The sequence below is a fragment of the Hetaerina americana genome, unplaced genomic scaffold (assembly GCF_022747635.1).
Source record: "Hetaerina americana unplaced genomic scaffold, ioHetAmer1.1.p SCAF_1, whole genome shotgun sequence".
In the NCBI taxonomy this organism is placed as follows: Eukaryota; Metazoa; Arthropoda; class Insecta; order Odonata; family Calopterygidae; genus Hetaerina; species Hetaerina americana.
Genome location: NW_027286069.1, coordinates 85,331,155 through 85,400,480, shown reverse-complemented (window position 1 = coordinate 85,400,480; position 69,326 = coordinate 85,331,155). Strand labels below are relative to the sequence as shown.

The 69,326-nt window shown below is 39.0% G+C and overlaps 9 protein-coding genes across 9 annotated transcripts; all 9 read left to right on the top strand.

Annotated features, from left to right (window-relative positions):
* Positions 1 to 5,597: 5,597 nt before the first annotated feature.
* LOC139686414 (cuticle protein 21-like) lies at positions 5,598 to 7,400 on the top strand. The gene is made up of 2 exons (XM_071583608.1): positions 5,598 to 5,634; positions 6,531 to 7,400. Exons 1-2 carry the CDS (start codon positions 5,623 to 5,625, stop codon positions 7,260 to 7,262), a joined length of 744 nt encoding a protein of 247 aa, XP_071439709.1. The 5' UTR covers positions 5,598 to 5,622; the 3' UTR covers positions 7,263 to 7,400.
* Positions 7,401 to 18,515: 11,115 nt separating this feature from the next.
* LOC139689893 (larval cuticle protein A2B-like) lies at positions 18,516 to 20,167 on the top strand. Its single transcript, XM_071587048.1, has 2 exons — positions 18,516 to 18,527; positions 19,574 to 20,167. The coding sequence occupies exons 1-2, from the start codon at positions 18,516 to 18,518 to the stop codon at positions 20,165 to 20,167; spliced, it is 606 nt and encodes a 201-aa protein (XP_071443149.1).
* Positions 20,168 to 26,417: 6,250 nt separating this feature from the next.
* LOC139686403 (cuticle protein 21-like) lies at positions 26,418 to 28,157 on the top strand. The gene is made up of 2 exons (XM_071583600.1): positions 26,418 to 26,451; positions 27,272 to 28,157. The coding sequence occupies exons 1-2, from the start codon at positions 26,440 to 26,442 to the stop codon at positions 28,076 to 28,078; spliced, it is 819 nt and encodes a 272-aa protein (XP_071439701.1). The 5' UTR covers positions 26,418 to 26,439; the 3' UTR covers positions 28,079 to 28,157.
* A 4,325-nt stretch (positions 28,158 to 32,482) lies between these two features.
* On the top strand, positions 32,483 to 34,376 carry LOC139689807 (larval cuticle protein A3A-like). The gene is made up of 2 exons (XM_071586937.1): positions 32,483 to 32,491; positions 33,711 to 34,376. Exons 1-2 carry the CDS (start codon positions 32,483 to 32,485, stop codon positions 34,374 to 34,376), a joined length of 675 nt encoding a protein of 224 aa, XP_071443038.1.
* A 5,192-nt stretch (positions 34,377 to 39,568) lies between these two features.
* On the top strand, positions 39,569 to 41,251 carry LOC139689677 (cuticle protein 21-like). The gene is made up of 2 exons (XM_071586908.1): positions 39,569 to 39,658; positions 40,460 to 41,251. Exons 1-2 carry the CDS (start codon positions 39,569 to 39,571, stop codon positions 41,249 to 41,251), a joined length of 882 nt encoding a protein of 293 aa, XP_071443009.1.
* Positions 41,252 to 47,337: 6,086 nt separating this feature from the next.
* On the top strand, positions 47,338 to 48,617 carry LOC139689590 (cuticle protein 7-like). Its single transcript, XM_071586790.1, has 4 exons — positions 47,338 to 47,349; positions 47,808 to 47,848; positions 47,951 to 48,308; positions 48,372 to 48,617. Exons 1-4 carry the CDS (start codon positions 47,338 to 47,340, stop codon positions 48,615 to 48,617), a joined length of 657 nt encoding a protein of 218 aa, XP_071442891.1.
* A 5,652-nt stretch (positions 48,618 to 54,269) lies between these two features.
* On the top strand, positions 54,270 to 56,212 carry LOC139689504 (cuticle protein 21-like). The gene is made up of 4 exons (XM_071586701.1): positions 54,270 to 54,281; positions 54,825 to 55,301; positions 55,353 to 55,546; positions 56,044 to 56,212. Exons 1-4 carry the CDS (start codon positions 54,270 to 54,272, stop codon positions 56,210 to 56,212), a joined length of 852 nt encoding a protein of 283 aa, XP_071442802.1.
* A 7,962-nt stretch (positions 56,213 to 64,174) lies between these two features.
* On the top strand, positions 64,175 to 65,511 carry LOC139689425 (cuticle protein 19.8-like). Its single transcript, XM_071586579.1, has 2 exons — positions 64,175 to 64,366; positions 64,744 to 65,511. The coding sequence occupies exons 1-2, from the start codon at positions 64,175 to 64,177 to the stop codon at positions 65,509 to 65,511; spliced, it is 960 nt and encodes a 319-aa protein (XP_071442680.1).
* Positions 65,512 to 67,933: 2,422 nt separating this feature from the next.
* On the top strand, positions 67,934 to 68,836 carry LOC139689346 (cuticle protein 21-like). Its single transcript, XM_071586460.1, has 2 exons — positions 67,934 to 67,942; positions 68,084 to 68,836. Exons 1-2 carry the CDS (start codon positions 67,934 to 67,936, stop codon positions 68,834 to 68,836), a joined length of 762 nt encoding a protein of 253 aa, XP_071442561.1.
* Positions 68,837 to 69,326: the final 490 nt, after the last annotated feature.

Here is a 69,326-nt window from a genome sequence, read left to right as displayed (position 1 = left end):
TTGGTACATCTATTGTTGATATTCCCTTTAAATCTTAGTGTCATAACTTGACATTTGCAAAAGTTACGGTCGGTTTTCGGTATGTCCATCAGTGCTTCCTGCGATTTTTCCATTACTTCCTCTCGGCTGCTAAAACGCGTTCCCCGTAATGGTTTTTTAACTCGATTGAACAGAAAGAAGTCACAGGGAGCCAAATCAGGTGAATTCGGTGGCTGTTGGATGGTATTTGTTGCATTTTTCGTCAAAAAATTACGAATAATGATAGCACTGTGCGACGGTGCAATATCATGGTGCAAAATCCACGAGTTTTCTGCCCACATTTCTGGTCTCTTTCGGCGAATTGCTTCACGCAAACGTCTCATAACGCCCAAATAATACTCTTTGTTTACTGTCTGGCCTTCTGGCAAAAATTCATGATGCACTACACCGTTGTAATCCATGAAAACCGTCAGCATTGCCTTCTTTTTTGACTGAAAACGACGTGGTTTTTTTGGTCTCGGCTCATTTGGTGAACGCCATTCACTTGCCTGATGTCTGGATTGCGTGTCGCACTCATAAACCCACGTCTCGTCTCCAGTAATGATCCTTTTGATGAATGTGGGATCGGATTCAGCCTCGCAAATCATGTCTTTTGCGACGTCAACACGGTCTCTTTTTTGCATGAAATTGAGGTCTTTTGCTGCTACACGACGGAAACCCAAATCATTAACCACAATGTCTTGGGCGGATCCATAGGCAATGTTCAAGTCCTCCGCTATTTCTCTGATAGTTAATTTGCGGTTATTGACCAACATTTCTTTTACTTTATCAATTTTTTCACCGACTTTCGATGTCGATGGTCTGCCACTGCGTTCATCATCTTCGATTGACTCACGACCACTTCTGAACCGCTCATGCCACTGGTAAACGACCGTTTTTTTTTAGAGAATCGTTGCCGAAACACTTTTCCAACATTTCCAACGTCCGTGCGCCACTAAATCCGTTTTTTACGCAAAATTTAATACAAGTTCGTTGTTGCAAATTTAAATCCATTTCTGCAATTGTAAAAAATCGCCAACACACACAGAGATAGATGTACTCTTGGCTACGTAACTTTTGCAAATGTCAAGTTATGACACTAAGATTTAAAGGGAATATCAACAACAGAGGTACCAATTTAACAAAAAAAACAGAACTCAAATCGGAACGATGGGAGCGCCACACGGTGGTTATTCCGGGAACTTTTTGTTCAAGGTAGTATATATATACACACACACACATATATGATAGGAGTAAATGATTTGAGAAAAGAAGTATTTCAATGAGAAAGTCACATTTCAATGTGGTTGAAGGTATGAGGAATATTCGAAGTCCCACGTGCCCAAGAGCATATATGAAACAACTTACGAATAACATATTGAGGTTAAAGGGGTATACAATGACTGGCCTATACGCATTAAATGAGAAATATGGTGTAAGTGCACGGAAATGAGTTAAAATTAGTTTTTTTACTAAATTCACACCAACTGGAAACAGCAAAAGCTCAGCGAACAGCACATGTGGATTTCTGGAGCACAAGGAAATTCCGTTTATATACTAGCCTCTGTTTATATACTATTCTCCATTTGGGATGCTAAGGTCATTAATATTTGGGACAGTTTTACAGTGCAAATATCATTCGTTTCATCCCAGTCTAGGCAAGTGATTTTTACACTTAGAAATTCTCGCATTTGGGTGCACATAAGCGGCTGACTCAGGTGTAATAACTGTCACGGAATTTCCCGCCGTTCTTTGAATTCATTAATATTTGATTCTGAAAGGGGAGAGCAACGGACATAAAGGGAAAATTAATTCAGGAGAGGAAAATGTCAACGTTATTTATCCAGTAGAGGAAATATCAACGTCGAGGCAAATAATATCATGTGTGAGTGTATATATGTGTGTGTATGTATAAATAAATAAATAAATAAATAAATATATATATATATATATATATATAAGGCAAGTTGTTAAAAATATGTAAGGCATGACCAAATATTTTTTAACCAGAAAAATTAAAAAAAAGAACATTTCAGGCGTGATACGGTGGACTATCATGATTAATTAAAAATTGGCAATATACCAAAAATATTTTGTGGCAAATTGCCACTTTAAATTAACCAGGAAAAGCTACTAAACTTTACACCATCGGTTAATGGGACACTCCAAGAATATATCATATCGATGTCTTTTTTTATTATAGCCTAATCTGTTCGAATAACAAATTATTTCAAAAGGTATTCACTATAGCCGACTTGTTTTCACATAGGAGGTATAAAACGTTTTAATAACTAAATCATTTACTTCTGAAATTACGTAAGTGTTGCATTTAAATGCTCGATTTAAATAAAATGGAAACATGATTTATCTACTATAATAACAGTGTGATACTTAGGAGAGAGAGAGCGCAAGAATCCAAACAATCGAACGGCATCAAAAAGTCAAAAAGTATCTTTTTTTTATTCGATAACAAGTGAAAAAGCAATTTAATAAAAATTCAATTAAAAAAAGCACGTCACTAAAATCAAATCAGTCGAAAGAATAATTCATTCCCCATTTCTGCTCCAATCAGGACGGTCTTATAACACACGTCAATATTGATAGACATGGTTTGCCATCGTGAATGTAATTCTTTAAGTTACCTAAACAGGAAAAGGATTTAAAATCAAGACTGCTTAGGAAGGTTTAAATTTTTTCTCCTTTTAAACAAGCTCAGTGTAACGCGACATTTGAAAGATTCATTGAATTGTGCCGCGACCAATCCAAAAAAAATGATTTTACACAAGAATTCCGAGGAATTTGATTGAACCTGGGTCCTGCCAGAGAAATGTGTAATTTCTTCCAGCATCTTATTTTTACCAGCACTTCAAATATGTATTTTAAATTCAAGGGAGACATTCTAATTTCTGAAAAAACTTACATTAACTAGCAAAATACTCGGTGAATTTCAACGGGGGATATTATCATGATTAGAATTGATAGTAATACGAATTGCTCAATGAACTACTTTTTTCTGTCCAAAAATTACGCTGGTGTAGTGAGGCAAATATTCTATTTTTTCATCTTCAAGTTTATAAATAAATCAAATATGCATTGGATGATTTGACCTGACTGACTATGTAAGCATAGTATCTCCGCAATAATTTTTCCACGCACGAGGTGTGTTTAGAAAAGTTATTATCATAGCTATTTCACATAGTGCATGGCTAAGTGTACCGTGATTTCTAGCCATAAGGTCAAACCATCAATGGAGAGTACTGCTTACAGAAGTTCAACGCCGATTGCGTAAAGCAATTCGAAAAAAGTGTATGTTCCGTCTGTAAAGTCCGTATTTGTAGCGACAAAAATCATGGCTTTTGCAACACCACAAGAATACACCTGTTTACACTCCACGGCTTATTCGTGAATATTTGGCAAAAACAGCTCTGTAATGATGCCCCAGCCTCCATATTCCCCGTGTGACTTTTTTCTGGACTGAAAAAAAGAGAATTTTAAATGGTCGTTTTAAAAGCCTAGATGGGATAAAAAACGCATCGCTACGAGAGCTAATAACTATACCAAATATCGAGTTCCAAAAGTGTTTCGAGGATTGGAAAAAGTGCTAGCAAAAGGAAGAATGGAATTCTTTCCACATTACTCAAATTCCCGTCACATATTAGACAAACCTCGTATATTCTATACTACTTCCCAAAAAACATATCTGCCTTCCATTTATTAAATACCTCTATGTTCCGTCAAAAAAATCGTGTTTCATCACTAAAAGTTGGAGTAGGTTTTCCAACGTAATTCTTGTTGCCAATATAAAACTACGAATTACTAAATTTCTTACAATAAATGACGTGTGAGCACTTCCCTGTATGTGACATTTCTCCCTATATGCGCTTTCCTCTTTCAACATAACCTCAAGCGTTCGCTCTGTTACTCGCAACATTTTTTTTCCTTACATCTTCATTCTAATCCCTCCTCACTTTCTCTTTTCCTTCTCCCAAAACGACATGTGTATCATCTTCTATCATCTTCAATCGATATTTTTTCACCTACTCATTCTTACCCCTCTGATCAATTCGTCCTTTATGCACCCCATCTTCTCGGCAAAAATTTTAATATTTTCATCGAGTTGTATCTCATCAATTTCAACATTCTCTTATTCCCATACTATCAATCTCAATTCTATTTCTTTTCATTGACACTCTATAATTTTATTGATGAAGAAAAAAAGAAAACTCTGACAAGCTTACCGTATAAGGCTAAAATCTGATTGATACTGAGTATGAAAGGCCCTTAAAATTTACGTACATATTTACTCTTTCCGATCAGTTTTGTGTAAAGATCTATAGGTCTGTGATAAATATCAATTTTCTCGTTGGAACGGAACATCTTTAATCAGGCGTGACAGAAGAATGGCACGGATTAAGTATCTTAAAACCTTTCATCTTTCAGATAGGGAAAATTGCAACCCTTATCATGAACGCAAATAATTTCAAAACGCTAAAAAAGGAAATCTTTGCAGAGATACTTTAACGCTTACCTCATGGAGCTAAAATTTGACCAATATGAGCAACAAATAACCCCTTAAAATGAACAATTGCCGCTTAGACTATTTGACTATTTCGATTTTCGAGTCTGCTCTTGTACGATATTCTAACTATCTAGATCACTCGTAGTTTCTTAAATAGGCGTGCATACAGAGAATAGGGGATCAGTACGTATGGATTTTCGCGTCGGGCAAAGAATCGTCCTTGGGCACAATAAATCATTTGGACCCGCCAAGAGGTCTCGCCGCCTCGCTCCCACGCGCCCAGTGTCCAAAACCCATAGGGCACTGTCGCCGCCGTATTGCAGGCACGTGGTCAGACATAGCCGACTGTCAGACTCTATCCATCCAACTGGCGGTCCATGAACCCGCTAGAAGCGAGCGCGGCAAAGGAGTCAGCCAACGGACAGGCTCCCTTGCGCGCGGGATGGAACTCTCGCTCGCTTCCTCGTAAGTCGCAAAGCACACACAAATATCGTCTGACACTTTTCCCATTAGCGACGCGCTCTCTCCCTCTCTTTCGGCGTGCGAGGGTATCACGTGTCTCTCCTCGCGCAATCACACACCCCGACGAGTGTCCCCCCGAGGGGAGGTGACTGAATAGGTGGGTAACTCCTCTGCGAGAGTGGAGGCGATGTTCCCATGGAGTTCAGGGCGAGGCGAGGGTGGGGCCCGCCCTGCGAAATATGCAGATTGAGAGGAAAAATGGGTACGGGAGACGGCGGGAGGAGTCGGGGAGGAGTGACACAGTGAGACAGAGAGGGCGAGGGAAAGAGGAAGGATGGATGGATGGGGGGAAGAGGAAGGCGTCGCCCGGGGCGTGGGCTGCGGATGTGCAACCGACGGAATCCCAACGGAGGTGGGCTACAATTCACATCTTACTTGGGAACATCAGGGATTGCGTCAACTAACATATGCACGTCTGCGTGTGTGTCTATGAGTGTCACACGGTGGCATAAAAGGGTAACAAAGGGAGAGTTCTTCACACGGCAGAGCTATATAAACGGAGCAAAAGAGGGCCGTATCATCACATCCGAATCAAGGAGCTGCACAAACACATCGGAGGAGCCATGTCTTTCAAGGTGAGTTTCGGATCCGGCCGCGAATCTGCGACGACGACGTTCGGTGGAAACCTAAGGATTACCTGACTCCGCAGATAGTGTGGCATCTCTCAGGAACTCGGTGATGTTCGTCAGCTTGACTCGTCAGGGAGTGAAAAAGTTTATAATTTAATTTAATTGCGTACTCAAAGGCTTTGTCTCAACCGGTGAACGTGCAAAAGTAACATTTTGATATGTAGCGAACGCGATAAAGTATCACTTTCAGTAGTTGACGCAATTTCAGCGATCAGGGAGCGCTTTGCCTTCAGTTACGCATTTAGCAAGTTCAGCTAATTGTGCTTAAGTGCCATCTCAATTGAAATCAAGGTTTATCTCAAGATCCTATGGAAATATGCACAGTAACAAATTATATTTTGGTTCCTCAAAGACACGAAAAGAAGCTACATTACAATTATAGCTCGAATTATTAAGAGCTCTCGTTTAGTTTTTAATATTCCATTATGTAGCATACCCTTGTTTATTAATTTTATGGACACATTAAAAGTTATATTCAATGTATTATCCCCATGCTATCTTAGAAAAGAATGGTTAAATGAATGGAAAAAGTTAGTTTTTGTGGATTAAGAGTCATATTATCTTTAACTCAGAAGTATGTATTACATGAAAAAATACCGGAAAATCAAGACATTAAATTAAGAACCCATGGAATATATTTTCTCACATTATTGACTGATATTATGAAGCCAATTCAATTGGAATTAATAGGTGGTATTCCATGTGTTATATAAATAAACGCCATCAAGTACTAGCTGAATTTACGAGATGAATACACCACCATTTCCAGTTAACAATATTTAATACTGTATGACATTTTCCTAAGAAGATATATTGTAATTTTTTTTTCATTTCCTGGACAGATCGTCTTTTTCGCCGCCTTCGTGGCTATCGCCAGGGCCGCAGTTGCTCCTGTGGCCTACTCGGCGCCTGCCATAACCCACGCTACTTATGCCGCACCCGCCATAGCCCACGCCGCACCTCTTGCCTACGCGGCACCCGTCGGTAAGGCCGTCGTTGCCGGCCCCGTCGCCAAGGCCGTCGTCGACACCGACTACGACCCCAACCCCCAGTATTCCTTCTCCTACGACATCCAGGATGCTCTAACCGGAGACTCCAAGAGCCAGCATGAGACTCGCAATGGAGACGTGGTCGAGGGACAGTACAGCCTTGTCGAGCCCGACGGTACCCGCCGCATCGTCGACTACACCGCTGATCCCGTCAACGGATTCAACGCAGTCGTCCACAAGGAAGGTACTGCCTCCGTCGTGAAGGCCGCCGTCGCCGCACCAGTCGTCACTAAAGCCGTCACCCCCGTCGCCTACCACGCCCCCGTGGCCACCTACCACGCCCCCGCGCCCGTGGCCTACCACGCCCCCGCGCCCGTGACGTACCACGCCTCCGCGCCAGTGGCCTACCACGCATCCGCACCCGTGGCCTACCACGCATCCGCACCCGTGGCCTACCACACGTCCGCACCCGTGGCCTTCCATACCTCACCGGTCGCCGCTTACCACGCAGGACCAGCCGTGGCTTACCACGCACCGGCGCCGCTGGCTTACGCCGCGCCCACCTATGGAAAACTTCTTGGCTAGAGTTGTAATTGAATGAGACTTCACTGAAGTTCAATGCATGTCGTTTTCCACCTGTACATATTTTATATATGCGTGTGTATATTTAAACGAATGAATTTAACTATGCCATTCGCTGTTTTTTTGATGCCAATAAAAATCTTTTACAGAAAAAATATATAACAGAATCAAATTTAAAGTAAAACGTAAACTCGCGTATATTTAGGAAGTAGCCATATTCTTCGGAAATGCCAATTTGCACGTCATTTCACTAAGCATAGTATAACTGAGAAAAAGACTTTGATTGGTGAGGGACAAGTCCGAGGGCAAATAAAATTCTAGCCAACTATTTACGATATACGGAGAAATTGAGGCAAAAGGAGATATTCAGTAGAACTCGTATTATGTAAGTCCAGAAAAAGATACACAAAATAGACCTTCCAACGCAGTACTACATAGATGAATTCCAGATATCCATGGTAGCTATAGCTACCATAGATATCTGAAATTCCATCTGGGGTCTTTTTGAAACAGGCGTATGCATATTCATTGGACTTGATCAACACACACATCTCAATTTAGAATCTAATTCTGACAGGGTTGAGAAAATTTCAATTTCAGTCAAAGACAACGATTAACTTTGCGCTTTGACTCCTGATAAAGTCAACTTTACACCAACCGCAGCGGTACATAAAATGTTGCAATATAGCTCGTGATGAAACCTTTAAATAACAATTAGAGATTTCAAAGAAATATTCATTCCTATTGGTGAATATAGATCGATTTTTGGGACTAAATGAGTAGATGGGCAGTAATATTTCCTTCCAATAATCACGTTACACGGTTCTTCTTTGAACAGTGTATAATATATATATATATATATATATATATATATATATATATATATATATATATATATATATATGTCTAATCGGAAATTGTGATATCTACACTGTCTCTTTAGTTACTACTTACATATGCCACGTTTGGGTCTAATACTTCGCTTGAATATATAGCATATGCAGGGAAATAAGACCCACATCCACGACTGTACTCTAAACACAACCACAAGATAGAAAAGGCACAGAGAGACTATATGGATTCACCAGAAAACGTGAACATGAGAGCAAAGAACCTAAAAGGAAGAGTAATATAGGAAGGTTTCTGTACTAGCCAGAAGAAATATTTCCCAAAGTGAATATATGAATGCTTCCCGAAATAAATATAACCAATTAATCTCATTTAGGTAATTAAAACAAATATGTAAAATTAAATATTATTACTCAAAGGAATGAAAAAAAAATGATTAGACTTGCTCAAAGCAATTGGGATTTCCTTATTAATTAACACTAACTAACCAAATCTAAATTCTGGATTTAAAAGAATTCGGTCATATTTTCCAGTTTTACCCAAGAAAAACAATTGTTATATGATCTCAGTGTTAGACGCTAAATCGTAAAAAAACTTTGGTGAGAATATATGTTTATCCCAAAGGAAGACGATTAAAAAAGTTACCAATCGAAGAAAACATTACGACTTGATTACACCTGAATGCTTTCACTGAAGGTCATGAGTATATGGTATGCTATTGTATATCGTATATACAATATCCTGTGGAAGAAAAGGTTAAGATGGGAAACATGCGAAATAGGCTAAGCTGTAAAATGCCCATCGGAGAGTAAAAAATACGAGCAAATAACTATCGTAAATTAAACCATTCTAAATACTGGAAAATCCAAATTATTCCATTGATTTCATTTTTCATTCTCATCAGCTCCAATAGAAGTTGGGTCATCTCTCGCATATGCTGTGATATATATAAATAACATATTATTACTGTCACATAAAAAGTAAAACAAATTATTTAGTTGAAAAAATACATCAATACAGTAAGCGACTAAAGAATGAAACCACGAATGGAATTCTTATTAAACATCTTGTTTACCAACGGATATTGAGTTTTGATCTGGTTTACAAAATAAATACGAACTATCATTTCATCTGAAATAAATGGTAATTCAAAATGTTTCTTAGCAATAGTATACCGCTACACCTGTCGATAATAACCCACATTACTCAACCGAACACTTGTCCAAAACATCCTTTTCCAAAAGAGTCCTATTTGAGTCCTAAAAAGATTTCCTATTTGAATTAATTCGAACATATTTATTTCATGCATTAATAACCCGTTCATTGTCGTTGCAAGGGCAATTACATCGTAAATACCGACTACCTCTCCAAACCTGCCATTGATGGACTTTCGAACCTTCCTCGTAAAGCTTACGATTCGCCAGAAAAACTCGTCACTTCCTGAAGCATATTAAACGCGAGAATCCAGCGACCACTGGATGGTATGCGAATCGACAAAAACCGGTGAGACGCTGAGGAGGGGGACAAGATGGAGGAAGTGGCGACCGTGCGCGCGCAATGAGAGGCGACCGGAATGCCCCAACGACCACGCAAGCCGACACGCGCGCACGCTCCAACAACAACCCTGACCTACGTTACATTGGGCCACGCCACGAGGAAGAGTGATTCTGATCTTCACGGAAAAGGTTGGATGGTTTTAGAATTTTCAGAAATTCTTGTCGATTGCCCAATACTTTTGAATAGGTTACTTTGGGTCTCGGCTTAATTGAAGAATTCCCTACGCCCAGTTTTCCCGGGTAGATTTTTTTAGATATCCTTTCAATCGCAATTAATTCTCACCCTATTATTTTCTCATTCGCATCTAATTTAGGGCTATTTTTTCTATGATTCTGATTTTGTAACACGCTCCGTTTTACAAAATTAGTACCACCGAGAAAGTTATGTGCAGGCCAAGTCAGATTTTTCATTTACTCCTCATATCCAAATCGTACAATCATAAGTTTGAGAAGGTTGGTACTAAGAGTCATATCCTTCTTCCAGCACCTGAAAATGTAACGGTGCGCTGAAACCAGTTTTTACTTCAACTTTTAACTTTCGTGAAATCCACAAGGTTTTCATTAAATTTTAACTAGGTCAATTTTTAATGGTTTTTGTTTACATTTTGAAATTTTTCCTCCAGCAATATTCATTTATGTACTTATAATTTATAACACGGTGAATAGTGTTCTTGGTCAGGAACTTTTACGATATAAACGAAAACATTTTCACTGTTCCCAATCAATGAGATTCATTGCCGTTTCATTCCCATTTGATTAGAATTATTACTCCGATTGCTGTGAAGTAATTTTTAAATACATTCCTTTGAATAAGTCACCTGCTACGGCAACAGTACACAGTGAGTGGGGATGCACGTATTGAGTAAGTGACACTGAAGATTTTGCTAATAGCGCTCTCAGTCAATTGCAGTTCAAGGACGACCCTCAATGGCTCCTGTATTGTCTGATTCTTGAGCTTCAGTAATTACAATAATTACAGAATAAAAATACATAAGACACTTTTCCTTAGACGTCATTTTTTTCATTTCTGACATCATTTTCCTTTATAGTTTTATCTCTCGTGATGAAAGTTGTTTCTAAAAAATAAAACTATTTGAAAATAAACCTAATAATTTAATTTGAATATTTGATACCCTTTCACCGTCAACGCACGCATAGGATGTAGTAGCAGGGTCAATAACTGAGATTGATGCAAACATAATGAGGACCGGGGGCAGGGTGGCCAGTTATTGTATGGATTATCATTCCCAAAGTTTTCTCTATTCCCCCGCAGTGTTTCGAGTCTGATTAGGTTTTATACTATTATATATTATTATCCTCCATCACTTGGCGACCCAATAATATAATTTAAATCGGTCGGACTAGGTATAGTTCCGGTTTGCGTCAGTTCTTGCATGCGTGGTGGCCTGCGGCAAACACGAACTGATCTCGCAACTACAATGAACACCGATCTTATTAGGGATTCTCCGATTCCCACATGTTTCTGTGCATCAAACATCGCCTTTAAAAAAAATCCCACTTTTTGTTCATTTTTACCCGATTTTACTACAAATAAATTGAGCATTACCCGACATGGTGTAGGAGAGCGGGGGGAAGCACAAAGGAGGGAGAGGTCGAGGGCAAGGAACCCTTGCAAGTTTTACAGACCTCTCGTCCATACATGTGGCTCTCCCTCGCAATACACTTGTGTCCTGCGAACGCTCATAATACCAGGGATTAGCGAGCTCCCGGGGTCACGTGACTGCGAGGAATAATAGACTTCAGCCGTCTTGACGCCTTACATTTGGAAGATTATGAGTGGAGAAGGTGATAGGATGCCTCCGTATCGGGTAGTGGGCGTGATGCAACTGGCATCGGAGGCCGACGGGGAGTCCTACGTGACGCCATGGAGGGAACTGGACCAGGGAGAAGAGAGGCCGCGGGCAGCGGAAGGGGTTACCAAAAGAGAAAGTTGAATTTGCCACAAGTGTCGTTTCATCTCGGCAATATCTTTAAGAAGCAACGAGGAAACATTAAAAAAAATTAGTGGCAATAAAAATCGAGATTTTAATGGAAGTAAAACAAACCAACTGCACACATCCTGTTACATCAGCGAAACGCCAAAGGAAAAAAAAGGTAAACGGAGAGTTAATAGTGTTGGGATTTTATTTGAGGCCGAACTCGGGTTCATTTGTCATACATCATTTTGTAAGGAAATCACGGTCAGAGTATCCATTTACGAGGCGAGTTCGAAGATAAATATTCCATGCGACCTCAAAATCAACCAAAATACACAAATTCTACCTTCATTAAGGCATAATCAATCCTAAGTGATTTTCCACTTACGACGGCACCTGAGTCATAGAATAGCTAAGCGTTTTATACAAACTGGGGCGCCTCTTTCACCATTTGTCTATCTTATGAGCGTGTATGAATACGAGTATGTAAAATACAATGACCGCAAAAGATGATTTACCAATGTGACTATGATTATATTCTGTATAATCAAAACGTCCAAACTGTCATTTTTTCTGCACATAAAATAATCAGAACCAGTATGTTAAATTTTGGAAGAAATGGTCAACTGGAATTCCACCACAAAGATTGCGAAAAACATTTTCATTAGTGATTTATCACTCGTTAAAAATTTGGCACCAGCAATAACCTCTTATCTTGGATTGAATTTACAATTTGAAGAACCTAAATTTTTATTTTTTGCGCATTCAATTTGACCTTCGCAGAATTCGAAAACAAGCGACAGCGATACCTTTCGAGTTCTGAGATTCAACTGTGTGATCGTAGAGCAGTGATAACTTAGGGTGCTCGATTGATTGATTAAATAAAAGACCATCGAGATCATATGCAAGCCAAGAGAAACAGGAAAAAAATAAAAAAATAGGAAAGCGGGAGACTAGGAAACTTTTCATTTACAATATAGATGGCATATTGAACCATGACTTGCTATTATCAACAACATAGATTTTAAATTATCAGACAGCCAACTACAAACAGATATTACAGTTTTAGCATTACAGATGATTATTATAGCTTTTTATTACTCATAGCGTAGTTAAAGTCGTGAAAATTAACAACAGAAAATATTTAATACTATGCCTATTGGAGGGAAAGGATGATGCTGTAAACAGGACATATTGGGCGAGTAACTATTTGCTAGGACAGAAAACTGGTTAAAAGACGATAGCGAAAGATTTTGAACTTACAAGGAGTCACATTAATCATGAATTGCACGCAAAAATTGTCTTCAAATAAAATTGGCAAAATATCCTTAACTACGAAAAACCTAAGGCGACATAAAAATAAAGCAATGCCTAAACCAGATACGAGGTTTGAGTAAAAATAATGAAGTTCATTAAATAGATTAATATTTATGGCTGTTTTCACCATTGAGGAAATTACTTTGGATAAATCACTATTAAATGAAGTAACCAAAGGATCAGATATTATCTTTCAACAATGGATTTAAGCATAAAAATTCTATGGTATATTGGCAACACTGAAAAAAACTAAGCATGAAATGATTCTCAATACGCTAAAGAATTTAAAATTAAGGAAAATAAATACAAACCTACATGAACATGATATTGGGTCTCGATGAAATAAAATCGAAAGGTAGAAATCGACAGAAGGCCACGATCCCAATGGTATCCCTTTATATCGATAATACGAGATATGACACACACGCAAGAAGTGGTATTTACTGCTATTGACAAAACTATATGCAATTATCAATTTATACATATTTCTGGAAAATTTTTGTAAAATCACTAGTTCAACAGTTATATATAAAAGGAAAAAAAACATTCTGACTAAAGTGACCGCAAATTCTCACAATCTCCCAGTTCAAATATTTCAGGTTCTTAAATATGAGAAAAAATTCAAGTGAATGAAGAATTTTCATCATGACTTGAAGATATCATTAGTAGACTACTTAAAATGGTAACAAAGAAGTTGACACTGACCGATTTTCATTAGAAGGCTACTCCAATAATTATGCAAATGAATTCATCTTTCCTAGTGTGTCCCGTGTCCTTTGTGGCGAAACTCTTTTATGCCACGAACGTTTCCTGGATTACGAAAGCAACTTATGATGTTCTTAAACGCAGATTTAAGTACATAAATTAATTGTGATGGAGAATACCTGGGCGAAAAGGCTCTTCGAGAGACGAACGCTTAGTTTCAGAATGAAGATTTTTTGAAAAACAAAATTAAGGGTAAGTAATGAACAAAATTAAGCATAAAATGGGGAACAAACAGTTTTCCCAATCACTTCACTCGCATCCAATCTCCAGCATCTAAACCATAAATTATTATGAATATTTTATCAGCCCCTCGGGAGCATGATCTAAAAAATTTCGAGGGAGTTGACTGGCAACGAATTTTCCATGAGTATCACAAAATGGTGACTTAAACATTAATAAAATCGACACATCGTACGAATGTCACGGAAATCCTTAAATTAACAACATAACTCTACGTCAAACACAACAAATTAAGTTAAGGATGCTCCCGTGGAATTTGTTAAAAAAACGGTAAAAATTAAACAGTGAGATAAATTCTATCGTTTAATTTTATTTTCTGAAAGAATTCCCTTTGAATTGAATTTGTTGAAGTAAGTTAACAGTTTCAGGCTTAACTTTGTGGAATTCCTTCATGATGGGGGTAAAAAATAACAGAAACATTACACTTCCACACACTTTTAATGCCCGACGACCACATCACCTGATGATGATGCGCAGTATCGAAACCATGGTCGTAGGACATTAAAAGTGTGTGGAAGTAAAAAGTTTCTGTAATTTTTTACCCACATCTTGTCGAAGTAAAGTAAAAGCCTTCTCATTTCTGTTTTTTTTCGACAGCCATGGCTTGAAATTTTACTCCTGCATTGCAAAATTCATTTGACGTCAGGTATTTTCGACCCCGAAACTTTCCCAATGCGTGAGTAATCCTCTCGAAGTTGTCCCTCAGCCTGGCGGCCAACGCAATATCGCAAAAAATTAAAGGGAACGCCACATTTTTATGTTCTTAGAAACGGATACGTAAAGATTTTGTCCAGCAACATTAACAGAGTGAAAATAATATAAACAGAGCCAGATATACAGAAATTTCCACTCGATTGTTTAATGTTTCAACAAGTATTTTTTTTTATTTTCCGAATGAAATCATGGTACTGAATATCACCACTCCTTCCAATACACACGTACATCTAGGAACGATGAATTCATTTAAGTTAATCATGAATTGCATTAAATCATTCATGAATCATTCATGAATTCATCTAAGGCAATCATTTTAATAGAGACGAAGAAATAATTCTAAAATGTGAAAATCAGCACATTCTGGATATCCAAATTGCATATTGCAATTTATACAGGTGGATAGAATTTCTCGAAAGAAAAATATATAATTTCCTTTTATAGAAGAACAAAAACGCAACTCAACTTAAGTGGGCATTGAAATCGTTTATCAAAAGAAAGAAAGAGAACAACTATAATTCCGACAAATATTTTAACACTAACTATTTAGGTTTGAACACCGAGTGAAAAATTACATATATGCATAGATATATATGGATTTAAAATCCATAAACGCAGTAATCAACGAAAGGTCGGTTTACAGGTGATGGTAGACTTCATATAGTACTAAACCCGACGGCATGTGTAATTCACACACACCTGAGAGTAGGGTTTTCCCCGAAAACCTTCCGGTCAGTAGTCCAACGCTCTACCCCTGGACTTCCGCGACCCAACGCTGTATATTGGGCAAATATGTAAATGAATGAATAGGATACTTAAATTTAAATACACATTTTTAAATGTTTGCCAAATATTTAAAAGTGTTATATTTCATGCTTAAAAAATGTTACCCAAGTTAAACTTCATCTTACCGTAAAACATTTCAAATCGATTATCGCAGTTCAATCAACGAGCAATAATTTGCATCGACTTAGTTTCATTGAGTGGACCGCATCAGAAAAAGTAATTTTACCACAACCTGTGAGTACATTAACGACGGTTTAAGCATATTTTACTGCGAAAAATTACATCCGCATGTGGCCTTAGCGAAAGAAAATTTCCCTGCTCCAGCCCGAGTCTTACTTGACAACGTAATTCCTTGCCAAAACTAATAAATACAAATATCACGAATTTGATATATTACAAACGAAGTATTTTCAACATGAAGGGAAAATAACAAAGAGAAATGAAATGAAAATTGAAAAATTCAACAGTTAATCATCGAGTATATTTTATTAAGGCAAACAAATCTAAATGTTCATAACCACAACGTTGTAGGTCGCCAAAAGGATTTTTCATTGATTAGTTGAATTTGAAACGTAAATATTCTGTAACAATGTTGTAGAACGAAGAAAGTAAACTACCTAAGAGAAATTCATGAAGTTTTGGAGGATATTATTCAAAGCGTATCGAGCAGAAGCATCAATATTTCACCATGCCTACATAATTTCGGAGAGCATCCAAATCCAAAATGGGAATTGATGGGACATATTCTGGTTATCCGTTAACCAAGCCACCTATCGCTTCAACCTGGTCGGCCTCGGGCAAATAGATTTCGACACCCTTCTGATGACACTCAATGTCGAGCTTCTCCAAAATGATGCAACAAGCAGCCCAAAAGGAGAATATTGAATTCTATGGAAAAAAGTCAAACTAACGTCATCACTTGGTTAAGTGTGAAAATTGGTTCTGGAGAGCAGCTCCATAAAAATAGACCATTTAAAGGTACATCTATAGCTAAAAAATTATAATAATTTTATGTACTTTGGTGAAAATTGACACAAAGGCCAAAAAGATCGTAGAAAATACACTTTATATCTAGATTAATATTATTAGACCATAGTACAGCATCATTATTCAATTACAAATAGGGATCATTGTCAATAATAAGATTTGCCGGAGCACATTGTCACGCGAAAACATCTCACAGCCTCCTCGTCTCAGGATAAAGAGGAGTTGAGTTTCTAGAATTTAAATTTATATATATATATATATACTATATATATTTATATATATATACTTTTATATTATATATATATATATAATATATAAAAACACAGATGTAGATTTTTAAAATATAGAGACACAAAGAAAGGACACTCACAATTTGTTATTTGACGTTTCGACAGCACGGCTGTCGTCTTAGAAGACGACAGCCGTGCTGTCGAAACGTCAAATAACAAATTGTGAGTGTCCTTTCTTTGTGTCTCTATATTTTAAAAATCTACATCTGTGTTTTTATATATTTGTGCGTCGCCGAAGAGCGTTCCATTTCGAAGATATTATATATATATATATATATATATATATATATATATATATATATATATATATATATACATTCAAACACGAAATCCCGCCAAACGGCGAATAAATACTCATATATACAGAAACAGATATAAGGAAAAGGGATATATATATATATATATATATATATATATACACATAAAAACATTGATTAAGACATTTAAACACAAAAAGGGGCACTCACATACGAGGTAGTTTTGACGTTCCGACGGCACGGCTTACAAAACTACATACTATATTTGAGTGTCGCACAGAACGCTCGGCGTCAAAAACGTAGAGCGTTCTGTGTCGAAGATATATGTATAAACCATAAACACAGTAATCAACCCGAAGGTCGGTTTGGTTGGTGATGGTAGAGTTCACCCAGTACTAAGCCCGACGGCGTGTGAAATTCACACAACAGAGTAGGGGAGCCATTTCCTTTCCCTGTGCCGGCTATGGTTTCCCAGGAAGATCTGGTAACCGAAAAGCACATAGCTTGGGTTTAGCTGCAGGTGCCCAGAGACTTGCCCGGAAATTGAACCTAGGACCCTCCAGACAGTATTCCAGCGCTCTACCCCCTGGAATACTGCGACCCACATCCCCGAAATACCCGCCATAAGGCGAACAAATATTCGTCCACATTAATGAAGCAATAAGGAAAAGGGATAGGAACACACATGAAATGCTGTACACCGACACATGAGAGGTGAGGAAGACGGATTCGAGCGGATCACAAGTGCAAAAATACCACGGATCTTTCAACTTGCCTGGCCAAGCTTTTCTTCTAACTTTTATAAATAGATTACTTAATTTCAGATAACCTATCTTGCTTAAAAATGAAGCCCGAAGGCACCATACTTCATATTGCCTCTTCGACAACGAAATGCGTAAGGCTTCAGTTTTGACCATGTAATATGCACCCTGTGTGTCTGGGGTGTAATTTTCCCCTGCCACACACCTTAACGATGGCTTTCAGGGTACCCTTTACAGTATATTGCATGGATATGACCAAAACATATGTATAGGTAATAAAATGGCTTTTCTCACCATGAATGAAGGAATGGACATAAAAATAAAATAAACGCCAAAGGCGTCACAGGTATTAAGGAGGTGGGCTCAGTACATTATACACGTATCTGCCATTCTATGGTATGTAAATACGCCGATACTCAAAAATAAACGAAATAAATTAAAATTAGATCTCCGCGTGAAAAGAAATCGCAATCGAAAAGTGACCTGGACAAGAGAAGAGGAGCGGCCCCATAAAGTCAACGTCACAGTAATAGCATAGCTCAAGGGCCTAAAAGAAGAGAAACTCCAGTTCTCCCCAAAATGCTAACCAGTAGAGGGAGATTTCGGCGGACCGATCCACTTCTGGGTCGGGGAAAAAAATGACATGAGTGAGCGAGGGGCATTGATTGGGATGGGAAAGTAATGTCCTACAAGACAAGAAGATGCCCCACCTCCTCTTAAACCTGAAGTTGGAGATCATGCTGGTATATAAGCCCCGGACTGCGACCAAGAGGACATTCCAAATCCATCCACCGAAAATGGCAGCCACGGTAAGTTACCTGTGACATCCGAGGATTATTTTCTAATTTCACCCCGTTTAATATGATAAGGCCGAAAGTTTTTTCCCTGTGGTTTAAGCAGTGAGTTTTTAGAAAACGTAAATCCATTTGTCGTAAAATGCTGGCACCATTTGTGAGCTGATAATCGTATCGCTATTGGATTCTTTGTTCCATATCAGAAAAACAACTGCACGTGAGCCCTTTTTAATTCCCAGATGGCCTGGGCCTTTGCTCGGCCGTCGCAAGTGCAGACTTCTGAATTCAGACTTTCCGCGGTATTTTTGGACAACTATTATTACATATCTTGGTTTTTCAAATTCAGGAGGTTTCCAGAGCAAAAATCATTCAATCCAAATCCTCTTCATTTCAGACCAAGTGATTTAACGAATTAAGCTATCAATGCATCCTCTGACAATGTGAATTTCCAAGATGACTCCTTGGTAATGTAACTGGGCAAAGCACTCGACCGGAAGTCGAGGGCATCCGAATTAGCACCCCCGTCAAGGAGAGTGGTTTTTACGCGGAATTGTTATGTATCAATGCTCATCCGCGGTGACTTTCGCGGAATCTTCCGCAGTTCTTTGAACTAATTTTTTAATCCACGGAAAGTGCCGAGGAAGGGCGTGATTTTTTTAATATATATATATATATATATATATAAATCAATCGATCCGATTCAAACTAAAATTAAGTCAGTTACGAAGAAAAATTAGTCTAAGAACGCGAGCATGGAACACTAGTCTGAGAGCTTTTTTCATGTCCTCTGAAGCTCTGGAAAACTAAAAAAAATCCAATTCAGGATACCCGTGCATGCAAGTCTATAAGACATTTGCCTAAACGAGCATTGACTTTACGAGTAAGTCGACTTTTCTTGATATTAATGCATACCCAAATTACCTCTAACTTAAAAGTAATTGCACGCTAGCTGAGGATGAGAAATATTCATTCAGATTCTAAGAAGTCCAAGCAACTAGAAGGAAGAGTATTTATAATTTCCAAAATATTCCAATAATTTTACACCATTACTTCATTTTCAGTACTTCATCCTCGCCGCCGTTGTGGCAGTTGCCAACGCCGGATACCTCTCTTCTCCCGCATACTACAGTGCACCGATTGCATATCACGCACCCATCGCCTACCAGGCACCCGTCGCCGTAGTCCCTAAACCTTTGAAGCCCATTGAGCTGCCCAAACCAGTCGTGGATGCCGACTTCGACCCCAACCCGTCCTACTCTTTCTCCTACGATGTTAATGATGCCGTGACCGGAGACATCAAGAGCCAGAGCGAGAGCCTGGAGAATGGAGTCGTGAAGGGGAGCTACTCTCTCGTGGACCCCGCTGGCATTAAGCGTACCGTCCAGTATACCGCCGACGACATCAGCGGATTCAACGCAGTCATCAACAACGAACCCGTCGCCACCGTGGTCAAGGCACCCGTCGTGGTGAAACCAGTGGCCCCCCTAGTGACCAAGCACATCGTTGCTGCCGCCCCTGCCTACTACCACGCCCCCATCGCTTACCACGCACCCATCACGAAGGTGTACGCCGCACCCGTCGCGAAGGTTGTCTCCCAACCCCTCGCCTACTCCGCCTACCACCCGACCGCCGTCCATAAAGTGCTGCACTACTAGTCGCCTTTTCATGTTTAACCAGCACCCTCCGTTGCTTTGAGGCACACACAAAAATGTGCGTGCCTCAGTGTATTTATGTAAAAAATAAATAAATTGCTTTTTTTTATCTCTCATTTTTTATTCAATTATATTAAATTCATATGCAATGCATATCTAAGAACACATCATCACTAACATCTGCAAATATACATCACGAAATGTCATCTGAACCCTAAAGATGTACAAGGCAGAGGCATTGAAAATTGCATTTGAGTTACCTTATGCTGTGGTCTTACGAGTAAGTATGTAGTGAAGTATGCCAAATTATAATTTTTTCAAGATAATTTTTCATGAGAAAAGCATGATAATTTTTCACGAACAAAAGAGCTCTGTTATATTCTATAAGTGAAGTTACTCAGGAAATCCATTTTTAATCACGCTTATCAATTTAGCACAAGGCATTTGTTCACAAGAGATAATTAAATTAGAGGTTTCATTAACTGCAAATCACAAGCCCATTTCCTGTATTCCAATCTAACATTCAGCGTCCATGCTCATTATTGAATTGAATTCCACCATGAATTGAGGTTGGAATCCAGATCGAAAAAAAATCACAAGGATAATTCATATTCCTCAGACATCGAATGTTCCCGAGGACCAGGAAAAGTAAAACAAATCAAACCAGTAGGGCAAGATTGCTGTCAATGATATCTGGTTCATATAATTTCAATGTTCTGAAGAAATTTATCTTAATTTCTGCAGTCAAGAAAGACGAGAAATCGACCACGCTATAAAACCAGTATACTCCGATATTAATGGAAAAATCAGTTGTCGTATTTAAAAAAATTAAAAAACCTTTTATTAAATGAAAACTTTCATAAAAAAGAGAAAAAAACAATTCTAATTTAAAATTTTCAACACTTGTAATGAATTTCACGGAATTCTGACGCAAGTAACAAGAAAACCCTTCTAAAAAGATTCTAAAACAAATGAATTGGGTTCCTAAACATTTCCACCCACATTCATAGCCATAATATTCCTTTTTGTGAGCTTTATTTGTGCTCTTCGGGTCTGGTGACATTTTGGAAACTCGATGAGCCACTTAAGGTCTCTCATCACAGTTTTCTAGAATCAAATGGCTAAATATTACGCAACATACACCGTCTAGATGGGAAGAGAAGCCCCAACCACTGGAATGATTGGTATGTGCGTTAACCATATAAATTTATCCTTTATCTTTATGTTATCACCCAAATAAGGACGTTTATCAATCTTATCTATATATTTTTGTCTCTATCTCGAATGCCTAGAATTATTATACCACTTATTTCAAGAATCAACATAAATAATTATTTTGAACGAAACGATTATCTGAAAGAGCATAACAGGCACCATAATACAAGCTTCAAGTTAAAAATTATTATTGAAGAATATCCACCCTTGTAAATCAGATGAAAGAAAGGCAAAGAGCACATCTCTCTAATTTCAAATAGAAATGAAATTTAAAAAAGTTAGAAGTTAGACTAAGCGTCAAGGAGGAATCATCGTGGTTTATGTATACATACACTTGGAGAATTATATTCTATCTTGGATGGCGAAATGCGGCCTTAAAAATACATAGGGATTAAAGCTCAGGACAAACTGCCAGGGTAGCAACTATATGACTTAACGAGTAACGGATACAACTGCATAAGGCCAAAGAAGAGTAATCAAATACTCTCAATACTAATCCGAAAGGATAATGCATGGCAGAAATTGAATAAGGGAGCAAGGGGGATGGAATACATTCAACGGAATCAAACCGGGTATATAAACCTAGAGAGAACTAGTAAATTCATCACATCAAAAAGTCAATTCACGAGAACAAAATGCCTCTAACTACGGTGAGTTGATATTAATTACTTTAATAATTAAAAATAACGGTTAAGTTAAACTGCATGTTTTCTAATGATGTATAATCGATAACATAGCTCATAAGTGTTTCGCTTTCAGTAGGGGATGAGAAATATTTTTTTCCCATTGGTAAAAATCTTTGTTTAGAACATTAACTATTATCCTGATTTTCAGACTGATTTATTAATTAGCCATGCACGGTTTGAAAACCAATTTTACAATCGTTCCGTCAATTTAGGCTTCTATTGTAGACGCTTCTATTCCCAATTTGTCCGCTGACCATATTAATTAGAGGTTGATGTAAGGCTACGTGATTAACTGTAGTACAATGTCAGCTGAGAAAACTAAACTCACTGAGACACTTGGGAAAGCCTGCGGAATCACTCCATGCATCAATGATTTCCTAGTGCCAATACATTTTCGAGTGCTCATACTTAATTATTTAACACGACGTTATCAGCTTAAAACTTACACCTATTCACCCAACTATTTCAAATATGTCAAATGGAGGAGAGGACAATACTGACTCCATACACAGGTGGTGTGAATAGGAGCATCGTTTTTATCAGACCGCAGATACATTAGTACCCTGCAAAACACTGCCAGGGTGTGTGGCAGGGAATGATTACACATCAAACTTTGCTTGACCCAAAATACGTTCCCCCCTAGAGCGAACGAACAACGTTTTTGCGATCATTTATAGCTCGCGGGAAAAATTACATCTTAAATCGACCTCTTCAACACTTAATCTCCCTCATTTAATTTACATGATCTCTCCTGCCGTAGTACGATAGGGCCAATAATACATTTTCACATGCTACTAATGCTATTTCTACTAATTTTATCATAACGTTTTACACATCTAGCTCCTTTGGCTGCATGTCATCCGATTCAGCCACCTATCCAACTTAATGACGACCCCATACATGTACTAGCAGCAATTTCTACACGAGGCTAACCAGCGAAAGATAACACTTTTCTCCAACATTTTCGTCACATTTCCCCAATGCTCTTTTGATAAGTCGTAATTGTTTCTTAGTTTGTCCACATATTTCAAGCCAGGAGAGGTCGTGAGTACGGGTAACGCCTAAGTATTTGATCGAGTCTTCACTTTCTATTGCAGCACTCCTGATGCGGTACGTGTCAGGAAGGAGGTTGTTCATATTTCATTAAATCATCACAACCCACTTTTTTTAAGTTTAATTTTACATTCAAAGTGTCGCACCAACGTTGCGCAGCATTAAGGTTATCTACCATAGTTGCCTTATCCTCAGGATTACGGATGCATGGGTAACTTACTGAACCATCGGCAGAGAAACGTATCTTACTATTAATCATGGCGTAAATGTCGTTTTTGTAAAGAAGGAACGATAAAACTTCCTTGGGGAAAGCCTGAGGTAACTTCCACCGCATTAGAGCTAACACCGTCTACGACTACTCTTTGTACCCAACCATTCAAAAAGTCTTTATCCAACTCAGGATATTTTTATCTCTTTCATAGGTTTCTAGCTTTGCGATGAAGTTCCTTTCTTAAAACATTGTTTTTAATCTAGAAAAACTGCGAATACTGGTATATTGCTCTCTCCCGACCCAATAAAATTAGGAATAAAGAGTGCAAGTTGTTTCTCGCAGCGTCTACTCTTTCGGAAACCGTTCTAATTTAAGTGGCTGTAGAGCAATATTTATCACGGATAGCATTTGACCTAAGTGTGTTACAGATGCCCCGATACAATCCCTCCAAGAATAATATTCCCTGGTGGCAGAAATCAGAAGGCCTTTTTTACATTAAAAAGTAAAACACGGTTTACTAAATCTAGGCTGCAATTTACTTTAATCCAATGTGACAATACTACTAAATATAATTTTTATTCATTTTAATGCAGACTTTATAACTAATTTTAAAAGTAACAACATATAATAGCAAAATGAAAACACGCACAATTAGAGTGGGTCTGTTTTTTTTGGGATTGAGTGTGTGTTCGATGGATGGAGTGCGTGGTCTGGTACGATGGGGATATGGTCATGCTGCTTACCACTTGAGACTATCAACTAAAATATTTGCATTATTTTCATTGCAGCTCATCGTAATTTCCATGATATTTGCTTCCGCAAATGCCGGGTTTAGAGGAGGATCAACCCACACCCTTCCTGACATGCCGAGTCGAGGAAACCAAGCAACTCAACGGCCAACTCTCGCTTACGATAGAAGCTTCGCTTCCATATCGACAACCCCGTTTTCCACATACCCTGATAGCGATGAGGTCTCCACCTCGAGGATGGAAAATCGTCCGATTACGACCACGGAAAACGGTCCGACGACTGAGTCGAGATACGAAGGCGGCACGGACAACGATGACAACCCTTCATACTCATACGCGTACGACGTGAAAGACACGGAAACCGGCGATACGAAGACACACTCCGAGAGCTTGGAAAATGGAGTCGTGAAGGGAAGCTACTCCGTCATTGATCCGAATGGCGTCAGACGCACCGTCCATTACACCGCCGACGCGGCTAACGGATTCAACGCCGTGGTCAACATGGAACCGACCAACGTCATCATCCCCACACCAAAAGGGAGTGTCCAGCAGTATACGACGGAAGCTAACACGGAAAGCGAGAATCCCACCACTCTCAGCCTTTCCTCCACATCGAAGGCCGAACCCACGGAAGCTACCCAGGGGCCTCTAAAGACCCAGGTTTACAAGGGATCACCCCTCGTCTACCATGCTGCACCCGTTGTATACCGCCAGCCGGCCCCGAGGGTTTTCTACGCCCCTGTCGCTTCCCATCAAATATCCCATCATCTGCCCCGTGTCGCGATCACCACGACACCAGTGGCCTTCGCAGCGGGACCGGTCCACAAGGGGGCCATTTACGGATAGACCTGAGAATGAATGGGCCCAAGGTGAAGAAAAGAGGGACTCAGTTAATAACCCATGTGAGAATCACACTACTGTGAGATTTTCAATGCATGGATTTCAAGGAGAGTATATCGATGTAATTTTGAAGGAATAAATATATCTAATACGAATTTTTGCATCATTCATAAAATATCATATAAATAAAAGTCGGAGAATATGAGTTAAGGTATACGATCACACACTTATTTAATTGTTGCGTTGGCATGAAGTGAACTTTCGAAAGATTGTTATCGGTGAATTACAGTTAATTATACAAATTGAACACATCATGTTGGCTAACCCAATGGGATTGGAAATATACCTTCCAAGAAAAATATCGAAATTATCCGAATGATAACAATGGGGACTTCAAATAGGAATATATTTACTAGATAAAAAATAGTTTTGCCACAAAAAAGGAGAAGTTTTTCTACAGAATTACAATCACAAATTAAATATTATCCTTTGTTTTGAAAATATATTTATGGCACATTCCACCTATTTGCACCCCAAAACAGAGAGAGCGAAGATACATTTAAAGAAATAAAAGAGAGTGGACTCGTTCCTTCTTATCTTGTACATCATTTTTTTAAAATCTGCAAGTGAATCACCACATGGCGTGTACAGAATACTTAGGTGGGGCATGGTGTCTATTAGAGTCATGGCACGCAATCTGTGGTGAAAAGCGAAGAACAAGAATTCAAGTCAAAGGAGGCATGTGAGTGCTGGGAGTGTGGTTTGAAATGTAAGAGCCAAACCAAAACATGCAAAAGGAATAAAACCAAGTTCAAGCTATTTTAAAAAGCAATGAAGAGATCAAGGTAAACTACTTATAGAGAGGAAAGAACAAACAAATTACAACTAATTCACTTGAATCACTGTATAATTAACTATTTAGAGATTTTACTCACACAAATTTAAACACTTAACCCCATACGATCGAGGGGAAAAAATCTTGATTCAGCGTTTATAAAAGCTTTTCCCATTCAATATGGTCGAATATTGTGCTGTCTCCTTCGTATAGTACACAAGCATTTCGCGGAAGTTTTCCAGCACTTCCAAGCAGAGAAAAAATGATTGCATAATTCAACATAATTTCGAGAAAAATACTAAAGTAGAATTAAAGATTGGCATAAAATTCCAAAATAATCATAATCATTTATATTTGAATAAAAATAAAATGAATTTAATGAATGAAAAGACATAAATAAGGTAATACCCAATGCAATGATTTCCGTTAACTTTAAAGCGCGATGCACAAGATGTCTTCAAGGCCGAACGTATGACATCTGAGCATATGAAATTCTTAGTGGTCAGACACGAAGCCGTGACAATATCACAAAGAAGAATCGAGGAAGAGAAACCAGAGTTATTAAGTCAAGGAAGAATAGGTGGGGAAAGGGGTAGGCCAAAAAGGAAAACAAATAAGACCTATATAAAGACGTCTGAGTACTGCAAATGGCAAGTGCATTCATCAAAGCTCCAGAGGGAATCACCATGATAGCAACGGTGAGTGACATATCTTATTATTAATCATAGTTACAAGAAAAACAATAACAGGAATTCATTTAGATAACTTTAAAGCACAACTATAACGGTATAACCAACATTGTTAATTCATAAATTTAGCTCTCAGTTATGATGCGAAGACACTACAAAGCGGTGTGCATAAGGGCTGGTTACGTTAAAAGAATACCGCTTGATGAGCCAAATCGGTGGCATATCTTAATTTCTGCTAAGTTTTTTTATTTCATAACTCGATATCTATTAACTTTTCAACGGGTAGTACATCAAACATTATATATGTTTTTAATTTACTAAGAATTTACGCGACCGGATATCGAATGGTGGCTAGAACAGAAATACGTTGAAATTGTGGCGGTATTATAATAAAGTTTTAAAAAGAACGGCAGTGGATATATCATGAAAATCACAAAAAAAGACCAAAAGTACACTCTCCCCCCCACCATACCAAGTATGAGCACGCTAATAGTTATATTGAAAACCGAATTTTAATGATTGAGTTGAAGACACCAATTCTTGAATGATTTCTATAGGAACCCATGCATGCACGTGTTCGAATTTTTGTGTGCCATAGCTAATATATATTCAGTTGCATGGCGAAACCCATATTGGTACATTTTAGACTATTGCCCTAACGCTCTTGTGGCGGCCTGCGGTGTGTTGTGTAAATGTGTACATTAATTTTAAAGACCATTTATAGATGCCGATTTCACTATAAACCTAGTTGGAATATTTTTTTAGTAAAACGTTTTTAACTTAATTTACCCGAGTTTTCCCTTGCTAAACAGAATTTTTCAATTTCCAGATTTTCGCCCTCATCGTCACCATCTCGGCGGCCAATGCCGGCTTCATTGGGGCGCCGGCAGTCGTCACCCCCGCGTTTACGCGCATAGCTGCACCGGCCTACTATACATACCACGCGCCCTTCGCCTACCACGCACCCCTCGCTGTGACGGCCCCTCCCAACGCTAAAAGCGATGCCCCAGCGGCGCCTAAGGAACCAGCAGCAGCACCGGCGCCCGCCGCGACTCCGGCTCCGGCCGCGAAACCCGCAGCTGCCGTCAAGGAGACCGCGGCTGCACCCGAGGAAGACGTGGACTACAACTCCAACCCGTCCTACTCCTTCTCCTACGACGTGAAAGACGACGAGACCGGGGACACCAAGACCCAGAGCGAGAGCCTGGAGAACGGAGTCGTCAAGGGAAGCTACAGCGTGGTGGACCCCGATGGCATTAAGCGTACCGTCGAGTACACCGCCGACGCCATCAACGGATTCAACGCCGTCGTCAACATGGAGCCCTCCGGCGTCGTCGTCAAGACCTCGAAGATGACGCCCGCGCCAGCGACCCAGGCATCAACCACGGTCGCCCCACCGGCCTCCACCGCTGCTCCCGGCAAGGCTCCCGCAGCCCTGGTGGCGGCCGCACCAGCGGCTTTCTACCACGCCTACACCACCCCGCTGTCCTATCACGCGGCTGTGGCTAAAGTGGTGCCGGCCCCAGTGGCCAAAATAGTGTCCCCTCCACTTTCCTACACCGCGTCGCACATCTACCACCCGTCCACGGTGACATATGCCGCCGCACCCTTGCACCACAAGGTCATATACGCCTAAGCTCTATACGACGACTGTAGTTATGTAATTCTAGTATTATTTTGATTGCTGGTATTAAAGTATATTTTTATAAAAACACTGTCCTCGTATTATTTATTATTTGCCCGAAATGTATGGTGCGCCAACAAAGGGAAAACGAATAATGCGTTAAGGTTACTCCAGGAATTTCTTTGACAATGGCTCACAGAAAATCAAATGCCGTGAAAGAATATTGACTAGTGGTTTAATTCATTTCAAAAGTTCGGGTTCTCTGTATGTTGGTTGGAATTATGTATTGAGATATGTCCATATTTATGCATATGTCATATAAGCCAGTTTGGTCGATCTGGTTTCCACAGTATTCACCGACTGACCGAAAAAATGGTCTCGAATACACGTTCACTTTGCATGAGGTCACTAGGCGGGTTTCGAAATGAAATTTATCTCTTAGTTGCCACCAAAAAATGTTATGCTTGAAGTAGATCAACATAAGCCATTTACGAGTAGATTAAGCAGATCATGCTCTCCTGCCAGTAGTTAATATTAGTTTTCCATATGGTTAATTTAAAATCATAAATGTCTGTAATGTTTATAAACTGCACTCAGATGAGTTATTATTAAAATGGTAGAATTAAAATGTGATTAACTTTAAATCCCGAATAACACGCTCAAATGATCAACCATTTTTGCCAAGAAAAACTGGCGATAATTTCTGGGAATAGGGCATTGTGATAAAATATTGATACTATCGATTTAAGCCTACAAAACATAGACACGAGAAAAATTTTAAATAATAAATCATATAGCACATAAATGCTGTACACATTTTAATTAATTTTCAAATATAAAATTAAATTTCTCATCCATCGAACCTACTTTTTTCTTTTATCTTCCTGAGCACATGGCATAATAAAAGTCCTCAAACAATTGTGCCGTGACTTATAGCCAAATTTTTCTAAGTACGTAACGTTGAGACTTTATATTAAAAAGTTACATTAAGTTACCGGCATAATGAAATCACGCAAAAATATTTAAATGGGAGACCAACTGAGTATCCATTACACGAAAAAATGATACAAATACTCGATTATGTCTGCCTTTCAAATGATGACTCGTAAGGGTGGTAGCCAAGGGATTAAAACGTTCGTCTGCTGGCTGGAGCTTCCAGGCGACTTTGAACAATCAGTTTCACCGAAACGGTGTTATTCCTGGGTACCAGACCATTCTAGGCAATCAATCACAAGCAGCATAGAAAAAGGAACCAGCCCCCGTATCCTGATGTGTGAATTTTTCACACATAAGGGGTTAAAATGAGGTTATTTGAATCCCTCGCCTATCAAACAAACATTTGGGTCGATTATTATGTTAGATATTACAACTAAAATGACTCGAAAAATTCGTATTCACTGAATTTAAATGCAACGAATATGCCAAAATACGTCTAATTATGTAATAAAGATTACAAAAAATACAATAAGGATGAGAGTTATTTTTTTTTAATCATTAGGAGTAGTATTCGGGGTTAGTGTAGTATTGTGATGGACGAAGCCAGGAATACACAACTGCACTCCTAACCCCTGATTAACAGGGCATAAAATATCCGTAACCCCATTCTACATAGGACGATAACTAATTCATTACCTCTGAATACTTTCTACCTTCCTTCATTTGCCGCCCCCGGTGGCGGCAAGATTACGTCCTTGCCTGCCAACCCAGAGGTTGCTGGTTCCATTCCCACCTAAGTGGATTTTCCTCCATCTACACCTCGGGTGTATTTAATTAATTCTTCTTCAATGTACTATTCAAGGGTCAGGTGGAATAAGGCACTCTAAGTCTAAATATCGCCCAATTAATATTCGATAAATTAATAATTCCACCCAAAGCTTCCTCTTCCTCATTTCCCGATCATCCACCCCTCAATCACAACCGTTAATATCGTACTGCCTCCCAATTTCTCATCATGGATTACGTCACACTTCCATTACCATTCCCAGAATTTCATTGTTTGTTTGTCTTTTCGTCCACTATATTTCACCACTTTTCTCTATACACAATTCTGAAAAGTCTCCTATCTACGCTCACTAATGCCTCAACGAACCTGTTTCCGATCAACACAAACCTATGTACCATATTGAGGTTTTAATTTTTTGTTCAGGGGTAAATACGGAGTAAATGTATCGTAGTACCGTCGTATGGGCTGTCAAGGCCAAATCTACCTTAATCAAGAGAATAACTATAATAAATAATCAGGCATTGAATAATACGTTGCAACAAAATATAAAGACGCCTTCGCCATGAAGATCTTACTCATTCAAATGGAATTTTTTTACAACATTATAAAGAATTAGAACCTCCTCCACTAATCACCGAGTTTTGCCAACGATAATCGGTGAGAATGTAACTTAGGTCTTCCCTTTTAAATTTCACGGCCATATTCCAGGCTACACTAGCTTAATTATTTAATGTATTTAAATCATTCCTTGCTTCTGCTTCCTTCAGCGGATTACAAAGGCATTTGAAATAATTAAGGCGCTAAATTATTATTTTCTAAATGCCAACTTTGGGAAAATTTTGCGGTGTTTCTACAAACAGATATTCAGAGTTTATAAAGTCGTCGTGCAGTTGACTGCATTTGAAAATGTTCCCTTGTTCAATTATAATTATTTCACACTCCGATGAATTTTATAAAAAGAGACGTTTCAGGCGTGATATGGTGGAATATTATGATTAATTAAAAATTGGCAATTTTCCACAAAATAATCAATTAAATCTAAACCAATCTAAATATATTGAACCAATAAATCCTATTTTTTGGAAAATTGCCAATTTTTAATTAACCGATGAATCTTGTTTTTAATGTCTCTTTATATGGTCCCCTCGTTTTTCATTCCGCGACCTTTCCTCATGTTTCCTTCCATAAACTTCGTTACATATCCAAAATGTCTCAAAGACGTTAAATATACATCTCCAGGATTCAAAATTCCACTCTTCTCCAGACATTTTTAGTTACCCCAAGGGTAAAACATGCATAGCGAATATCGCCTGAATGCCTGGGAATATCGCCTGATAACCTAAAATTCGCGGCTTCAAATCCTATCTCGCCTGGCGAATATTTGGATTGCTACGGATTTTAGATGAAAGGTTTGGAACTTAATTTTCGTCCGTTTCTCAAACGTTGCGCCAATTTACAATTCTTACAACAACAAGAAATAAATACCATGCAAAAATTTGTACAAAAAACCCTGTGATATTTAAATAAATTTAAATAAATTTAAATAAATAGATAAATTTCGCAAAATATACATTTGTATTATAATGTATTTTATCTGTAAATTACAAAACTACTTGAATCAGAATTGCAACTTTGAAAACAAGGGTCTATCAATATAAAAAACTATAAAATAATTCCATATTTCACCCATTACAAAATTCAAGTTTAATATTTCATTGCTAAGGCACAAAGATTCATTCATTCCTGCTATTCCTCAAGGATAAAAAGAAATTTAATTTCTCATGCCATAAAACATTCAGGTTAATAAGAGCAATTAACAGCACTACGGCATTGATTCTCAATACGATTTTCAAAAGTATGCATGGCTGATTCTCGTGATTTCATGCCCCAAGTGCTTTAAGACTCTCAGAAATGAGAATTGCAAAATTATCTGGTTTACGTGCACGCGTGAAAATTATGCGAAGGCATTAAGTATTATGAGCGCAAGCTCTTCTTGGATGGCTCTTTCACAAGCGTCAAGCATCACCTCGGAAAACCCGTCTAGCGGGCGGTTCAGATGCCGTCCAGGCTAAAGAATTCCGGGGGATAATTCACAAAGACTTGCTCCACACTCTGCTCTGAATTTCATGCGCATTTAGCAAGATAAAACTTTCCAAGAATTAAAGAGGAAAGTTTTTTGCAGTCATATTCCTCCAGTCCAACGAGATGGGACTTAATACTTAAGTGGGTGTAACTATGAACGAAGAAATTAACTACCTAAATTCAGGTGGATGGGTGTGTAGGAGAGAAGAAACAAGCTTCGCAAGAAGAAAGGCAATACCGAGTTTTTTTTCTCCAAAGATTCGGCCGTAAATATACGACTAAATGTCACGACAGTAGGAGGGCCAAAAAAGATGCTCTAGATGTCGGCGAAGGTCGGAGAGGCGATTTTGGGCGTATCAAGGGAGGAGGTGGCGGTTTGCCGCCGGGAATGTCCAGACGAGGTTGAGACCTCGATTGCGACATGGACCCGGGACTGAGGATGGGAGCGGGATGAGTCCTCGGCGGTGGTGTGGGTAATGTGTCCGGTCGCAGAGATTTTTTGGTGATGGAGGTCGGAAATCTGACGGGCGACGGATGCATATAAAAGGTGTGACTGAGGACTGGAGAAGCACATCATCCTCAGAGGAGAAGCTAACAGCACACTCGCAGCAATGTACAAGGTGAGTCCGAGCTACAACGGTGGCAAAAGGTTTAGTCATCAGTTCAATGGATAATTACGTTTTTCCCAAGTGTCCCAACAGTTAAAATTTAATTTCACCTTCCATTTCAACTATTTAAGCGGAAAAAATAGACCTATGGTGATATTCGGGCTCACAGTTGCATGGGTGGCATTTTTTATTAATTTGACTATCGCGGTCGATAGGAAACTATGAATTTAGCGATTATTCGTCGTAGAAAAAATAAAATTAACTCGAAAATTTAAGAATTACCAGCTTCGAAAGTAATATCACATGTATGATTAAAAAATTTCGAGGATTTTAAGGTGACTTAAATAACATTTTTGATGATATAGTTCATCACTTCGAGCACTGGGAAAACGAAAACCTCTTGTGACACAACGCCGCAAGTGTTCAGGATTTCTGAGAATAATTTTTCGACCGAAGCTTCATCAAACAGTCTCTACGGCATCAACTCCTCATCCTCTCTTAGTAAATATTCTTAACTATACCAAATGAGTAAAAAGCCACACTATCGCGTAGGACGTTCCATTCAAATTCCATTTCAAAGAGATCGAATGAAACACGCAATGAAGTTATTAAAGTAAATCATTTCATTCATTGATAAAATGCAAACCGTCTACTAACACTGAAGGGATGACTTGAAGTAAGGCTAGAGTTCACCTCCTACATGGGAAGAAAAACTGACAAAATTAATACGAAAAAAGGTACTGAAGCTAAAGTGTGTACTAACTGAACAGAATGGCTCACACATCAAGAAGATCTAGACAATTGCTGGAATAATATAATAAATTATTTTCATTCGAAAATACTTATTCTCTTTCCCTAAAATTAGACTTAACTATTTAGCACCTATATATGTTATTATCATATCCTTAAAATTAAAAAATATGGCCATCAAAACGATAAATGAAAGTGGCAAGAAAATATTTCTTCATAAAAGCAAGAAGCATTTTACCAATTTACCAGGTCCACATGTCCAAGATTTGCAAGAATGAAAGATTTGATTCCTCTTTTGAGTTTATACATCTTCATCACAGATTATTTACAATTGAAATAAGATTCTTGACGATAAGAAATTAAAGATCTTTCCTAATTGCAAACAACCAAAATAAAGGGACAACAGCGAAGAGTTAATATTTATTTTCAAATTTTCATCACCGCTTGTATCTTCAAACCTAACACTGGCTTTCATTTTCAGCTCATCGTCCTCTCCGCCCTTGTGGCAGTCGCCAGCGCCGGCATCCTCGGCAGCCCTTTGGCATACCACGCACCACTTGCCTACCACGCACCACTGGCCTACCACGCACCCATTGCCTACCACGCCCCCATCGCCGTGGCCGCTAAAGTGGAGGCACCCAAACCCGCACCCGCTAAGCCCGCCGAGGACGACGAATTCGACCCCAACCCCTCTTACTCCTTCTCCTATGATGTTAATGATGCCGAGACCGGAGACACCAAGACCCAGAGCGAGAGCCTTGAGAACGGAGTCGTGAAGGGAAGCTACAGCGTTGTGGACCCCGATGGTATTAAGCGCACCGTCGAGTACACCGCCGACGCCGTCAACGGATTCAACGCTGTCGTCAACATGGAGCCAACCAAAGTGGTGGTCAAGACCCCCGTCGTTAAGGCCGTCGCCGCTGCCCCCGTTGTGACCAAGCACCTCGTGGCCGCCGCCCCTGCCGTTTACCACGCTCCCCTGGCTTACCACGCCCCCATCGCCTACCACGCTCCCGTCACTAAGGTCCTCGCAGCCCCCGCAGTCACCAAAGTGGTCTCATCTCCCCTTTCCTACAGCACCTCCCACTTCTCCTACCACCCATCCACCGTGGTCGCCGCTGCTCCCGTCCATAAGGTCATCTACTAATATCTCACCCACTTAATATTTCATCAATGGCAAATGTGTGTCATTCCTATTTATATCTCATCTGTATATGTATATGAGTGAATGATCTTTTTGTACTAAAATATATTAATGCATTTATAAATATCCGTTTTCCTTATTTCCGATACTGAATTAGTGAAATCCATTACTCGCACTAGAACTACATGAATCAACGAATTAGATAATCACGGAACATTTCCTGGGCTACAACTATTTGTTATTCAGTTACGGTAATGTTCTTTAAACAATAAGTGAGGAGATGGCATATGAAACCAGCGAAAGATGAATCGGTATCTTAACCGGGTAAACCCTTTGCATTTAACGGAAGGGTATTTACCACGAGTTCTGAGGCCCAAGCAATAGCCTTCTTATATTACACTGTAAAGGATTTAATCGGAGATAGTGGTTCTATAAATGACGAAACCAAAATGTGTAGTAGAGCTAAACATTGGCGTATGCTAATCAGACTCTAGGTTGAAATCATTCTAAAAATGAAAATATAAAATAAGCGCTTTCAGAGAATTAAGCAATCTGCTAAGCTTAAAATATTTCTGCATAAAAATTCAATCTAGTATACCTTACACATTCGGTTTTTTCTAAGAATGAGGCGAAGAGTTTATCGGACGAAAATTTCTATTTCGGGAGATCACAAAATTTACAAATAAAGATAAATTCTTTTACCACTGAATGAGGTAACTCGAATCGGTCAAAGATGTTTCGAAATAACAAAAAAGCACCCAATTGTGATTCAGTGAACAGTTCACTTATAGCCATTTAAAAATGCTCCATTCCTAAGAAAGTGCAATAAATCCGAAACACAACCGAGAAGATTTGTAGAAGATACTCTTTAAAAGAATTATGAGCGATTTTTAAAAAAATATTAACCGAAATCTATAAAATTTGCATAACCTGGTCAACGTGTTGAAAAACGGGCTTCGTCAAACCCATGCTGGGCCCAACGCCATAAAGCTCCACTGTCTCATTTCATTCTAAGCGGCCATATATCATTCCCTCCGACGCTCGATGGGGACCTATAAAAAATAACCTATGGAGGCGCTTATGTTAGCCTGGAATTTTCGGGAAAAAATTCACTTTAAAACGCATGATATCACCACTCAAAAGGAAGTCCCGTGCCTGGCGGTACTTATGACCTATTCCTGCTCACTTCTTTACCCAAGACTAAAACTTGCCCATCAAAGGTAAATATCGTACCCAGGTCAATTAAGGAGTTGTAAATGGAATGGCTTCCTCCAACTTCAGGCGATTCGAGGACATCGGCCGCGGAGATATATTTTGCCAACTTGACGCGTGCGTACAGCACCAAATGAATTCCCTTCGATTCACCCCCAGGACACATATATATCATTAGGCATGAAATAAGTCACATTCCTTCTATGACATATGAAAATAAATTACTTTTATATGGATAAAGTGGCTTGTAATTTCAATTTGAATAGCCTTTTCACGAGGTAACTGGGGGTATTTGTAGAGCTGGTGCGGATAAGATAACTCGATAGGAAACGAAAAGAGGAGAGGAAAATAAAGTGGAGACTAGACGCGAGGATGTAGGTTAAGTTATTGAATCACATCATGTATTTATCAACAATTTTACACCTTCTAAAACGGAAAAAATAAAAAGAGTGCGTTAGCAGCGAAGATATTTTTCATGAGAGCCATTAATATTTCGGGACTAATGAACAAATGATATAAAATCAAACGTTTCATGACTAACCATTCACGTCTGCACAGTTTCCTCTGGCACTCTCCTCGTACATTGTCTCCATTTATTCCTGAATCTTTACTTTGTACACATTGTATTAAATATTTTTGCAGTGGGTTAACGTTGACATTTCAGAAATTACCCTCAATACATTTTCCTCCCGAAAAGCTTGCCAGAATATTTACTTACTTACTTGTGGGCAGCAAAATTCATTTCACGTTTGTCAAAGAAATATAAATCATTTTGGAGATTCATCATTCAAAAAACGAGGATCTGCTCTCACAATTTGGATACTATTGGTGTACGAATATTGAAATAAGAATGAGATTTGTAAAGTTCTTAAGAAACAAAATTTTTAATGAAATGCAATGGGATAACAGACAGACAGATGGATATGAAACACACGGGATCGGCTTAAAAAACTGGGATCATGTCAAATGCCACCCTTACCTCCAATACAGACCACAGGCATTTGAAAAGGATGCTATTCCCCTGTAAAGAAGCTCTCGGCTCAATTTGGTGTGATAAAAGTGTGATAAAAGGACAACAGAGACACCTTTTCGATTCGTTAAGGCCACATTAAGAATGCGTGGTAAGTAGTTGGTATCCACAGAAGGAAAAAAAGTGTTTTTTTAATCACATAAAATTCAAATATAATCCATTGTGGATCAATGTATAGGAGTAGAAAGTATAGTTTATGACGTTCGCGGTGGAATTAAGGCGGAGGTTCCTCAAAACAAGAAGCCTGCTAGAGAGGCTATGACATATAAAGTCGTTAGAAAAATGAGTTTACATAGGATTCCGAGAATATTATTACTAATTCACACAATATTAAAATATCAGTTCACTCGCGTAAAAGGAGAAGTTCACTCCATCACTAAAATATTTGCCGTTTTCTGTTCTTCCTTGATCAATTCGCGAACGCAAAAACCGATGCACTCCCATCAACTCAGTGAAATGCTACCGTTACGCACACAATATATTCACTCACAATTACTTAGTTAGGATATATCACAACGACCCCCGAAAGGATCGGAAGAGAGGAATAGTGTAGGTGCTGATGAAAACGAACTAAAAAGGTTGATGGCTGCTATCAGTAAATGGAAAAATAAGCGACTGAGTATCCTACTGTATGTCCACCTTGACAATATTCCAATCAGACCAGTGAATAGGTTAATTCGGCATATTTAAAAATTAAACTTATCTCGGTACTACCGCTTTCAATGACTCGGGGACACAAGCAGATATAAAAGGTAAGAAAGGATCCAGATAATGCCATCCATGCTTCGAAACTCCGTATACTTACACCTCAGAACCTGAGACTATTGAGTTCATTACCAACTTCAAAACAAATCACTCTCAGCAAATTCAATAAATATCTATATGATTACTTTAAAAATGTTTTATATATTTTTTTAATGGTACAATGTTATATAAATGATAAAAATACAGTAAAAACTCATAAGCGCATTTTATTTCCTATTATTCCCCGCTTCCTGTATTCTCGACCTAGAAGCAAAGCTCTTTCAAATCTGGTGAATTTAATTTCTTGGTACTGTATCGAAAATTCAAAGGTGACGACGGGGGACACAAAATTAGAGAAATCATCATTTCATATTCAATAACCTTTGAATGAAACAGTCATTTAACGACATGATATGGATAAACAGTGAAAGCAGGAAAAAAATGCAACGAAACTACTCCCCAATATCCCACTACCCAGTTATTACTTTTAACTTAAGGGGATTAATTTAGGGCGACCGGCAACATCCACTTTACGGTTTTAATCTCCATTCCAATTAATTCGACACATTTGTCTTTTTTGTTTAACACTGACTTATCCAGTAAGAGGTTCTCAACAGAATTTAATGCAAAGCAGCCCGCGCTTTCTACGCATATTTTTTCATGGTCCCAAAAATTTCACCTTCATCTTAACTGGAAGTCATTCAAAATATTTTTTTACCAATCTTCACGCCAACAACGATTAGCCTGTCTATAATTGGCATTTTAGTATCGGCTGTTTCAAGACACTGATGTATCTGCACACGTCGATTTTATAAGGGTACTTTTCATCCCATGGTAGGTATACACTGTTTACTCGTTTAAAGTTCGGGACGAAAGCACGCTCACGCTTTTATTCATGCTTTGTAATTTCACGCTTTCATTCATGAAACGCAAAAGATGAACGATAAAATGGCAGATTTATAAATAAATTTGAATGGGCATGTTTCCTACAAAGCCTTAAAGAAATGTTTTTACTTTACAAGGGAAAGATATGCTCAAGAATTTACATAATGTTACCTACAAGAAGAATGGTTACAGCCCTATTCATTCCTTAATTATATATTTTTTCGTAATCGCTTACAATAATTGCCTGTCCCATAGATGTCTCTTTTATACTGGCTTGAATATGTCAACATTTCAGCTGAATCGTCACCGAGAGACAAATGTAAGGGTTACATTGAAGTATTAAATCCATCAGGGAGATATGTCCTTTTAATGTCAATGAAATCCATTCATAAGGAAGTATAAAGCTAACATATCAACACAATCTAACCAATCAAGCGAAGGAGTAATTTTAGTCCATCAATATACAATGGAAAGACAGCTAAAATAATAAATACTGTTTGAGATAATTTAGAAAATAATGAAAAGAATGGCTACATTTAATTCAGATTGCACGTATATATTACGTAGCTCATGCCAAATATATGCGTTTTTCATATTTTGGCGTCAGGCGAAACCTTGTAACTAGGTGACATGAATCTAATTTGGGGACCAATAAAGCAGGGGTATGATTGCACAGAACTAACTCAGAATGTCCACTTTACAAGACATATCTGTATGCCTGACGTACATCAACACATCATTCAATGATCTTATAAATAAAATGACAGTAAAACAAATCGTAAAAGGGATTTGAATACAAATGATTTTGGGAATACCTTCAGCATTCCTCAATGACGGGCTGGTCCTCTATAATCAAGGATATATATTAGGCAGAGGATACAGGAATACATTTATTTATATAATAATATTTTAGCGATAGGTGAAGGATAAGTGAAATCAATGGCATCAGAAGCTTCTCGGCCCTTATAGATATGACTTTAAAATAATTTGCATCCTCTTAACATCAAAGAAACATGAATTTTGATATAAAACCTGAAAACATAATTGAGAAAAATCAAGTTTGTCAGAGACCATCTAACAAGACTGGCCAGTTAGAGTTGTTTCATGGCCAACTTTTTGTTAGAGCTACGAATTTAAAAACTGAAGGATGCGATCCGGTGGGCGCGACGAAGGTCAAAGAATACATTGTAGGGCATAGCTTAATTCGGGAGGACACTAAATCCATAAAAAAGGTCGCTCATCGGAGCATCAAAAATAAATCAGGGACACGACACTCAGATTTCGGAAATCGGTGGAATGGGAGTCTAGAGGAGCACGGAAAAAAATGGAGAAGAGCACCTATAAAAAGCCACAGGAGACCATGGGATGTCATCAATTCCACGACAACCAAGAAGTTAGCAGCATGGCAGCCAAGGTATGTATTCGAAAGTTATTTGAATCGATTGATCAAGCGAAACTAGAACAAAGAACACATTTCATCTCTAACAACGCTTATTATATAGATTCCTTAAATTATTACGCAAAATAATACTTTTGCGAAATTTATAGAACGAAAATTAAATAATATCAATTATTAGATCAAGCGAAGAAAAATATTTAATGACAAAAAATTATAAAGACGCATTAGTTGACATTTTAGCACTTAGCAAAAGCTGAGCAAAAGTTGACCATTTAGATTTCCGAGAGAAAAACAGAAACTATATACTTTTTTTTGACAATAACTAAATGGAAAAAGCAGTCATTGAGTGTTTTCTAGTTCAGTAGGAAGCAATATGTTCATAAATGCATATTTTTATGAATCTATTTTAAGGTAACTACTGGAAAAACATGGATATTAGATATAAATACCTCCAATATATAATTACAATACTATTCCTCTATAATATACGTAGTCCCATATATAATTACTTTACGACATTTTTATGTAAAGTATGGTTAATAGTAAGAGCCTGAAGTAAAGTGCGGACACCGGTATTTTTGTAGGTACAACGGGCTTTCATTTTACCATTAGTTTCTCACTAAATAACTATATGTCGCAAGTACGAATTGGCTCAAGCCGCGGAAAGATAAAAATTGAAATGATATTAGAAACGGGTCGAAGATTAAAATCAAAATCATAACTCATTGGAATCACATTAATGGTACCGTTGGCTTAGAAATTATTTATATGTATTTTTGAATAATGAATTCACGGTGCAATTCAACTATTTCGCAGCTTTTCGTCCTCGCCGCCCTCGTGGCAGTGGCCAACGCCGGATTCATCAGCGGCGGAGTCATCAGCGCCACCAATAGCCACGTTTTGGCACCAGCTGTCACCAGATTAGCCGCGCCTGCTTACTATGGCTCCCACATCGCCTACCACGCCCCCCTCGCCTATCACGCTCCCATTGCCTACCACGCTCCACTCGCCGTAGAGAAGGCCGAAGCACCGGCTACCACCACCGCGGCACCCGCACCTGCTCCCGTTAAGGCCGCCGCCCCCGCCGTTGAAGACGAAGAAGTCGACCCCAACCCGTCCTACTCCTTCTCTTACGACGTCAGTGATGCCGAGACAGGTGACACCAAGACCCAGAGTGAGAGCATGGAGAACGGAGTCGTGAAGGGAAGCTACAGCGTCGTGGACCCCGATGGCGTTAAGCGCACCGTCGAGTACACCGCCGACGCCGTCAACGGATTCAACGCCGTCGTTAACATGGAGCCCAGCAACATCGTCATACCCGCACCAAAGGCCAAGGCACCCGAGCCACCCAAGGCGGAGGCCCCCGCTCCGGAGCCCGTCAAGCCCGCTGCCCCTGTAGCTCACGCTGCCGTCTACCACGCCGCTCCCCTCGCCTATCACGCCTCTCCCATCGCCTACCACGCTGCTCCCCTCGCCTACCACGCCCCCATCGCTAAGGTCCTCTCCGCCCCTGTGGCCAAGATCTCCTACACCACGTCCACCTACGGCCTCGGACACGCTCCCCTCACCTACGCCGCCGCACCCGTCCATCACAAGATCATCTACTAGGATCAACTTTGGACCTCTACTTCATCAATCCAAACTAGACCATCCATATTATAACATCTATTTATGACAATAAATTTTATCCAAACATACGCATGCTTAAATCATTGTAATGGTATATCAATTATCCTACCCTCTTCATCCCTGTGCGTGACTTAGTACCACTAAAATTGAAGACTCGGGTTTAATTTTTAACGGAATGACCCAGTGTTGCGACGAAACGTTTTCTTCTAAATAGAATATTCGGCCTTATTACATCATACGCCAAAACAAGCTAAATGCTTCATTACTAGAGAGAACAACATTTTAATATTATCCAAGAAATAAGTTTCGGATTTCGAAATATTTCTAGATTTCGATGAGGAGTATGAATCCACTTACAACATAATTCTTATTAGAGTTCGAGGAAGAAGCATAGAGGTTACCAATCAATAGGTTGAGTTTACCCTAGTGAATTACTATTCATAGGAATCTATGTAACAATTTGCACAAATACTCTTTGGGAATTAAAACATATCAATTACAGTTAGTATCTCAGACTAAAAATTTAGAGCAGTTTTGCATTTCTTTAACGTGATTGCACAAATCGGAAATTTACATTTGAACATTATAATATTATAACGGCAGGAAACGATACAGAATGCACACCACGCGTAACTCTTTGTAAGGCTAAGATGACGATGAGTGAGTGATGAGTAGGGAAGACTCTTGCTGTAATCTATTGATCTAATGACATATAGTATTCACAACGATCATCACACAACAATTCACACAAGCATCACAACGAGATTCACGGGACTCGTACAAAAACTAACATCGCCGAACACAATATTCTTGACCAAAATTTACTGAAACAGCATAAAGTATCTTCGGTGGCTTCTAACCGTCCCCTCGAAAAGTTTTAATGCGAATGAGCAAGGGTGAAATATTTAGTACCGAGGGAGGTAGTAAAAAAATCAAAACAAGAGCCCTTGCCACTGGAGCGGATGGAAATCTCATCTCAGCACTATCGCCAGTTGTAATACCCTTTCAGACTACCGCCTACATAGTTTATAGTCTATTTAATTCCACACGGCATTCAAGAATCTAATAAATGTCAATACGTCTCGCCAATTAGTTTGAATGCCATTTCATGAAGCGAGGTAGTAAAATTTCATTCGCTGAATATGGAACTTAAGGCTTCCCGCAAAGATCGCGTAGTATATAGAAGCCTTGATCAGCAGTCGTCTGTTAAACACGCCAGTTAACTAAGCACAGTAATTAAAATATTATCCTTCACGGATTCTCAACCCTAGGTTTGTAACATATTCGCTGACTATACCGTTTCCTGCCAATCTCTTTACTCCCTCATACTTCCTTGCAGCGACATGTCCCTTTTACAACTTCTTGTAGGTCATCCTAAGACTTCCTGTATAATTCTTCCCCACTTTGTCTACTCAATTAGGATCTTCAGCTAACTATCGTGCCACAGATAAACTATTAAATAATTTAAATCATGTTTGACCGACAGTTCTGCTAGTTACAAATTACACTAACGTCATTTGGAAAAATGTTACCATCAAAATATATCCTGGAATCTTTTTTTGAAACGATGGTTTGTTACAAAATCAATTGCCCATAATAGCAGATTACGTTTCGATTAATATCGTAATCTGCATGTGAAAAAACAACCAATGTGTGATGAGGAAGCTTTATAACTCGTAGCATGTTGTAAGGGAGGAAGGAAGTTTCTGTAGGGATTAAATATGCTAGTTTGTGACAAAGGGTGGGGTGCGTCTTAGTTCACTGGGTTTAACTTGAAATTTGAGGTAATTCCGAAAGAAACAACAGGCAATGGCTGTAAACGAAGTACTCACTGACCACTGCGCGATAAAAGTCAATAATATATCCTATAATATAATATTTCAACATATACATTCACCTTTTGAGGGAAATGCAACGACTGCAGACCACAGAGGAGAATAAAAATCATGATGAATTCAACACTCACCTTCCAGGATAAACTTAATGGGTTCAGAAGAATATCAGCTTACCTGAAAAGAGAAAGGAATGTCATTAGTAATCTGGAAAATTGGTTTTTCACTTCGTGCCAAATTACACAATATATTAAAAATTATCACTGGTATTCTACCGTTTAGGGTAGGTTTTGGATGACCAGACGATACAACGATACAGTTCTTGCCTCTCCTAACAAAATATAACCAGACATTTGACACTACAATTAACCCTTCTTCAACTGTGCACAACTCCTCATTCCCTTAATTCCATCCAACATGATCATCCTATGCCTAACTCTTTCTCGCTTGCCTAACATTCTCCCCTCTATCACAGTCTTCACCATCCCGTTCTCAATCAAAATGCTTTGCATCCATCATTCAGCCTTTTTTTGATTTCTACCAACAATTTCCTCTCACCACTTTCCATATAAAACACCTCGTTTATTTTCTATTCTGTGCATTTCGCCTTTTTTGTCCTTCGAAAAACCTACGAACCGAAATTCTCCAATGCAAATTGATAGATAATTGACTTTAATCGGGCGAAATTGAGACCATAAGGTCCCTTCTTCCATTTAACCCTTCGTCAAGTACATAACAATAATTATAATAATAATATAAAATATAAAGCGTTATGAAAAATAAAAAAATGGTAAATTCATGCATGCAATAAAAGAAATAGGCAGAAGATACGCAAAATTGGAGGCGTATATAAGAAATGTACGCTTACCATCCGCTTATCATATTTCCGCGCCGTCAAAACCACGCTCCCTATCAAAGTTTTGAGGAGCCTTTTTTAACATCCTTACTCAACGCATGCATGTAAAAAAATATTTTCCGGAATCCACACGTTTACTATACAATTTTTCTAATTAAGAAAAATATTTCGCACTAAACTTTATATCTAAACCCAAAACTACTTTAAGTTAAACATATAATATGATATTATTTGAGTAAACGGCGGCATAGGTTATTTATTACGGAGTATTACCTAACCAGTGTTAAGTCACTATCGAAGGAATATTTCTATTGAATATACTTACATCCTTCAGTGAAATTGCCTTTAACTGGTAAAACGGCGTGAATAATACAAACGACAAGTGTAACACAAGTGAGAATATTTGCGTTGGGTAAAAAACTTTTTCAATCCTTTTATCATTTATTGACAAATTGAAAGTTTCAACAAGCATACAGCTGGTCCTGCAGGCGCCTGATGCCAACGGATTGCCCAGTGATCGATCGAGTTTTCAACTCCCCTTTCCGAGCTCTACCACATCCCTCTCGTCTCTCTCCACTTCACAATTAATAGCCAATGACAACCCATCTATTTAATCATATTCCAATTTGGTCATACACCGGGGTGTTGTTCAGATCTAGAGAAATACTTTCTAATTTAACTTACCTCAGCATGACAGCAGTGTTATGAAAATGCGGGGATTCAACCGTAAGTTAACCATTTCCACTAAAGATTTTACGAATTTTTTATCAAGATGAACACACGTGCCTATTTATAATTGTTTACAGCCATCTTTTAGCTTCGAAGCCTATAAAACTGACAAATAATATGGGCGATAGGAAACCAATTACACACCTTTGGAATAACTTTTAACATAATTCCTTTGAACATTACACAGCTTTCCTTTGCTATTGGCAACCATCAATAGATCGACAGCTAAAAAAACTATCGGAAAGGTCATCAAAACTAAAGGAACCGAGAACTAAATCAAAGAAAATAAATTGGGCAAAGAATGATAAGAAGTGTGAAATAAAGATTTGTAATATTAAAATAATGATCCCGTCCACCGCTAAAGAGTACTTAAAATTTGTTATACTTTTAGGACAATAACGTTCAATGAACTTAACGGCTTCTTCGTATGGTCATAAAAGCGTCAAACAAATTGATGCCCGATGGTGATAAAAACAAAAATTCCTTAAGAGGCGGTAGATTATAAGCAAAGACAAAGAATTTTAAGTACTCTCTTGTCAGACAGCTCACAGTCAAAAGAGCACAGAGAGATGATAAAGGAATATAATGGGACCAATTAAATGGCGAAAGAAATTCTACAGAGAGAGGACATGGCAATTTAATCTATGACCTTGGTAAGAAAGTTGATTGGGAACATGCATCACTATTTACATAACTAACACATTGCCCAAGTTTTCGACTTACGCGACGATTAAATTGCTAAAAAATGATTTTGGAAACTATCATATTCCTTTGAGTAAGTCACCTGTATTTTAAATACTACTTTACGTCACTTTGGAAGCAAATCAGTAAAATAGACAATAATGACCTCGAGGAAAACAGCGCGTTAACATTTAATATAAACGCATCTGTACACATTTGAGGAATCATATGCTTTAAGTTGTACTTAAAAAAGGATCCCTATATACCTTCTTTGGTCTTGAAAAGCTAATTATTTTATTATACTCGGATCAATAATGTAATTTCAAACAACAACTACACAGATCATTTAATTACTGCGATAAATTAAGAAATATATTTGAATAAGACGAGGATAAACATTAAATCAAACAACAGCAACGAAGTCACTTTTAGAAAACTCAAGTGAGTGGTTTGAGTCTTGATACGAATAGAATGGACTTACAAATTAACCCAAGAAGGAATTCAAATGCAATACGTACAGCTAGGGCATCAAAAAACTTATTGGGAATTCATGTGATGAACATCTAACACACCTTAACAATATTCTTCAGACGACATAGAAAACTAAAATTTTGACTTATAAAAATTACTTTTATAAGCTACAAAGAGGTAATTCTTTGATTTTAATTATTTTGAAACAAGCGAAATGAAGCAGTCTTTATAACGTTGAACGGCCAGTTAAAGTAAGCTGCCCGAAATACGAATATCATGCTGTTATTTATTTCTCTGATAAAACTCTAAGATGCTCTTTGTCATCAATAATAAAAGAACTTCACACTGATACCCGAAAATGACTACGAAAGGAATAAATAGATAACTAAAAAATGTTCCTACGGACACAACAAAGTAAAAAAATTTTCATGATTTTTCTCAGATTTTCTGTCCGAATCCGTGTTACTTTAAGTAGCGAGTAAAAAGAGCAAGCCAATAATTGACGTAAGCATAAATTAACTAATGGATGTCGATTTACTATGCTACAATGAACTCATGAATTGTTAGGTAAATATCAATTTATCAATAACGAAATATATTTTGATTAGTTCTCATTTTTGATTTTTATCTAGTTCCCCATTCATAGAAGGTACCTTGACACATTTAATGATATATCTACTTTCAAAATTGACGATTTTAATTTTTCATTTTAATTAAGCAAACATTGACATCTATGATAAACACACCACAAAGGCTAACAATCCGAAGGTCGCTATGATAGGTGAGGGTAGAAAACAACTAGTACTAAGCCCAAACGGCGCGTGAAATTCACACATAAGAGTAGGGCGATAAGCTTCGATCCCAAACCACCTATGTTTTCTCAGGATTACGTAATACCAGAATAATGATACGGCTTGGGTAAAGCTGAGGTTACCCAGAGACGACACGCGGAATCGAACCTGGGCACGGGACCAAATTCCCCTAAATATAAAATATTGAAGATGAAATATTGGCAGGCACCAGGCACACCACTATGCCTTTTAGGTAACGATGATTTCCAATGGAGATCGAAAATAATAAGAAAGTAAAAATTTTTAGTCTAAGACAACTAAAAAACATCCCGAAGTAGTACCAAAAAATATTTAGCATAATCAAGATTTTTTCCTCAATCAAGAGTGATAAAACATGGGAAAACGTGCAAAGTGAAACTAGAGTGATGTCTGATGAATTTCTCGCCCCCAAAGAAAAGTAAACAGGTTAAACAAAAGGGCGGGGCCAAGGACTTTCAGTGGAGGAGATGCAAACCGGTAGGATGAGCCATATAAAAATCGACCAACTGGTATTTAAAAAACAATATTGAAACAAAAGAAATAAATATGACGAACACATGTGGTGATGTCGATATGAAAGAGAAAACTGAAGTTGCGAACATATATATAAGATGAGCGAAGGAATCAGTACGACACATCATTCCCAAACAGAGATATCCGAACATCATGTCACCAAAGGTAGGATTTTTCTGCGGTATACTTCAAGGAGCATTATGATTGGATTTTTACTTACTTTTAAGAATTACATTAACATGAGTTCAGATTTTATCAATCCATAAACCTAGAAAAATACATTCGGCGGATAAAATTTTAAATTATATAAACTTTAAACGCATAAACAGATCGTGATTCAATTCTATCCGTGATTTCCCTGCCATCAAAAATTTTATCACAAGATAACTAAAACAAAATAAAAAGAAAAGAATTTCTCTCAAGCTTTTTCGTTGCATCCCATTAATAACGTTAGATCCTAGTAAACAGAAAAATGCATTAGGACGTTTAACTTATGGAAAAATCCCGGCATATATAGTATACTATTTTACAAAACAGCGAATCATATTTGACGGGCTGGAAAAACTATTATATCTGTTAATTAAATACAGCAGCGTAATAAGAATCATATTTACGTCTCGTAGCTTTTCGTCCTCGCCGCCCTCGTGGCAGTGGCTAACGCCGGATTCATCGCTGGAGGAGGTGTCATCAGTGCTACCGCACCCGCTTACTACCGCTCCCCCCTCGCCTACCACGCCCCCCTAGCCTACCACGCTCCCCTCGCCTACCACACTCCCCTCGCCTACCACACTCCCCTCGCCAACCAAGCTCCATTCGCCGTGGCGAAGGCCGCAGCACCGGCCACCACCACCGCGGCCCCCGAAACAGCTCCCGCACCCGCTACGGAAGCCGCCCCCGCCGCCGAGGACGACGAATTCGACCCCAACCCCACTTACAACTTCTCATACGACGTCAGCGATGCCGAGACCGGAGACACCAAGACCCAGAGCGAGAGCCTCGAGAACGGAGTCGTGAAGGGAAGCTACACCGTCGTGGACCCCGATGGCGTTAAGCGCACCGTCGAGTACACCGCCGACGCCGTCAACGGATTCAACGCCGTCGTCAACATGGAGCCCAGCAACGTCGTCATACCCGCACCAAAGGCCAAGGCCCCCGAGCCACCCAAGGAGGAGGCCCCCGCTCCAGAGCCCGTCAAGCCCGCCGCCCCTGTCGCAGCAAAGGCCATCGTCGCCCCCGCCTTCTACCGCGCTTCTCCCATCGCCTACCACGCCGCTCCCTTCGCCTACCAGGCCTCTCCCCTTGCCTACCACGCCGCTCCCCTCGCCTACCACGCCCCCGTCACTAAAGTCCTGTCCGCCCCCGTGGCCAAGATCTCCTACACCACGTCCACATACGGCCTGGGAGCACCCCTCCACCACAAGATCATCTACTAGAACCAGGGCTGGAAACCCTACATTCTACCTATTTATCCCGCCTCCAAACCCTCGACCGATGAACTGATTATTTTTCTATGTAAATAAAGCTCTACCAAACAGAACCTGTGTTATATCTTGTGGATATCATGTTTGCTTTAACCCTAAATTATCCGTCATTGCAACGTTCTTCATACAACCCTTTATCCTGGGACACCATCCTTCCAGGTGTATTTGAAGTACTCCACATGGTAAATTTTAACACAACATGCGATGCGGTATTTATTACCCTAAATAGCGATGCAATTGCTTGGTCAATGACGGTGACAGTTAACATATAAAACCGGAAGTAAGATAAATTCCAGCAACACTGTTGAGGATCTAAGACATCCACTGTTAAACGGAATTTTTCTGTGGCAAAAATTATCTATAGAGTATGTGTTATTCTTAAGCTTATTAATAAGAATGTACACATTGAAATCTTAAAAATAACTGTTAAAAATTAACTACGAACCTTTTCCGAAATATCCATTAATAAGCCTCACATCACTGGAGCCAGCGTTATTAAGCGTTAATACATGAACGTATACCTTCAATCCATTTGATATTAATTTTTTAAAGTTATAAGGGATACATTAATTGAAAATTATTATTCCCCCAACAGCAATATGAATTACAGAGAATCACATTTTTTAGTCATGAAGACTATAAAATTAATTTTAAAAGTTAATTATTTCTAATAATACTCACTGTAATAATTACCCATTTATTCTCTATATCTCTCAGCACTACTTGTTTTATTATGAGCATGAAAACTATTTTTAAAGTCATACAGTATTTTTCCGTATGATTTTTGCGATTCTGCTTCCTGAATGTTGGCCCAAAAACTAAATGACAATGTAATGTTAAATTTCAAATCACATCATCATCAGGAAGATAAATGATGGATAATTTTTACTCCACGGAAAAGTTAGGAAAAACTTCAAGTATTCAATCAAGAAATTCGGGAATCGATAGTGAAATTATCTTGAGAAACTGCTCAGATTACCACTCACCTCACAGGCTTGAAGTGTAACTACAATATTCCAGAAAAATTATAAAGGAGGTAGTGATATAACAAACATTGACTTTAGGAAAGGTTAATACAATAATGGGAGTAGATTGATAAAATATGATTAAGAATATAATTTACATAAATATATAAATTTAAAACATAATTATATGTATATGTGGAGATTATAAGCTCCAAGAAAAACCTTTAGCTTTTATTTTTTAAAGACTCAATTTTTAGTTACTTGTATCGTTTTCCGAAAGATATTTGCTTTAATAAAATAGTATGATTTTTTATGGAATGGAATTGAACAAAGGATTAACAGCGTACCAACTATTTTAAATATTTATATAAGCCTCACAAAACTCGAATGATTACGGGCGAAATTTTATTCATGCCTTTTGCCATACGCATATTAGATAACGATCAGCTTCTTCAACTCTCAAAGTTAAGCAAGACTGGAAAAACTAAATTACACTAAATTTTGTCAATGCCTTAAAGTTGAAACACATAGTCTAATTGAATATAGTTTCTGTTCAACGCAAACTATAAAAAAACAACAGGTAAGATGTGATACACTGAAAACGTTTACCACATGGTTATTTATGAAAATAAATATTATTAAAATGGATATAACTTTATCAATTTTTAAAATGCAAAAAGGATATATTTTAAAGAAGTAATTGTAATAAATACACGATTGGGGTAAAAGGACTCTAAAAATAGTATTATAACGAGCGGAGTTGAAATTTTCTCACACGCATCACCTTTTAGACTGCCAATTCGGTCCACATATTCCCAATTTATTCAAGAATATGTTTGACTTGGCAAACGGGAGAGAGCTTGAAAATTTTGCGGGAATATTGAGGAAATTAAAAGAACCTAAAAGCTACAAAAATGACCTCCAAAAACAATGGAAATCGTAGAAATTAAACGTTAACCGCTGAGCTATGATGCTATAATTTAGGTGTGTATTACGATTGTAGAACAAATTTACATAAAATGAAGAACAAAATTTATTTCACTTAGGTTATTATAAAACAATGGAATAGTCTATGGTGTTCTTCATTTAAAGAACAGTAAAACAATATTGCTTTCTTCATTAAATAAACATGAACTTCCACAAAGCTGAGCCAGAAACCATCGAATACAACAGATTGACACATAATCCCATTTACCGAAGAAGGGATAACACTCACAGTAATCCCAATTTCTAAATAGCTGATGCGTGAGGTGCTAATTAAATAATAGACAATTATAATTTAAAAATTCAAAAACGTCGCTTAGTAGTTGTGCTTTATTAATTTAATTGGGATCAATTCATGTGTAATTGGATTTAACGCGGAAACATCAGAAAAATCGGAATATTACATGTAGGTTTGATTTGTAAGACTTGTGCCACAAAATGTAGGCTTTACATTGGTAGTTGTTTGCTGAAAGATGAGGAGGTAATAAAAAACAAATATAAATCTAAGACTGTAAAAATTTAATTGTGCCAACCTATACTCCTCCAAAGGGTATAATTTGGAAGTTACACTTCGGTTTATGATTTAAGACACTGATTTGTGGGGATCGAGATGGTGCGGGGGCTAACGTACTGGCTTCCCACCATGAGGGCGCGGGTTCAAATCCCGGCGGTGTTGAATATTTTTCAGAGGTATCTCGATCCCTACTTGAGGTGCTTTGTGGAGGGCACTATGAGTGAGTACGCCGTCCGTCGGATGGGACGTTAAACTGCGGACCCCTTGGCGCCTTTCGTAAAGAGTAGGCTAATGCCGACGCCGGGTTTCTCTCCACCCTTCATCCTTTCCTATCCATCCCCTATGGCGCAAATGACCTTAGCTGTCGGTCGCCTCCCCTCAAAACTACTACTACTACTACACTGATTTGTAAACTGCGACTTTTGCTGTCAACACGTAGGAGATAGTATTGGTTGAATTATTGTGGACCATGAAAGAGAGTGAATATGTTCAGCCGGTAGTAAAGGTGTATGCAAGATGTGCGTTACCTCGTACGGTCAAGTTAAGAAAAGTAGTCACGTTATAAAGCACATGTGCGAGGCGAGGTAAACCTAGGTTAGCAGAAAGTAATTATCATGGTCTCGAGCAAATATGGTAGAAGACGAAAACACATGGGGCAACTAATATCAGGAGTCTCAGGAAGAAGAAAACTGTACCAAAAATGGTTGAATATGACGTAAGGAAAAGACATGCGAGTATGGTGCGTAGGAAAGGGAACACCGAAAATGCCAAAAAGCTGATAGAAAACCACTTTTGTGAGAGAAAAAACAGAAGTCTAAAGGCCAAAGGTGCAAATTAGAGTATACTAAGAGAAATATTCACAGAAAAAGCATGGAAAGAGAACATCGAAAAACTATACCAAGGACAGGAATCTTTGGAGGATGGACGAATGGCAGATGGGAACGAACGAGGGCGACCATGGCCCTAGTTATTTGAGAAGTGAAATCGCCGGAGCATTGAAAGACCTAAAGAGATTCACAAGACGCCCGGAGCACACAAAATTAGGGGAGAATTAATTATTACGATGCTCGGGTTTAAAGTCAAGGAAAGGCAGTTGCGAATAATCAGAGACAACCATGAAAAAGCAAACTCGTGGAAGGACTTCGACTACATTTGATGATAATGATTGCAATATCGAAGAAAGTGGTAATCGAGAAATGTGAGATACACCGAAACTTGGCTTTAGTATCTTATACGTCCATCATACTAACACATAAATCAGTCGAATACAAGAGATATTGAAGACAGATAGTCGGGAGGTCATTATGAATTTAAGACGAATAGAGAATAGGGGATGGTCATGCACTATTTAAGATGCTGATGGAAAAACACTACAAAAATAACATGACCTTGCTTACGGCAGGTGAGGACATGGGGAATACCTTGACAAATTAAACAAGGATTCAACGTCCACCACCAGCAGTTAGTAAACATATGGAAGGGTTAGTAATATAATCATTAAGAATGTGAATCAATCGAATTAAACAATCAAAAGGCAAGAATTATTTAAGGACACATTAACGAAACCGCAATCCCTTGGGACATTATATTAAGAGATACGAATTGAGATGAAGTTGAATCTCCCCACTCTCTCAGGGGCAGTTCCAAAAGGTGTGGATATATCTTGACGAATATCAACGGGGCTAGCTGAAGCCAGGAAGGCGTTTATCACGTAAGCGTCATCCATAGACCGGAGTCAAGGCCTATTACAAAAGGAAGCGAACACTTTGATGCCTCAGAATTTGATGATAATGGCAGATGCTGAAGATAAACTGGAAAATACGGTAATCGATATAAGTAGTATGGATTAAAGTATTTAGAGGAGGGAAAGAATATATGGAGTGGCACAAGACGGGAAAAAAGAATGAAAAGCACTGTGAAACCATTGAGATTTGATAAATACTCCTAAGGAGGGATAAAGAGATGAGAAGGCACAAAGAGTAAGCCCACGATAAAACAACCTGAAACGTAAAGAGAAAAAAGCTACACATAAAATATACCAAAGATTAAAAAAAATATAATTCAAAAGCAACATGTTAAGGGATTCAGTTAATTAATCCTCGGATTGAAATTCTGATGGGAAATGTTGGAGAACACGAAAACTAAAAAGCTTTAAGTTTCCTGAAATTACATAGTGTAGGCTTTATTATCGGCATCGACCGAAATAATGGAAAATCGTTTCCGGGAATTGTTTCCTTATGACTTGGGTAATAAAGGGTAAAAACAGTAATGATGTAGTAATTGGAAATACTTCATTTTTGTACGGTAATTTTTCTTAAACAGCAATACCAGGGTGCAAGTATTTATTAAAATTACAGTAAAAACTACATGCTCTTAGAAATTATAAATACTTACAAACGGTTCCGATTTTATACCTAAAAATTACTAACAATATAAAGAGCAAATAAAAAGATAGAACGCAAGTAATTAGATATTCACAAAAATTAAATATCGCATCGCCCAGGGGATTTAGTCAAACAGGACACTACGAAGCTTAAGACATACACATTTAGGACATTAAGCGTGAAACTAGCAAAAGTAAAGATTCAAACATACACGCTTAATCAAAACATTAAAACAGTTAAAAAAATAAATATTTCGTATCTTGGAAAGATTACTAACTCAACAGTGAAAAATATGAACCCTATAAATGGGAGTTGAAAGCATAAAAAACACAACGGAAGTATTAAATTAAATATGTTTCATTTCACGTAAAATACGACAAGAACAGTAAATGCAAGGCAGTGTATACACCACTGTAGTCGAGTTTAATTAAAAGATATATTAAGATGAATAAATGAGAGTCACGAACGCCAAATGCGACAACTGATACCGATTGGACCAAGGACGAGTATTGGGGAGGTCATTTTCAAAACCGGTGGAACATACAAGCGAAAGACGTCACGGGCGAGATTGCAAAAGATGAAATTCGGACAGGAGTCTTCAAATGCCGATGAAGATGAAAGACGCGGGGGTGAATGGGCGGGGCGGAAGATTTTTTCCAGAAAGGTTGGAGACACAGGGGAGGGGATAACCCCCAAGTATATAAAAGAAGGCGAAGGGTAGACAGCATAGTGGAACAAACTCTTCCAAGTGGATAACATGGCAGTCACGGTGAGTAAAGCGAACGGGAAACTATTAGAATTTATTTAACTACCAAAATGGTGACTGGTAATGAATCAGAACCAAATAAACAGCCACATTGGCTTTATGCACTCGAACACGTCCGGACGTAGTTTTTAAACATTCCTGGAGGTACTGATCCCGGAATAAGATGCCTCGAATTTGGATACTTACTTTCGTGAAAACGACTTAACTTCCTGCGAATTACAAACGGCAACCACGACAAGATGGATTGAATATGTATCTCATATAATTTTTCTATGAATTAAAAAGTACTGCTTTTCCTAAAAAATTGGTTTCTCCGATTTCAAACATTATTTATATAGCCTGCTGTACCTCCTTTTGCAAACTATAATTAGGAATAAATATTATTACGATGGACGCTTAGGTATATTTCTTCTTGGTTAATCACAATCAGGAAACATTTAAATGCTCAATATATAGTCAGGGTAGCCTAATTAGGAAAATACATTTTCAGCTTATTAAAACCATTTGATTTATTTTAAAGATTACTTCCAACTTTTCTTTCGCCAGGTTTTCGTCCTCGCCCTCGTGGCAGTGGCCAACGCCGGATTCATCGGTGGAGGTCGTGTCATCACTGCAACCGCACCCGCTTACTACGGCTCCCCCCTTGCCTACCACGCCCCCTTAGCCTACCACGCTCCCCTCGCCTACCACACCCCCCTCGCCTACCAAGCTCCATTCGCCGTGGCGAAGGCCGAAGCACCGGCCACCACCACCGCGGCCCCCGAACCAGCTCCCGCACCCGCTAAGGAAGCCGCCCCCGCCGCCGAGGACGACGAATTCGACCCCAACCCCACTTACAACTTCTCCTACGACGTCAGCGATGCCGAGACCGGAGACACCAAGACCCAGAGCGAGAGCCTCGAGAACGGAGTCGTGAAGGGAAGCTACACCGTCGTGGACCCCGATGGCGTTAAGCGCACCGTCGAGTACACCGCCGACGCCGTCAACGGATTCAACGCCGTCGTCAACATGGAGCCCAGCAACGTCGTCATACCCGCACCAAAGGCCAAAGCCCCCGAGCCACCCAAGGAGGAGGCCCCCGCTCCAGAGCCCGTCAAGCCCGCCGCCCCTGTCGCAGCAAAGGCCATCGTCGCCCCCGCCTTCTACCGTGCTTCTCCCATCGCCTACCACGCCGCTCCCTTCGCCTACCAGGCCTCTCCCCTTGCCTACCACGCCGCTCCCCTCGCCTACCACGCCCCCGTCACTAAGGTCCTGTCCGCCCCCGTGGCCAAGATCTCCTACACCACGTCCACATACGGCCTGGGAGCACCCCTCCACCACAAGATCATCTACTAGAACCAGGGCTGGAAACCCTACACTCTACCTATTTATCCCGCCTCCAAACCCTCGACCGATGAACTGATTATTTTTCTATGTAAATAAAGCTCTACCAAACAGAACTTGTGTTATATCTTGTGGATATCGTGTTAACTTTAGCCCTAATTTTTCCGTCATTGCAATGTTCTTCATACAACCCTTTACCCTAGGACTCCATCCTTCCAGGTGTATTTTAAGTACTCCACATGGTAAATTTTAACACAACACGCGATGAGGCATTTATTACCCTAAAAAGCGATACAATTGCTAGGTCAATGACGGCGACAGTTTACGCATAAAACCGGAGGTAAGAGAAATTTCAGCAACACTATTGAGGATCTAACACATTAACTGTTAAACGGAATTTTTCTGTGGCAAAGGTTGTCTATAGAGTATGTGTTATTCTTAACCGCGCCTCTCCCATCGCCTACCACGCCGCTCCCCTTGCATACCACGCTGCTCCCCTCGCCTACCACGCCCCTCTTACTAAGGTCCTGTCCGCCCCCGTGGCCAAGATCTCCTACACCACGTCCACATACGGCCTGGGAGCACCCCTCCACCAAAAGATCATCTACTAGAACCCGCGCTGAAACCCTATATTCTAACTATTTATCCAGCCTCCGTACCCTCAACCGTTGAACTGATCATTTATCTATGTAAATAAAGCCCTGTTAAACAAAACCTGTGTTTCATATTGTGGATATCATATTTACTTTAGCCCTAAATTTTCCGTCATTGAAACGTTCTTCATACAACCCTTTACCCTAGGACTCCATCCTTCCAGGTGTATTTTAAGTACTCCACATGGTAAATTTTAACACAACACGCGATGAGGCATTTATTACCCTAAAAAGCGATACAATTGCTAGGTCAATGATGGCGACAGTTTACGCATAAAACCGGAGGTAAGAGAAATTTCAGCAACACTATTGAGGATCTAACACATTAACTGTTAAACGCAATTTTTCTGTGGCAAAGGTTGTCTATAGAGTATGTGTTATTCTTAACCGCGCCTCTCCCATCGCCTACCACGCCCCTCTGACTAAGGTCCTGTCCACCCCCGTGGCCAAGATCTCCTACACCACGTCCACATACGGCCTGGGAGCACCCTTCCACCACAAGATCATCTACTAGAACCCGCGCTGAAACCCTATATTCTAACTATTTATCCAGCCTCCGTACCCTCAACCGTTGAACTGATCATTTATCTATGTAAATAAAGCCCTGTTAAACAAAACCTGTGTTTCATATTGTGGATATCATGTTTACTTTAACCCTGAATTTTCCGTCATTTCAATATTCTTCATACCACCTTTCACCCTGTGACTCCATCCTTTTGGGCGTATTTTTAATATTCCAAATGGTAAATTTTAACACAACACTGATGATGTACTTATTATTAACCTTAATAGCTATACAATGGCTTGGTCAATGACGGCGATAGTTTACATGTTAACCCGGGGTAAAAGTGATACCAGCAACATCAACTGTAAAAGGGAAATGTTATGTGGCAAAAGTAATCTGAAGAGTATGTGTAATTCTTAAGCTCTTTAATAGGCATGTAGATATTGAAATCTTAAAAATTACTGTTAAAAACTAATTAGAAACCTTTTTCGTGATATTCATTCTTATGCGTTACATTAAATGAGCCAACGAATACTATGCGTAAATACATTTATCTCTACCTTGATTCCATGTGTTCTCAATTTTCAAAAGTTATTAGGGATATGTCAGTTAAAAAATATTATTTCCAAGCAATATAAATAATGTAGAATCAACTTTTATGTCATGAAGACTATCAAATTCGATTTAAGAATCAATGATTTAAACCTTATTTTTTATAATACTTACTGTAATAATTGGTCATTAATTCTAGAAATCTCTCAGCACTACCTATTTTATAATTAGATTAAATTTTTTTTTAAAACCTTGGAGGTTTTTGCATTATGATTGATGGCAAGCTGCTCACTCCATCTGAGCCCAAAAGAACTAAAAGCAACGTTATCTTACTTTTCAAATGACTCCATCATAAGGAATATAAATGATGGATACTTTTTACTCCACGCAAAAGTTAGGAAAAACTTCAAGTATTGGAATCAAGAAATTTGGGGTGGGTTGTGAAATTATCTTGAGAAACTGCTCTTAATATTATTCGACTCACAGGCTTGAAGTGTAACTATAATAGTCCAGCAAACAGTTATTAGGAAGTTAGTGTAAAAAAAAACATTTGAATTAAGAAAAAATTGTTAAATAATGGGAGGAGATTGATAAAATATGATTAATAATCTAATTTAGCTTCCAGAATGTTGGTCCAAAAACGAAATGTGACATCATCATCAAAAACATTATGTGACAAATCAAATCACTTCATCATAAGGAAGATGGATTAATTCCACTCCAAGGAAAAGTAAGGAAAGACATAAGGAATTGAAAATAGAAATTTGGAATTAATCGAGAAGCTATGTTGTGAGATTGCTCTAAATACCATTCACCTCAAACACCTGAAGTTTATTCACAAAATTCAGGAAAACAGTGATAAGGGTTGCTATTTATATTTCGAGCATTGACAACACTACGTGCTTGAGGAGCCGTCTCGGGTTCCAATCTTAAAGTTTGGCCCTTTAATGCTGACCCAACTCAAAGCATTTTGTCGTTTGATCATAACGTGTAATCTTTACGGTGACTCGAAAATTTTGTGTCAGCGAATAAATGGAGTTACCTCTTGAACACTTTCATGTTATGATTTTTTACATTCGGCATGAATTATCAAGACAGAAGTGCATTGATCAACTTACTTCCATTTTTGGCGACGAAGTCCCATCCTTTGCCACTGTGAAACACTGGTATAACGAATACCATCCTTGCCGCCGTTTGGTAAGCGACGAAAGTAGTGAAGGTCGTTCAAAATCAGTTGGGTTGCCAGAGCATATAGGTGCTGTAGATTAATTAGTAAAGGAAGATCGCAATTTGACTTATTGTAAGATTGAGGCATCCTTGGGGATTAGTATGACGAGTATCGATAAGATATTCATGAACAGTTCACTGTGAAAAAAATTTGTTCGCGTTGGATCCCGCATAGGTTGATAGAAGCTCGAAAAGATGCTCGTGTCAATTGGTGCAAAGAAATGTTCAACGAATACAATCGCGGTGCATCAATATCTGTTTCTAACATCTACACAGGTGACGAATCTTGGACCTAGGCGTATGAGCGCGAAACAAAACGGCAATCCACTGTATGGGTATTCCAAGACGAGCCAAATCCGATAAAAGTGATTCGTGCAAGAAGTACATCGAAAAAAATGATCGCCTCCTTCTTCGGAATAACGCGAAATGCCGCAACCGTATCGTTTAAGCAACATAGAATTGTGAATTCTGAATGGTACACAAGCATTTGTTTGCCAAAATGCTTGCGGAAATACGGAATAAGAAGCGGCAACAAAGAATTATTCTTCATCAAAGCAATGCAAGCCCTCACAGATCGTATAAAACAACTACCTACAGGGTTCGTCCGGAAAATAAGTGTACTGATTTTTTCCCGCCGCTCCAGGCGCGCCCAGCACCGCTCTGACGGGCTGCGATTGGAGGGGTGTATGTTGGCAAGCGACGCTGAAAAAGGCAGTCGGCTCTGAGCTGTGGTTTAGTGAGGAGCTCTGTTAACGCGAACCTCCACGCTCCACCCACGTCACGGAACGCGATGCCGAAGTTTTTGGAGCAGCGTCATTCCATCAAATTTGCGGTAAAGCTTGGGAAATCGTCTACCGAAACTGTCGGTATGATTAACCAGGCTTACGGGGAGTCAGCCATGTCCAGAAACATGATCTTTCGGTGGCACAAGATGTTCGTGGAGGGCAGAGAAGAGGTCGACGTCGAACCACGGCCTGGACGCCCATCAACGACACTCACCGACGAAAATGTGCGAAAAGTTCGCGATGTACTGAACTCTAATCGTCGTCTTAGTGTTCGGATGATAGCAGAGCAGTGTAATGTGCCAAAAACAATAGTGCACGAGATTATTAGGGAGCAATTACAGATGCGAAAAATTTGTGCAGAGTTGGTGCCGAAAGTCCTCAGTGATGATCAAAGACTCAATCGTTTGGAAATCGCGACACAACTTGCGGATCACTGCAAAAAATGATCCACATTTTTGAGAGAACGTTGTTTCGGGTGACGAGACGTGGATCTTTGAGTACGACCCGGAGTCGAAGAGACAAAGTGCGGAGTGGCACACCCCATCATCACCCCGTCAAAAGAAAGCTTGCATGAGCAAATCTCGGATCAAGGCGATGCTCATTGTCTTTTTTGACAAAAGGGGAGCCGTCCACTACGAATTTGTACCTGAACGACAAACTGTAAATGCTGCATTTTACGTCCAAGTGCGCGACAGGCTTCGAAAACGAGTCGCCCGCGTCCGGCCAACGATCAAAAACATCTGGCGGCTACATCACGACAATGCGCCGTCTCACACCGCGCTTGTCGTGTCGGACTTCTTGGCCAAGCACGGCGTGGCAACGCTGCCGCACCCGCCCTACAGCCCGGACTTGGCACCACCGGACTTCTTTCTGTTCCCGAAGATAAAGAGGAGTTTGAAAGGAACGCGATACGGGACTTTGGACGCCATCAAAGAGGCCGTGACGACGTGTCTTCGAGAGGTTCCCGATGATGCCTTAGCGGGAGCGTTCCAGGAATGGGAACGCCGCTGGAACAAGTGTATCGACTCACAAGGGTCCTATTTTGAGGAATATTAGCTTAAGATATGTAAAAGTGTAGTAAATTTTTTTTCCTGAGCTCAGTACACTTATTTTCCGGACGAACCCTGTATTTGTCTGGCAACGACGTCTAATTGAAGGGTCCCGTTTATCAAAAACATTACTTAACCAACAATTTTCGGCGCCTGAAGAAGCCACTGATGCATTAAAAACCATGTTTTGGAGATACACCAATCGCAGTGGAAAAAGTGTTACGAAAACTGGTACGAGTGGATGCAAAAGAGTATCAGTTATCACGGAGAATAATTCCAAAATTAATAAAGCCATTGTTATTAATAAATTAGTGTCTATTCGTCATTAGGCTGAAAATATGATAAGTAACCCTCGCATTAAGATAGAGGTGATAAAAGAAACTTCTATTTAAAGAACATGTTGCCACAATAAAGCGAGAAGATGGAGTAAATATTAATAATAATCTGATTTAGCGCAGATAGTAATCGAAAGCAAAATTATATGACTAAACACCGAAAGCATAATTACATGAATAAAGGAAAACTTTATTTTTTATGATTCAATTTAAAGTTGACTGGCATCGTATTCCGAAAAATATGTCCATTAATAATATAGTATGCCTTTCAATGAAATGGTAGTCAACAAAGGATTCACAGAATACCAATTATTTAAAATACTAAAATAGACCTCAAAAAGCTCGAAAGAGTACGAGCAAGGATTTACTCAATGTCTTTTGGCATAAGAACGTTAGGTAAAGATAAACCTCTCCAGATCTCAATGTTCATTCAGACTGGAAAAAGCATTCTTGGACTAAAATTTGTAAACCTAAAAATAGTATTACAATGAGCTTGGCTGAATTTTTCTCCCTTGCTTCAACTTTTAGATTCCCAATTAGGTCAAAGTATTAACATTTTATCCCGGAAGACATTTGACTCGGCATACCAGAGAGAGCGTGACGTTTTTGGTGGAATATGGAGGCAATGGCAAGCTTATGAAAGCCACAAAAATAACGAAGCAAAATATGGAAACGGTAGATATAATGGAATCCTTTGTAAATAAAATCATATAAAAAATCCTCTGAAACGATGAGTGAATTCAACCGCTATAATAAATATTATTTGTTATCCGTGAATCGGTTAGCTACGATGCAATGATTTTAGAGTGAATTATGAATTTGGAGTAGATTTACATTAAATGAAGAACAAAATTTATTCCTCCACTGCTTTCAGAGAAAAATGAAAAAAATTAATATGTTCATAGTTTATAGTGTGCAAATAAAAATTTTGCGCCCTTCATTTAATGAACCTGAACCCCCACAAAGCTGAGCTAGAAACCATCGAATACATAAGTTTAAACATAATCCAATTTACCGAAGAAGAGATATAACTCGAAGTGATGACCAATCTCAGCGTATCAGGGTAGAAGATGCATATCAGGGAATACACTGTTCTAAATTAAGGACTGTAGATAATAGATTACTTAATTTAAAATTTCTGAAATGTCGCGCAATATACGTGTTTTATTAACTTAATAGGGATCAATTCAAGTATATTGGGATTTAACGCAAAAATATCAAAAAAATCAGAATATTACATGTAACATTTTTATAAGATTTTAGTTACAAATGGTAGGTTTTATGATGAAAATAAGACGCAGGGATACATCGGTTGTTTAAGAATGAAGAGTTAATAAAAAAGTATTAATTTAAGGCTACTCAAATTATTTTGTGCCAACCTGTACTCCTCCAAAGTGTATAATTTTGAAGTTCCACTTCGGTTTACGAGTATATACACAGATTTAGAAACAGCGAATGCTGCGGTCATGACGCAGGAGATAGGGTTGGTAGAACTATTGTTGACCATGAAAGAGAGTGAATTTGTTCCGCCGGTAGTAAAAGCGTATGAAAGAAGTGCGCTACATCGTTTGGCCATTTGATGAAACGTAGTGACGCAACTAATATAAGGAGTGTAAGGAAGAAAAATAATGTATCAAAAATGCTGGAATTTGACGAAAGCGAAATAAATATATACGATAATGGTGCGTAGGAAGGTAAATATCGAAAACACCGAAACAGCTACGGGAAAACTACTTTTGTGAGAGGAAGAGGATATGTCTAGAGGCCAAAGGTGCAAATTTGAGTATACTGCGACAAATATTCACAGAAAAAGCAAGGAAAGAAAACATCAAAAAACTAAACCGAGGTCAGGAAGCTTTGGAAGATGGCTGATTGGCAGATGGGAATGAACGATGGCGACCATGGCCCTAGTTAGGTGAAGAGTGAAATCACCGGAGCATTGAAAGACCTACACAAATACACAAGACGCTCAGAGCACACAAAATTAGGGGAGAATTAATTACCACGATGCTCGAGTTTAAAGCCAAGGAAAGACTGTTTCGAATAATGAGAGACAACTATGAAAAAGCAAACTCGTGAAAGGATTTCGACAACATTTTAGTAAATACAATACCGAAGAAAACGGGAATCGAGAGATGAGTGACACACCGACACTTGACTTTAGTATCTTATATATCCATTATACTAACACAAAGAACCAGTCGAATACAAGAGATATTGAAGACTGATAGTCGGGAGGCCATTATAAAGTTAAGACGAATACAGGATAGGAGATAGTCATGCACTATCTAAAGATGTTGATAGACAAAAACTACAAAAATCTACAAGATATTGCTTACGGCAGTTTTTGACTTGGGGAAGACCTTTGATAATACCGAGGGGACAATTGCACATAGTACTGGTCGAAACGTGCATGAAAACGACGGCAGAATAATCTGCCAACTGAAGAAAATTAAGTAAATGAGATGAGAAGGCACAAGGAGTAAGCCCGAGGTAGAACTTATTAAAACGAAAAAAGAACGAAGCTATACCCAAAATATATCAAAAATTAACAAAATTATAATTCAAAAGGATAACGTGAAGGGGTGAAGTAAGTTAATCTTCGAATACTAATACTGATGGGAACTAGTGGGCAAAATGAAAACTGAAAGCAATTTAGTTCCTTGAAATAATAGGGCGTCAGAATTTTTATCACAGTCGAGACAAATAATGAGAAATGGTTACCGGAAATTATTTCGTTATGACTTGGGAAATTAGGGGGAAAAAGCAAGAATAAGTTCGTCATAAAAAATACTACATATTTTATACGGTAACTTTTCATTAACGGAAATACCGGGGTGGATTTTCATTAAAATTAAAGAAACAACTACATCCCCTTTGAAACTGTGAATACTTTGAAGCTCTACGAATGTTATATCTAAAAAAAACTAAAAATATAGAGACAATAAAATACTATAACGCAAGTAATTTAATATCCAGAAAAAAATAAGACATATGGCCTAGAGATTAAGTCAAACTAGGAGACTGCAAGCCTAAAGACATAAATATGAAAGACATTAACCGTGAAAGTACTGCTATTATAGATTAAAACAAACAAGCTTAAACAAGACACTAAAAAAATATAAAAAAATACATACATGGCATCTTGGAAAGATTTCTTACTCGAAGGTAATAAAAATGAAGACTACGAATGCGAGCGGAGAGCATACAAATTACTATGAAAGTATTAAATTAAGTATGTTTCATTTCATGTTAAATACGACACGGCACCTTATTGTAAGACTAAAGGGGGAATATATCACTGTAGCCGAGGTTAAATAAATAGCATATGAAGATGAATTAATGGGAGCCACGAACGCCAAATGCGACAACTAATACCGATTGGACCAAGGACGAGTATTGGGGAGGTCATTTTCAAAACCGGTGGAACATACAAGCGAAAGACGTCACGAGGGAGATTGCAAAAGATGAAATTCGGACAGGAGTCTTCAAATGCCGATGAAGATGAAAGACGCGGGGGTGAATGGGCGTGGTGGAAGATTTTTTTCAGAGTGGTTGGAGACACAGAGGAGGGGATAACCCCCAAGTATATAAAAGAAGGCGAAGGGAAGACAGAACAGTGGAACAAACTCTTCCCAGTGAATAGCATGGCAGTCACGGTGAGTAAAGCGAACGGGAAACTATTGGAAATTATTGACCTACCGAAATGGTGACTGATAATAAATTAGAGCCAAATAGGCATCCACATTGGCTTTCTGGACTCGCACACGTCCAGATAGAGATTTTTAAAATTCCTGGAGGCACTGATATCATACATTATTTATATAGCCTGCTGTACCTCCATTAGCATAATCTAATTAAGAATAAATATCATTACGATGGACGCTAAGGTATATTCCTTCTTGGTTAATCACACACAGGAAACATTTAAATGCTCTAAATAAAGTCAAGGTAGCCTATATAGGGAAATACATTTTCGGCTTATTAAAACCATTCGATTTATTTTAAAGATTCCTTCGAACTTTTCTTTCGCTAGATTTTCCTCCTCGCCCTCGTGGCAGTGGCCAACGCCGGATTCATCGGTGGAGGTGGTGTCATCACTGCAACCGCACCCGCTTACTACGGCTCCCCCCTTGCCTACCACGCCCCCTTAGCCTACCACGCTCCCCTCGCCTACCACACCCCCCTCGCCTACCAAGCTCCATTCGCCGTGGCGAAGGCCGAAGCACCGGCCACCACCACCGCGGCCCCCGAACCAGCTCCCGCACCCGCTAAGGAAGCCGCCCCCGCCGCCGAGGACGACGAATTCGACCCCAACCCCACTTACAACTTCTCCTACGACGTCAGCGATGCCGAGACCGGAGACACCAAGACCCAGAGCGAGAGCCTCGAGAACGGAGTCGTGAAGGGAAGCTACACCGTCGTGGACCCCGATGGCGTTAAGCGCACCGTCGAGTACACCGCCGACGCCGTCAACGGATTCAACGCCGTCGTCAACATGGAGCCCAGCAACGTCGTCATACCCGCACCAAAGGCCAAGGCCCCCGAGCCACCCAAGGAGGAGGCCCCCGCTCCAGAGTCCGTCAAGCCCGCCGCCCCTGTCGCCGCAAAGGCCATCGTCGCCCCCGCCTTCTACGGTGCCTCTCCCATCGCCTACCACGCCGCTCCCCTTGCCTACCAGGCCTCTCCCCTTGCCTACCACGCCCCTCTCACTAAGGTCCTGTCCGCCCCCGTGGCCAAGATCTCCTACACCACGTCCACATACGGCCTGGGAGCACCCCTCCACCACAAGATCATCTACTAGAACCAGCGCTGGAACCCTATATTCTAACTATTTTTCCAGCCTCCGTACCCTCAACCGTTGAACTGATCATTTATCTATGTAAATAAAGCCCTGTTAAACAAAACCTGTGTTTTATATTGTGGATATCATGTTTACTTCAACCCTGAATTTTCCCTCATTTCAATATTCTTCATACAACCTTTCACCCTGTGACTCCATCCGTTTGGGTGTATTTGTAATATTCAAAATGGTAAAATGTAACACAACACCGATGAGGAACTTATTATTAACTTAAAGAGCGATACAATGGCTTGTTCAATGACGGCGATAGTTTACATTTTGACCCGGGGGTAAAAGTGATACCAGCAACATCAACTGAAAAAGGGAAATGTTCTGTGGCAAAAGTAATCTCAAGAGTATGTGTAATTCTTAAGCTTAATGATATGCTTGTACATATTGAAATCTTTGAAAAAACATCTAAAAATTATTAAGAGCTTTATTTGTCATATCCAAGCATACGCCTTACATTACTGGAGCCAACGAATATTATGCGTAAATAAATGTATTTATACCTTAATTCCATTTGCTCTCTATTTTTAAAAGTTATCAGGGATATGTTAATAAAAAAATATTATTTCCGAACAGTAATATAAATAATGTAGAATCAAATTTTTTAGTCATCGTGATAAAGAAATTCACGCAAAAACTAATAATTGACACCTGATTTCAAATTATACTGACTGTTATAATTACTCATTAATTCTAGAAATCTCTCAGCACTACCTGTTTTATTATGAGCAAAATTATTTTTAAAACCTTAGAATGGAAGAATGTGTAATTCTTAAGCTCTTTAATAGGCATATAGATATTGAAATCTTAAAAATTACTGTTAAAAACTAATTACAAACCTTTTTCGTGATATTCATTCTTCTGCGTTACATTAAGTGAGCCAACGAATACTATGCGTAAATACATGTATCTCTACCTTGATTCCATGTGTTCTCAATTTTCAAAAGTTATTAGGGATATGTCAGTTAAAAAATATTATTTCCAAGCAATATAAATAATGTAGAATCAACTTTTATGTCATGAAGACTATCAAATTCGATTTAAGAATCAATGATTTAAACCTTATTTTTTATAATACTTACTGTAATAATTGGTCATTAATTCTAGAAATCTCTCAGCACTACCTATTTTATAATTAGATTAAATTTTTTTTTAAAACCTTGGAGGTTTTTGCATTATGATTGATGGCAAGCTGCTCACTCCATCTGAGCCCAAAAGAACTAAAAGCAACGTTATCTTACTTTTCAAATGACTCCATCATAAGGAATATAAATGATGGATACTTTTTACTCCACGCAAAAGTTAGGAAAAACTTCAAGTATTGGAATCAAGAAATTTGGGGTGGGTTGTGAAATTATCTTGAGAAACTGCTCTTAATATTATTCGACTCACAGGCTTGAAGTGTAACTATAATAGTCCAGCAAACAGTTATTAGGAAGTAAATGTCAAAAAAAACATTTGGCTTAAGAAAAAATTGCTAAATAAAGGGAGTAGATTGATAAAATATGTTTAATAATCTAATTTATGTATGTATTAGTCCGAAGCAAAATTATAAGTACATGTGCTGAATACAAGCTCCAAGAAAAAAATGTTTAGTAAATATTTTAAAGCTGCTTTGCATCGTTTTCCCCAAGATATTTGCTTTAATAAAATAGCATGATGGAATGGCTGTGAACAAAAGATTCCAAGCAAACCAGGGCGAAATCTTACTTATTGCCTTTTGGCAGACGTATATTAGATAAAGATTAACTTCTTCAGATGTCAATGTTAAGTTAGACTGGGCAAATTTTTCTTGCACCAAACTTTGTCAATTCTTTCACGGCGAAACTTAAAGATTAATGAAACAATCAATTTAATATTTTCTATTAAACCAAACTATAAAAAAAAAACATGTGACATGTGTAAGCTGAAAACATTTGCCACATCATTGAATAACTATTTATGGAAATAATTACCATTCGAATGGACATAACCTTATATATTTTTAAAATACTATAAAATTATTTTCAAAGACGTAATTGTAATAGGTACAATACTGAGGTAAATAAAACCATAAAAATAGTATAACAACGAGCGCTGCAAAAATTTTCTCACATTATTAACCTTTTAATTCCCAATTAGGTCTACCAGAATGTTATACCAGAAAACATTTGACTCGGCAAAAAAGAGAGAGCATGACGCTTTTGCGGCAATATGGAGCCACTGACAAGGACCTGATAGCTACAAAAATGAATTAGGAAAGAAATGGAAAGCGTAGAAATTAATGGAATCGTATGCAAATGGTTTCAAATAAAGAACCGTTTCAAACGATGCGTGAAATCAAAGGTCCAAGGTAATCATTATTTGTTACACGTTAATCGTTGGCTATAATGACATGATTGAGGTGGGTATTATAAATGAGGAGAAGAGTAGCATTAAATGAAGAACCCAATGAACTTTCCAACTGTTCTTAGAGAACAATGGAAAAATACATTGTGTTCTTCATTTAAAGAACAGTAAAATAATATTGGGCTTTTCATTTAAGGAACATGAACTCCCACAAAACTGCATCACTGCAACCGCACCCGCTTACTACGGCTCCCCCCTTGCCTACAACGCCCCCTTAGCCTACCACGCTCCCCTCGCCTACCACACCCCCCTCGCCTACCAAGCTCCATTCGCCGTGGCGAAGGCCGAAGCACCGGCCACCACCACCGCGGCCCCCGAACCAGCTCCCGCACCCGCTAAGGAAGCCGCCCCCGCCGCCGAGGACGACGAATTCGACCCCAACCCCACTTACAACTTCTCCTACGACGTCAGCGATGCCGAGACCGGAGACACCAAGACCCAGAGCGAGAGCCTCGAGAACGGAGTCGTGAAGGGAAGCTACACCGTCGTGGACCCCGATGGCGTTAAGCGCACCGTCGAGTACACCGCCGACGCCGTCAACGGATTCAACGCCGTCGTCAACATGGAGCCCAGCAACGTCGTCATACCCGCACCAAAGGCCAAAGCCCCCGAGCCACCCAAGGAGGAGGCCCCCGCTCCAGAGCCCGTCAAGCCCGCCGCCCCTGTCGCAGCAAAGGCCATCGTCGCCCCCGCCTTCTACCGTGCTTCTCCCATCGCCTACCACGCCGCTCCCTTCGCCTACCAGGCCTCTCCCCTTGCCTACCACGCCGCTCCCCTCGCCTACCACGCCCCCGTCACTAAGGTCCTGTCCGCCCCCGTGGCCAAGATCTCCTACACCACGTCCACATACGGCCTGGGAGCACCCCTCCACCACAAGATCATCTACTAGAACCAGCGCTGGAACCCTATATTCTAACTATTTTTCCAGCCTCCGTACCCTCAACCGTTGAACTGATCATTTATCTATGTAAATAAAGCCCTGTTAAACAAAACCTGTGTTTTATATTGTGGATATCATGTTTACTTCAACCCTGAATTTTCCCTCATTTCAATATTCTTCATACAACCTTTCACCCTGTGACTCCATCCGTTTGGGTGTATTTGTAATATTCAAAATGGTAAAATGTAACACAACACCGATGAGGAACTTATTATTAACTTAAAGAGCGATACAATGGCTTGTTCAATGACGGCGATAGTTTACATTTTGACCCGGGGGTAAAAGTGATACCAGCAACATCAACTGAAAAAGGGAAATGTTCTGTGGCAAAAGTAATCTCAAGAGTATGTGTAATTCTTAAGCTTAATGATATGCTTGTACATATTGAAATCTTTGAAAAAACATCTAAAAATTATTAAGAGCTTTATTTGTCATATCC

Coding starts and splice junctions, on each gene's coding strand:
- LOC139689425 (XM_071586579.1), top strand. CDS start 64,175: ATGAAATTCGGACAGGAGTCTTCAAATGCCGATGAAGATGAAAGACGC. Junction 64,367..64,743: donor TGAATAGCATGGCAGTCACG/GTGAGTAAAGCG, acceptor TTCTTTCGCTAG/ATTTTCCTCCTCGCCCTCGT.
- LOC139689590 (XM_071586790.1), top strand. Junction 47,849..47,950: donor GTGGCAGTGGCTAACGCCGG/ATTCATCGCTGG, acceptor TCCCCTCGCCTA/CCACACTCCCCTCGCCTACC. Junction 48,309..48,371: donor ACATGGAGCCCAGCAACGTC/GTCATACCCGCA, acceptor CCCGCTCCAGAG/CCCGTCAAGCCCGCCGCCCC.
- LOC139689504 (XM_071586701.1), top strand. Junction 55,302..55,352: donor TCAACATGGAGCCCAGCAAC/GTCGTCATACCC, acceptor CCCAAGGAGGAG/GCCCCCGCTCCAGAGCCCGT. Junction 55,547..56,043: donor GTCCTGTCCGCCCCCGTGGC/CAAGATCTCCTA, acceptor TGTTATTCTTAA/CCGCGCCTCTCCCATCGCCT.
- LOC139689677 (XM_071586908.1), top strand. CDS start 39,569: ATGGAGAAGAGCACCTATAAAAAGCCACAGGAGACCATGGGATGTCAT. Junction 39,659..40,459: donor TTAGCAGCATGGCAGCCAAG/GTATGTATTCGA, acceptor ACTATTTCGCAG/CTTTTCGTCCTCGCCGCCCT.